Here is a 72,089-nt window from a genome sequence, read left to right as displayed (position 1 = left end):
CTGAGCCTTTCAAATCAACCCTGAACATTGCCAGTGGAAGGTGAACAGAGGAAAGTAACATAATTCAAATTCTTAGTCTTTGAATGCATCTTTGAAATGTCTTTTCTTATTACTCAAAGACTACAAGTGAGTGGGACTATTTTACATGTAAAACGTTCTGGTTTAGAGGTATTCTGTCTTTCAAAGACCAAGAGGGAAGAGAGAAAGAGGCAAGGAAGGAAACTGAAGGACACCATTGAGAGAAGTGAGAATCATCTAAGATCCCTGAGCCTGAATTGGAGAAACACATTTCCATAAAAGCTTCACTATTACACATTTTGCTCCCTAATTTCTTTCAATTAAAAGAATTGAAAAAAACGTCCTTGCACAAAACCCCTCCCAAATGCTAATTTGCCACTGCAACATTTTTCTAAAAAAACCACAAAGTATTTGTATGCTAATAACTCATGAGTCAAATTTCTTTCAACTGGTTATTTAAAATTGTCAACAAAATTCATGTTATTTTCTGGCTGGGGAAAAGTCAGAGGGGCTTTTTTCTTAAGGTTCCCAGCTGTAGATGTTGGACTGGTGACCTTTCTCTTGCCCAGCCCTTTCCTGCTCTGACACTGGTTACCAAATTTGAAAAGAGGAGGAAAGTTAGAGCAGCCACCATGATTTACTCAATCAGGAGCAGAACAGCGACCCACAGAAATTTCTGGCACAAACCTTCCTGTGAACACATTTGCATGTTTATTAGTTAAACTTTGCCGTCTGTGAGCACTCTCGTGAAAAAACAACAAACCATTAGTACAAGAAATGGTAGAAAACACATTTTTAAAGGCCAAAAAATCTAAAGTAAACTGAAAATCTTTATTGCTGGAAATGTTTGAGAATTGGCCTGCCCTTCAGAAAATCCAAAGAGTCCCAAGGTACAAATTCCATCAAAAGACAAATCCAAGTCTTGTCTTCTGAATTTGTACTTAATTTTGAAAATCCCAATTTGCAAATATTGGATAGATTTTCTCTGTCAAATGGAAATATTCCAAGTAGGAGAAACAACTCAGCAGGAAGATATGATGTACAGACTATTGAAATAAGCCCAAATTCTTAGATAAAAGTTGAGACATTTCATGATTTTGGATGAAGCAACCCTATAAACACAATTAAAACTTTTTACTGTCCTCAGTAAGGTAAAAGCTATTGACATAACTAGGAAGGAAACTAAGTAATCAAGGAAGAAAATTCCAAACCTCAATTTGACCCTTTACTTTCAGTGATTAATTCAATAATACTTATACAGTAATATTGAAAATCTGATTTGGAAAAGCAATATTCCATGTCATGCCATGACTGCCTCTCTTCCTCAGCAGTAAATCACTACCCACCACTTTCATTTTGGGAGGGCAGAGGATGATTATTCATATTCAATAACCTGTTAACAAGTGTTTGTTCTTGTCCTTCTCCAGAGACTTCCCAGAGCTTTAATTGACAGTACAGATGTCACAGCTCCTGTCTCCAGCCCAAGCAATTGTTTGAAAAGCTTGTGAGTTATTTAACTGCTGCTGTTGACAGGAAGCTGGACATTTCTGCTCTGATGAGGGCTTTGTTTTAAGGTCTCTCGGTCCATCTTACTTTCTGTCTCTTCCTGTCTCACATGCCTAAAAATTCTGCTAATGGCTGTGCACAAAAGGCTTTGCATTTCAACATCACATCTGCATTTTGCAGGAAAACTCACAGAAATTTTTGAGATTGTCCCAGATTAGAGAGAGACCAAATCCATCACACGACAATCAATTTTAACAGAGGCAAGATCACAGTCTCAGCTTCTCCCTGTGTGCTCCCACTAAGATCATAGTGCCTTCTGTTCTCCCAAAGTCAGCTGTCAATACAAATTATGTGCAGGAAAAAAGGGATCCCACCAGCAATGTGCTGGACATTTGTATTCCCAACAGGATCCTGTTAAAGATCCTGTTAACAAACCTGGTGGATGCCAGTCTTACTTCACATATTGATCTGGTGGAGCAAGTACAAGGCACGTAGACTTCTGGTCTGTTTTAATTTGCACTATAACTCCTGGCACAGGATCAGCTGGCAATGGTCTCCTCCATGTTTTAAATCAATTACCTGAAGTAGTAATTGTTTGTTATCAGTAAGGGGGATTTAATAAACAAATATACTTGATAAATCAATGTGCAGACAAATCCAGACATCCTCATATAAATTAGTTTAACTTACTAAAATGAGGCTGCTGGAATGATAATGTTTCAATACACCAAACAACATTACTAGTTTGTAGAAGTTGGCATGTTAAATACATCTCTGTCCATTCTTTGATCTTTAGAGCTTTGCTTCTAGTTACACTATTCACTATCCTAAGCGGGGGCTAGGCTGGAAAAGATTGTCTGTTTTTTCATATTGTCTTATTAGAATCGGGGAAATAAAATGATGAATTATGTTGTTATATCAACTGAACAGCTTATATAATGTACCTCTGTTCCCACAAAATTGAAATTTAGTGTTTTAACAATGGACTTTACTCTTGCACTCACCTGTAAATGAGCACTACTGGAGCAGCACTGAGCCCGGTTCTGCCCTTCTCACCAGCTAAATCTGTTTCCTCTTCTGTGAAATCGCTGCTGCTTTACATCATTATGAATTAGGTCAGAAACAAACCCAGTGACTGCTCATTCCAGCTAGCAAAACACATGAAGAGTGGCTGCAATGACAGATCTGTAATAATGCTTCTCATCTGCAGTCAATTAAATTTAGACCACGCAGAACTATAAGAAGTGCACAGTGGAAAATTTTGGCAGGGTGACTGGCAAGCTGTAGCACATCTAACAAACCTGAAGACTTTTAAATTCATCTTCCCTCTGAACTTTAATCAAAGGCTATAAAAAAAATCCAGCTGAATACAATAAAAATTTAAACAGCGAAGATCATTAAAGGAGACACTTCTCGTTACCTCACGGTGACTTGCAGAAAAACCTTGTCAACGTCAGATGCTCATCCCCGGTGTTATAATCATAATTCACCTTGCTGAACAAACAGCATGGGAATGTCTGCATCTGCTGAGCTTGTGTACCAAAGGCAGATATGAGAGGAGGCCAAACATGTTTTTATGTTACAAAAGAGAACAATTACTTCTACCGGAGGGGTAAGAGCTTTTGGAATGTGCTCTTGGACATAGGAGTGTCTTTTGAGAACTACTGAATATACCTTCAAATGAAAACTATAAATTAAGTGCAATTATTTCTGACAGCTTGCATGAGAAAAATAAAGCATTTATCCTGTCATTGAGGTTCCCTCTCTCAGTGCACTCTCAGGACTTTGCAATCATCCTTGTGGCATATCCACAGTGCTGTAGCACAGACTTCCTTTGTTTTTTTCTCCACCACAATTGTGGGGGTTTTTTTAAGTACTTTTTTTAAAGTGATCTTGCTTCAAAAATTTGTGGCTAAAATATTTGCCTGTCCTTTGGCTGTATTGATTTTTGACAACTTCTCCAGCAAACCTCATCCCACAGCTGCAATTTCCCCTTCAATTCGTACCCGGCAGCAATCATACCCACATCGTCCTCCCCTCCTCACAAAGCCCAGCCTTCATGCCTCTGGCCTCCCTGTGTCTGTGTGTATTTTATCTCATTTATCCTCACACTCTGCCCTCTGAATTTCTCAGAATTCATCTGTTTTCCTCTTTGTGCTTGTCAGTCCAACCTTAGCTCTGCCTTTGCCTTTATTAAGCGCATCCCCCATCCCCTCGCCCTCTATTCAATCAGCCCTACAAGACAGATCCTTTCTGTAAAGGCCACAAATGATTTCTCTGCAGGACCTGCCTCACTAATTATATACTTAACATACATTTATCTGTTCCTACAGCAGGTTCCAGAGAGCAGGGGCTTTTCTTCTGTGCCTTGTCATTTAAAACACTGCCACTATCAGCCACCTCACAATGGCATGGCAGCACCTCTTTGCTGCAATTAGGAGGGAAACTTGCCAGCAGAGGATGGGATTTAAACTCTTCTTGACAAGGAAAACAACATTGAAACAACTGGCTGTCTCCCTGTTTACAGAACCCTAAAGGGTATCTGGGAGCCCCAGGTCAAAAGGGGATTGTCTGTAGATGTGGAATGGATGGTTTGGCTTGGCAAACAACCAGTGCCAGGGAAATGTGCTCGTGTGGGCTCTGAATTGTGCTCCATGTGAAGCAAAGTGCATGGCCTGAATTTAGAGGCAGGTTGTTCTTAGAGACATGGCACTTTTTAAAAAAAAATTCTTTAAAATATTCTTAAATATTACATTTGAAACATAGTGACATATATTACCCTATTTTGCTCTAAAATATATATATATATAAAAAATTCTAAGGATGATATTAAAAGCTGACAACACACAATCTTTACTAACCCACATTCCTGCAGTGTTGTTGCCAGGTCAGTCTGTCAGACTGCCCAAAATCTAAGGTAATGTGTTTATAATCCAGTAAATACATTTTCCAGGAGCAGGTTTTCACAAAACAGCCATTCTCCAAGACAGAAGGGACTCACTCTCACCCAGCCACAGCCATGAACCAGCTCAGCCCAGCAGACACCCAGCAGGAAAGAACCATGGAGCAGAGGGGGTTGTTCAAGGAGTTGTTCAGTATGAAGGAGCTTCTGTCATGTCCCTGGTCAGTGGAATAACTCTGAAATAAGTAGAAAGTAGGGCCCAAAAACTGAGTATAGAAGAAGTCAGAAACACTTTTTTTCTGGAGCAATATTCCTGTCTTGGAAGGAATACCTACAGCAACCCTGCAGGCCAAAACAAGGTAAGAATATTCTGATTAGAGAAGATACATTTATACATTCTGATAGATACATTCTGATAAGACCAGATACATTTAAGAGTTTTAGATTGGACTTATTAGGTGACAGAAACAGCAAAAAAAATTGTGCTGATACTTTGCATTGTTTTTGACAGAATTTCAGAGGTTTTAATCAGCATTTGCCCCTCAGGGTTTCTACAAACAGGTTCCATGTGGTATTTCTGGTGGAATAGGATGCACAAGGGGCTCTGGAAATTTTCAGCAGGCATCAGCAAATGCATCTTAAGTTTGCATTTGAGAAACTAAATACAAAATTCCTGTTTTTCAGCTCACCAGCAGATTCGGTTGATAAGAAGATAATTTACTTTGTGTGTGCCTTTAGGTTTAGAGAGTTCAGTACAGCCCATTATGGAACTCTGGCTGCCATCTCTCCTTTGTGAAAGCCTCCTCACATCCATTGCACTGAGTTCTCAAGTATTTCCCATAAGGAATTCCTATAAGGAGAAGAGCAGGTGGGTAAGAGCCTCCAGTGGGGCTAATGACACAGAATAAAACTCAATGCTGTTATCCGAGTTCATTGTCAATGCTTTGAGAGCAGATAGGTTATTAAGAGATCAAAACCTACATCTTTGGGACAGGGTAATCTGACCTGAATTGAGGGAGCCAAATTCAAGCTTTTTAATCAAGAAATTTACCTATATTAAGTTTCAGAGTGGGTCCTGCATAGGGTTTGAGTAAGTTTTCCTCCAGCAGACAAGCTGATGAAATAGTTTATGCGTGGAAATGGAAACTGTAATTGTTTCAGGAAAGTATCAAATCAATCAACTTCTATACAGACATCTTTCAGATGAACAAATTTAGAATGTATTCAGTTTCCCTTACCTTCAGGAACACCATTAGTAGAGGTGAACTTTCACCTGATGTGTTAATTACTTCCTCAGCACAAGCTGAAGTTATCTTGCTTTACGTGAAGATTGGTTATGTGCTTAATTAAACAACAACAACAAAATAAAAAACCTTTTATCTTTTGAAGTGTCATTCTGCTGTCTTAAAGAAAGTTTCCCCATCTCATTGATTGCTTTCAGAGTTGCCATTAACTCTGCATGGATTAAAACTCGTCAACAATATTGTAAAATAAGTTTCAATGTTAATACTGGGGATTGAAATCATAAATTGACCAGCACTGGACCTAATTCAGCAAAAAAAGATTAAATAACTGAACAATCCTTAAAGCTGGAAGCTCCAAGGAGACCCTTGGCAGTTTATTTCACATAAATTGTATCTAGCTGGGTGGAAAAGATGCATTAGTGTACAAGGAATTACCACTGCCAGTACTGGTGAGGAAATAATGAAAATGTGATTGGCATAAATCATTCAGAAATCTTATTACACAATCCTGATCCATATATTAGATTGCCTGGCATTCCAGAGCTCAGAAGTACTAAGGTCAGACTTACTCTGGAGTACTGTATTTCTTTACACATTTTATTGTAAATAAAAAGTAGAATTCTGATCCCACGGGAAATTCCAACATTTTGACATTTATTTTTAGTGCAAATAAAACACATATAGGGTTTGAATCACTGAAACTCTTATATGCAATAGTATAGGAATATCAAAATAATGTAAATGACATAGAAGTTGAAATTAAATTAATAAAATGCCATTATAAAATATTTCAACATTGCCAAAAAGAAATAAGGTAAAATTATTCATTTTGATATTTTCCCATCAAATTTAATCTAAATCAATGTATTCATTTAAGATGATTCATTTCTGATGAAATTGCATTGTCTGAGTAGAAAATTGTTTTTTTTTTTTTCAGCTCAGTCTCATTATTAAAGATTGATCAGATTGTAAAAGTGTTGGGGAAAAAAACCATTAGGAATTCAGCTTTTGCAAACTTATTATATTGAGGTAATTTTGATTAAAATTTCACAATCCCCAAGAAGGAAAAGCAAATAGTCACCATAATTGTCAATCATATTCAAAGGACTTACAGGTGGCTCTCAAGTGACTTTATAAGAGATAAGTAACTGAACTGATAACATGAATATGATCATTCAAACACAAGTTCTGTCTTTTCCTCTGGTCCTGTGGTTTCCCACCCTCAGCAGCAGCCCCTGCTGGGGTCACTTCTCCAGTGTAATCCTGCCTGTGAGAACTCAGAGCTGCTGCGTTGTACCAACCTGAGAGCACCCAATTTACTGTCCTGGCAAGGAAATAAATTTGTGTCTCTGACTTCCTTTTTACCAGTTCAGATGTAGCTCCCACACCTTGTTTCTGTGGCTTCATGTACCACTTGCTCCCCCTTCTCTTCTAATTGTGATCCCTTCATTTACACCTCTCTTTAATCACCCCTCACCTCCTTCTTTAGCTTTTCTGCTTCCTTACAAAATACTCTACAGAATCTGTGTTGTCACAGACTAGAGAAGTTCTTCCCTCTCCCCGGGAATAATTTCCTAACTCATTGACCTGTCTCTCATCCTGCATTAAGCTTAAACACTTCAAGACTCTTTGGGGAAAGAAACTCCACATTTATATAAATGGTAAGACTTCAGCAGTATTCAGAAAACAAAGAATAAATGAGCAGAAACTTTCATTCTGGGGAAGGCAGTTTAACTCTACACCAAGCTAATTAAGGGAAGTCATGAAGATAAGGGATGCCTTCTGTTCAGATGTTCCTGTATTTTATCTACAGCCTGTGCAGTTTCTGTACAGACAGGGTACATCCACTCCCCAGGTGCAAAATGGAGATCAGACCTCAAGTGTTTCAGTGTCCTTAGCTGATTATTACAATGGTTCTTCCACTAATCCTGCAAAATGAGGGTAAAATTAGTCTGAAACAACAGATTACCCTGGAATTGCTAATAAAACAATAAGGAGGACGAATAAAAGAACTTTAGTGTATCATTCTGGCTGTTGCCCAACTTTTGGTGTTGTTGTGCATGGAAAAAATCTGGCTTGGAAGCACAGTTGGACCAATTCATACATATTGAACCTTATCTCATGCACCACTAAACTTCTTGCAGATGCTTAAGTGACTTCAGCAAAGTACTGCAGAGTGAAAACATCGGTGAGAAGTGGCTTTAGTTCCCAGTCAGAAGCAGCACATTTGGCCTTCAGATGCAGTGGCTCTGTGAATTTCCAAGCTGGAATTGCTAAGTTTACCCTCCTGCAGGCTCATATGAAAGTATTTCTTACTACACAGTCAGCATTTCTCTGGTCAAATGTGTCTCTTTCAAAACTTCTCTCTCAAGGAAGTTTCTCCTCTCCGTGAGTCCATGTAATTAGTCCAGGGTGGCCCTGCCTTGTTCCACCCTAAATTCCTGATGGTATTTCTATACCATAATTGTGAACATTTATCACCAGCAGTTCTCTAGGCAGTCTTGTGACTTGGACAGCAGAATGTAACTGGTGTTTAGCATTTGCTTTGTACACTTCCCAAGTGCTAAACAACCTTTCATTACCTGTTACCTCTTGGCAGCTGCCCAGGAAACTTGGGCTTTTCAAGCCCATGTGATACAGGAACATTACCAAAACAGTCTTCTTACATTCCTGGATTTTCATTTAATTCTGCTGCAACAAAAGTATCTCCTTATTTTTTAGGCAGGCAAAACCCCAGAAATCTGGTGGCACAATTTCTCCCCCTTTACAAATGACTGCTGATCATCTAGTGAGCTGGACATGGGCAGCAAAACCTTCCAGAGAGTCCTTTAGGTCAGTTCTAGAGGATGAGGTTGCTTAACAACTTAAAGCTTTCCATTTTGCATGTAATCTAAGTGAATTTCTTGTGGTTGCTTTTGAGTGAAATAGCTGAATGTCATCTCAAGAAAAGAGATTCTGCTTTACTTACTAGGGAAAGCCAGAGTCTGTACATTTCCAGAGATACAAGATAAGTCATGGTGGGATTGGAGGGATGCAGTGGAGGGATTCAGTGATCTATCATTATGTTGGGTATTTTTCCCAACATAAATCACCACCCAGTCTATTGGGTGCTGTATAAGGAACAGGCTCAGCAGACAAACTGCAAGCCTTGGCACACTCAGTACTTAAAAACCAAAACCAAAACACGACAGCACACAGGAATACACAGAATAACAACAAAGGGCTGAGGAAATACCTGAAACACTTATTGGCTTGATGGTTTCACACTGCTGTCTTCTCATGCTATGTGTGAAGTGTTGTTATATATTATTGCCATTAATAGCAATATATAACAGCAATGCCAGGATCAGCACACCAGAGAGAGGAAAGGAAATCTAAAAGACAATTTTCTCACAAAAAAGAGCAAGTCTAATAAATTGGCCAAGACTTATTTATCTTTAATTACAGATGGCTTTTAACCTTCAAAGCATATTTTTCTCCTAGTAAAAGTAGCACACACAGTTCAACTCATCATTTTATGTACTTACAGGATTTAAAATCTTAAAATAGGGATTTTCACCCTTTTAAATTCTAATGACTCCAATGATACTTCCCTATCCATTTAATAAGGAATCCTGATAAAACCAGTGCCTGGAAACAGTGAAAGGCCAAAATTCCCAGCTGTTTAGGATGAGAGAAGCACAGATTCAAGAACCCAGATTGAATGGAAAAAATCAAAAATGTGAACTTGCACTCTGCAGCTCCTAGATTAAATCTTGGCCACTAGGACAGTTTCTTGCTCAGGACAAAATAACAAAAAAATCATCCTGGTCTTTAGGATTTTTTCTAAAGCTAATTTCAACATAGCTGGTGTGCTTCTAGGAAACAATGATGTTTTGACAAGTCCACGTTTTACTGCTAACTAGACTGCTAATCTCGTGTAAAATGTTCATCTTGCTCTACTGAAAATCTCCTTAGTCCTACCTCAGTGTTTTAATCTTTTGCTCTGCCACCACCGTACCTTTGGGGCAGTCACTTCCTATATTACAAAACCATGGTGTTGCATGACACTGTGATTTTCCCTCTCCATAAACTTTTCCAGGAAATGGAGTTCTGTACCTGTGACTGCAGTTCCTTTCTTTATCTTCACATCTCATTTTGGAACTGCAATAAAGGCCAGGAGTTCTCAGGAAAAGAAACCTGCCTGTGGAGATCAGCTCTGCTCACTCTGTGTTCTTGGACTGAGTACTGCGAAAAGCTTTTCCATATGCAACGATCCTGCAGGTTGCACAACACAACGTGACTCCCAGTGCCTTTAACATCCCAACAGGGACACACCCATTCGTCCAGAGCCACGGATAAGTCAGCAGAATAATAACCTTCCCCACATTCAGCTCGTCATGAAGATGCAGTAAACTTGTGTGAACTTCAGCGGTGCACGTAGCCAGGCCTGTGAGAGCAGTGTGAGTCTGATCACCCCTGAATCATAAACTGCTGCCTTTCAATAGCCACACTCTGCTGCAAAATTACTGCATTATTCATTCAAAGCCATGGTGCAACTTCCTTTTATTGATTGGGGATTTAAAGCTGGCTCCAGCAAAGGGAAGGGTCAGAGAACAATTACTTAGGGCTCCACGGAGCCCCCACAAAGCTGTGTTAGATAACACAGGGACTCATTCCCTGAACTTGCCCCTTAATCTCTGCCTGGGGCCACCTCTACTCTCCCACCAGCTCTGGCAGCTAAATAGGGATTATTGCACCTCTGGCTGTATGAGTGTTGTGTGTATGTGTATAAGAAGGAAGGAGGATTGTTTTTTTCCTATTGCTACATAGGTAAATCTCTCACCATTTTCTGGGAGAAAATATTTAAATCAATGGTGTGTCTGAAGATTAAATCCACAGGCAGAGGCTTGTGCAGTGCATTTTGAAATTAACCACTGCTTAAGAGTAATGACAAGCAATCATATAGATCTGCACTTGCAATCCACTTCCACATGCTCACTTGAGTGAAAACAGATAATTTAATAACATTCTCTTATAAACAGCATTGCAGCTCCTAGAGAACTCGGTTTGTGTTTTGTAATCTCTCACATCCCGTCAATACAATCCCTAAGCAGCTTTCAGGTGCAGAGCTGGTCCCCACTGCTCTCTGATACACCTGCACACACCCTCTGAGACTTCAGGTGTTGCCAAATTCTGACTGAGGGCAGAGTACAAATTGCAGTGAGAACTGCCCTGAATTTTTCTAGCCAGATTTTCCTTTAGTGCCCAACACTCTCTAAGCTGTCCTGGTCAGATTTATTAAGCCCCAACTGCATGGATGACTTTTTATTAATAAATCTAGCAGGGTATAGTAGTTACTGAGAGGTAAAGACACATCTCACTAATGGTACATGATAACAGAGCCACATGCTAAGAACATTTTATTAATTTATCAAAGAAGTTTGAGAAATGAAACAACTTCTAAAATGCTATTCTAAACCAGATTTCACTTACTGTATTCCTAAGACAAAGTTATCAGTTTTCACCTTGGATTTATTCTGCTTGACAAGCTGCATTATTTTTTCTTCCTTAGCTTTCCCTGGAGTCACATTAGATTTTAATAACTTAACCACAGAAGAATAGTAGCTTACTAACATTCGTGAAGGACACACAGGCCACCAGAACTCCATGCGACCCACCCTCTCCTGCCTAAATTTCATTGAAATCATCACAGAATCACAGAGTGGGTTTGGTTAAAAGGGAATTAAAGACCATTTAGTTCCAGCACATCTGCCATGGGCAGAGACATGTCCCACTAAACCAAGTTACCCAGAGCCTTGTCCAGCACGGCCTTGAACACTTCAGGGAAGGAATATCCACAGCTTCTCTAAGAAACGTGTTCCAGAGCCTCATGACCATCACAAGGAAGAATTTCTCCATAACATCTAACTTAAACCTACTCTCAGTTTAAATCCTTTGTATCCCTTAGTCATGGATGCCATTTGCAGCAAGGATTTGGGATAGCCACCTAAACAGGCTTCAATATGATATTTGCCCTGAGACAACACACTTGCATTTTGTTAGGGGTTTCTATCAGATTTATTTTTAAACACAAGTGGAAAGACTAATATTATAAATTTAGCCAAGAATAGAGGCAGGCTTCCTGATTCCTAATGTCCATCTTAAAAGCCATTTTATTAATTCTGGTGTAATAGCTATGTGAGTATTCTCACGTAGTGGAAAGTAGAAGCAACAGAAGAGTAGAAAAGAGAGATAGTTCTACCTAGAGACAGAGAAATCCACACCCCACATTACTGTGAAATGCAGTGATAAAAGTTATCTTCTGCAAGTTCCTGGTTTCAGTCTCTGCTTTGAATCTATGGAAAAGGGATTTGAAGGGATTTGACTCTGATTCCACCACTCACAGATCAGTACCAGAACCACAAAAACAGAACTACCAGAACCAGAGAGAGAAGATCAACCAGCCCTAGTTTGATTTGACAACTTAGCTCACAGGGAGGAGGTGAAGGCTTCTTTACCTCTGATGGTTCATTAAAAGAAGTTTCTGTACTTGTGGAATGACTTTTGTTCCTTGGGAATGAGAGATGCAGCTGAATGTATCAGATAATCCATAGCACATTAGCTTCTTCTCCACCTGCTTCTCAGCACTCCTGAGTAAGCCTCACCAAAGGACCAGAGCAACAACAGCTCAATGAAATAAAAACTGGTCTGTGAGAGACAGCCTCATTCTCAGTGCTCCAGCTCTTGATCTGTAAGTCTGATGTTGTAAAAAAAAGGGGAGACCTCACACATGGGAGCCCCAGAGCAGGTCCCTTCACCATCCCCAGCCTTCCTGCCTGCTTAAACTGTTTGCACCTGGCCAGGGCACCCTCACCAGAGAGAAACTCAATGGAGGACTAATCCAAGTTAATCCTGGCCATTATGGATGAGAGGCACCTATTAACTGGTGTGCTGAGGCTTTAACTGAAATTTTGCCACTCACTGAGCACAGCAGCAGAAGCAATCCTCTCCTGGCCGGGAGCAGAGCAGGAGTGCAGCAGCTCTGCTGTTGGAAAGGGACATGAGAACAGTTTGTGGCAGAAGGAAGCAGCAGAAACTGTGGCCCATATTGTGAATTTTGTAACAATTTAGTCCAGTCTGTGTCTTAAATTTCCTTTTGTATTTTCCTTTTTGTATTTTTCCTGTTTGCAGTACACAGGAGGTAATAGAATTTTTGCTCTGGGTCACTTGGTGATTCCCTAGAAACACATTAGAACAGCCTTTGGTAATCAGCTCCACTGCAAAGCCAATGAAAGTACCCAAGAGTCACTATTATATTACACAGGAAACAATTCAGCAAGATTGGAATAATTTTATTAGACAGTAAAACAGAGTCTATTTGGAGATGCTACCTATTTTAAAATTCAGTGATTATCTGAATTAGTATTTTCTTTGTTACTTAGGAGAGACAATATTTGAAGGGGGTTGAAGAGAAATAAGTATTGCTTTTCCTTTTTTTCCTGGGTTTTTTCTTTCAGCAAAAAACCTCAAGCTCTCTCTTTTTCTTTCTTACGACTTCATTGTGGGAAAAATTATAAATATAGTCTAGAGATAAAAAGGAAAGGAAATTAATAAGTTTGCTTGATTATTAGCAGCAGATAAGGCCACTGGATGGCTGTGACTACAGCTCATGTAAATTCAGCTCCCTGATTAGCAGCATCCTCACAGGTTCTTTTAGTTTTCTTAATCTAACATGCCTTCACATAGCCCCACACAAACTGTGTACAATACAAATGGACTCTGAACTTAGTGTGATGCTTCTAAATCCCACAGACACCTCTGTAAATAAACAGTTCACACTCAATCCTCTCTGCATGCACCAGGTGCTCCAGGAGACAGCACACATACTCCTCCACTGAAAATACAATCCATTTGTAATATGAGCTTTGTAAGTGCTGGATTTAAACTTGAAGCATATTCAGAACACAACTAAAATCCCATTAAAATGGAAGTGAATTTTCTGACTCCTTCTGTCAAATTTTTTTTCTCAGTTTCCCTCATCTTCAGTGGTGTTACAATTCGGCATTTGTAGCTTCCTATTCAGTCTAGGAAAATAAGCAGTATTAGCAAGGTGAAAGCTTATATTAAGGCATAAAAGGCTGGGTATTTTTAATAGTATTAGGAAGGGAAACATCAGGTTACATCAGCACAGCTTCCTTTATAATCATGTCACAGCTTTTGCAGAATAACAGTTTCTATAATGTGAGGTTCATAAAAAAGGAATGTGAAAGCATTCGGTTAATTTGAGACTCTCAACACATCATTTGCCATAAACAGGTTCAGATAACCAGGGCTCACAGAAAAAGCAAACAGCAGCAGAGAACCAACAACTCTTACCTGTTCAAGCACTCATTCACCCTCTTTGCCTTTGTACTCCCCTGGCCCAGGTGAGATGAAGAAGTGGTTGTTGTGTGTCTAATCCAGACTTTACAGGCCACCATCAAGCAGCAAGGACAGTGCAATCCTGTCTCCAGTTTCACCACATGCTGCTTGTATGGCTTCAAACTTCCCACTCCCTTCCCCTTAGCAGCATTTCCTATCCTCTTTCCTACAATACATGTGTAAACACAACCACAGAAGCAGGGGCATTCCCAGGCTTACCATAGCTCAAGCAAGATCATTTTCAGGAGATTTGTGTCTGCTTTAAGTGAAGAAAATGCATTGAATGAACTTCAGAGTCTTTTTCTGTTTTGTTTTCTGTGGCTTCTCTAATGTTTATTCTTGTAGAAGGAAGACAGCCAATATTGATATTGCAACCAGAAGCCACTGAAATATGTAAGGCACCAATATAGATATATCTTGTTATCTATATTCATATATACACACCCCCTCACCATCATCTCATCTGATTTCAGCTAGAAAACTGTATTTGTAACTTTTCCTCTGCCAAGAAAGTAAGAGAGATGGGTCAGGACTTCTCAGCAACCAAGGGCAGAAGTGGGGACATGCAGCATTTTGAGCAAGGGAAAGGGCAAAAGTAAAGCCAGGACCTTGCTGTGAAGAGTCTGATGTCCCCCAGAGATGAACTGTTCCACTGGGGTGTTTGGACAGCAGGGGAGCACATTAATTACAGCCTAGAGAAAGGAAAAATATAAATATCAAGGGAAAATGATAAATTAAAGCTAAATTTTCATTAAAAGAAAAGGATTACCTAACTTAATGCTAAAGGGCTTCCATTCAACTAGTCCTCTGCTGAGGAACAAGATTTGCTGCTTCCAGGAGTGTTTCCACAGCTTCACTTTGTGCTAAAAGCTGTCCCCTACTGATACAATGAAATGGGTGGCAGCATATAATTCATACATTTTTAAACTCTAGAAAGTATTGGAAATTCAAATTTTGTTAAAAGCATTGCAGATGATGAAAGAGCAGCTCTAGCTGGAGTTGCCCAGTTCCAACCTTGATGGAAGATGTGCTTCTACCTGTGAGTGCTAAGAGGTTACTTTGCAGGTTGGGACCTTTCCCACACATTTCAATTCTTTAACAAATTTGTTACTCATCCAGAACTTCAGAGCTTTACCCAGCTGTTCCTGTGTTTGGCTCCTTTCTGGAATACAGAATACAGGAATTTCAGTGTTTTGTGATTCCCACTAAATCCACAAACCTGCTGTCAGCCTCCAGCAGCACTGCTCTGCTGGATTTCTCACTGCATTTTGTGGGCTGGATTACTTACAAACTCAGAAATGGATAAAACCATTCAACTGCTTGGGGGCTGCAACGAGAACAGCACAGCAGCTTCTCCTTTGTCAGGCATCAGCTTCCTTTCAGCATGCAGGGCCAGAGCACAGGCACAGAGGAGAAAATCATGAGATAACTGTCAAAGGCAGCCAACATCAATTACAATACACTGCAGGTTAAATTGCACATGACACTTTCTCAAAGCAAATCACCTTCTCCTATAAAGAGGTTTTATGTCGTTTTCAAATTCTAATGATTTGCTGAGAACTCAATACCAAGAGAAAAGGAAAAAAATCAATTATTTTCCACAGATGGCCACTGGACTCAGATGCAGCTGTGGCACTGATGGGGCAATCACAATGACATGGCTTTTTCCCTCCTGTTAGTAGAGATTATGCTGCATTAAATGGCACTGAGAGGGTGGAGAAAACTGGAATGCTTCTAAGACAGTGATGTATTGTAAAGCTGGATGAGCTAATTTTAGACCATTTAAACTCAGATATTGGCAGCAGTTTTTCTGAGAGCTCAGTTAAGGCTAATTTACCACAAATCATCCACTGAACTCATCCTGCGGATCACAAAAATGTAAAACTATCATGCACTTAGAGGATAAAGAAAATACTGTGCTGGTTCCTGCAGGTTACATAAAAATGCTTTTAGAAGCAGTAATGCCAAGAGGACATGACTTGCATTTTTATACTTATGAATGCTCTTCCACAGTAATTAAAGATGACATTCCCCATTAAATCACTTAGTACATACCTTAAAGCATATGATGCAGAGGTTTTTTGAAAAAGCCAATTACACAGTGTAGCTCTATACAAGGCCAATGCTTCAAAGCAATTTTCAGATTTTATGAGTTACATATGGTTCAGAAAGGAAGATTTCTGTTGGTTTTGTTTTGTTTTGTTTTTTTTTTTCCTTACTGGCAGGAAGATACACTGCAAATAAGCTACAAGCCCCTACTTCATTTTTTCATTGCTGCTGTGAATTAAGTCCATTGCGTATTTGAGCTTCAGCACAAACAGTAACGTGTCACTGGAGAGGTCTTTTAATGGGAGAGGATCCTTTTCATGCTGAACCTTTGTGTAAATAAAGCAGTAATAGTGATTAAATGATGGAGAGGAGTTTTGGCATAGTTATCTACTCCCACCAAAGAACATTTCTGCCAGAATCCATGGGTGGGAGAAGCCTTGAGTCTTTGCCATGTAGCAGGATACTGTATTAATCTTGCAAGACTGCAGAGTCTAACTCTGCATGTCATAGGAAACATTCAGATTTCTCTCCATCATCTCTGTTTACCCAACACTCTTTTGCTCTGATGACACTTCAAGAAAACGAGATCTATTTGTCTACATAAAGATATTTTTTCTCAGCCAAAAACTTCAGTTTTATTTGATCAGGGTAGGGTTCTTCCCTTCTGTTTCAGAAATGAGAGAGACTCCCAGACCAGAGCACACTGACAGCACAAGCCCCACAGTTTTAAAAGCACAAGAGTTGGGGGAAAGGCTCAAATTCAGTAAAATCCTTCATGAAGGGCAGCAGACCCTGCTGGCAGCACAACACCCAGCACTGAGGGGTCAGAGTCTAATAAAATCCCACCTGAAAATTAAAAGCAGAAGAAATGTCTGGATGATGTTTATCTTGTGAGCTGAGGGCACAGTAGAGACTGTCCCAAGCCAGACTGTAGGAGTTGTACAGGAAATCTTACCTTGGCATTTTTAACCTGTAGTGGGCAGGGAGTATATGGCACCTCAAAAATGTGCCTTAAATGCTGACATGCACAAGTTTTTATATAAATATTCATCTTTCAGGGATGACTCCTGTCACTTGAAATTCAATCAAATGTCTCATCAATCACCAATACTTACAAAACCTCTGCTTTTGTCCACTGATATAATCTCATTTCTCCATCCACGAATTCAAAGATTAAAACAAAAATTAAATATGTGAGTAGACAACGAGATTTATGACATATGACATCTGTGACATGTGCAAACAGCCCTTTTTACTCCAGCATCCTGCTGTTTTTAATAAAAAACTATCAGATTAATACTCAGGAAGATAAAAAATAATTTCATCCAATTTCTTTCCTGAGAATACTACTAGAAAAGAGGAAAAAGGAAAAAATAATTTTTGTAATGACAAAATAAAATAAATTAGCTGAAGTTGACTCTTAGCCAGATGGCTTTTTAAAGCTGTAAAGAAACTTTTAAAGTGCCCAAGACCCTTTTTCCTGATAAACTTCACTACAAAATTATATATTCTTGACATTTTTCCCGTGTTTAGCATTGCCTAAATTACTAGCAAATGCAGAGTCAGGGCCAGCCTAAGAACAAGTTTGTCATAAACAATCCCCTTACAACTTTAAGGGCACAAGTTTAAGGGAGAGACTCTTGGGGATGACAGGCAATTAAAGCACTGACACCTCTTTTAGGAGCAGTTGAGAAGATAATTGAAAAACACAAACATATCAGAGTTAGAGTTCAGCTTGCTGAGCAGGCACTGCCTGGGCTTTGTGACCCGCTGCTGTCCCAGAAAATGAACCCTGGATGTCCTTTGGAAACAGCACTTCTGCCAGCTGGCTACTTGAGCTCACCTAAGAGAACAACCCCCTAAAAAACAAAGCAGCAACTGAGGCTGAAAAAGGGGCTGTACAATATTGTATCTTTGCTCTAGCTACTGGCATCCTAATCTTAATGTAACACAAACCAAAATAAAGAGTGTTAGACTACCACTTAGTTTCCTTCACAGTAGGTAAGTACTCCTCAAATGAAAGGCTCAAACCTTTCATGTTGTAATAATTAATACATTTAACGTACCATTATTCTAGTAAAGGAAACCACAAACTAAAAAGACTAGAAAAATTTAGTGTAAGAATTACCCTGAAATTTTTATATTTCACTTTGAAAATCTTTAAGTTTATAAATGCATACTACTATTTTTAAGACTAGCTGGAAAAATTATTTTGATCTTCCAGGTGTTAACCATCTTCTTACAGCACAGGAGCAATGAAAAAGCAGCAAGGTGAGCTCTCTGTGGTGGAGCCCACCAAGTGACCTCTGCCAGAGGAAGCAGTGATGTCTCCTGTACAACATGGAAAAAGGCCTCAGAGCTGGCCAAAGTCAGAGCTGAACATGTCCCATCTCTACTGCAAACTGCATTCCCCCTTCCTGACACAAATCAAAAGATTTGGGGGGGGAGAGCTACATGTACATCCCTTTTTATGATTCCCCCTCCTTGTTTCTGTTTCTTTGAGCTATTAAATCTAAAAAAACCATAACAACCCCCCCAAAAAAAAACCCCCCTCAAGTCCCCAAGTGAAAAAGTGTAGCAGATATTTATTAAGGGATCCAAAACTGTGAGTAGCTAATCTCATTTGTTTATGTTAAGTTTGGAGATGATAAAATGTTTGTTTGTTTTAATCTTGTATTTTTTTATATATATAAAGCACTAAAAAACAAAATATTAGTGATGACATGTGCTGAAACCAATCTTTTCTTTTTCCTTCAGAACAGAAGAAAATAACCATGTAAGGAAAGTATGCTTAAACTCTACTCAGGAACTCATCTTTAGAACTTCCTGAATTTTGAAATGTATTACTTTCTCAATGTCTGAAATACATCTGTCTTTCCTACCATGCTGGAAGAAAGGAACTCAAGGATCAACAATGTTCTGCAATATTTAGGAGCAATCTATGCTTGCTATCATATGCCACTAGGATGAATTGCAGAGATAGTTTAATCCTTGATTGCAAGTACAGACTCTTGGAATACTGGAGCAATGCACAGATGGTGTGATACTAAACACAACAGCTCTGCCCTATTCCTGGTATTTTGTGAACAGCAGAAGGACCACAGGAGAAGTGCCAAACCATAAATTCCCATCCCAAAAGCACTAACTACTTATTTGTGCTTGATATTATAAAAGGGGTTGAAGGCATTAATGTAAACCTGTGTCTGTGGGAAAGACACATGGGGAAGTTTGTGGACTGTTTTGTCCAGGAAGGACCCCAAACTGGAGGGGGCACAGTGTGGGGAAGGAGCAGGGGAGATGAAGCATTATGACCTGACCACAACCCTCCATCCCTCATCTCCCTGTGCTCCTGGGCAGGAGGTGGAAGAGTTGGGAGTGAAACAGAGCCAGGCAAGAAGGCTGGTTTAGTTTTTATTTCTCACTGTCTTACTCCTATATTGATTTGCTTTGTTAATTTATTTTTTCCCAAGTTGAGTCTGTTTTTCCCATGAGAGTAACTGGTGAGTGGTCTCTGTCCTTATCTCCACCCAAAACCTTTCTCTTTGTGTTTCTTTTCCCTGTTCAGAGAAGGCAGAATGAGAGAGCAGCTTGGTGTGTGATGCCACCCAAGGTTAACCCACCTCACCTTGCTTAAAGAATTTGCATAGGGAAGTCCAGGAATTCAGCTTCTCAGGGCCCCCACCAAGACCTGACACAACTGCAGGCCCTCAGCCAGAAACAGTTCCGTGTCAAATAGATCCTGTTGGTGATATTGCCCTTAACACATCTCACTTCAGAACTCCAAAGCACTGTGCAAACACCAACTAATCCTCTCACTCATGCAATGTAAGCTTATCCTCAGAGACATTAAGTAACCAACCCAGCCACACCACAGGTGCAAGACAAAGCAAAGCTTCACCCTCTGCTGTCACAGCCCACATTAGCAAACCTGAGTACAAGGCACAAACACACTTAAAAAGTCTGCATCTCCTGCTGATTGAGGTCAGGATCAGCGAGATGAACTTCAGCCCCTGTAGAGTGCAAGATAAATTAAATGTGAACATCTCAACAGCAGAACCTTGGGCTTTATAATTTAGAAACTCAGCTCCTTTAATAAGAGGGAGAGACAAACCAGAGCCTGAAGGGAAGGGGCTGTTTAATGATGCTTCATCCAACGTGGGAAGCAGCTGGCCTGGTTCCCAAGCTTTTTTCCTCCACCTCCCTGGCCCAGCAGAGACCTTGAATGTTATGGAGATGCCAATCTGGCAATCAAGGAGCACTTTTCATCACCTTGGAGAGGAATAATCCTATTCAAGCTTGCCCCTCAGCTGGGAGGAGGGCAGGGATTGGCAAAGGTCAACAAAATTAACATTCAAGAGCAATAGAAATGCAATTGGGGTGTAATTGAAAGCCTGGAAAGAGACAGAGGAAGGGGAAGAGAATTAAAGCAGGGGTGTTTGCTCCAGGGAAGTGTGGAGCCTCCTTCTGTGGTCAAAGAGAGTAGGAGATCTCATATCCCATAGGGGAGGCAATCTTGTCAAGGAGGACATATGAATAGAGGAACAGAATTAATCAAGCTCTGGGAAGTTCTCCCTGCAAAGGAATGGAACTGTGCACAGTGAAGTCTGTTTCCCAGTCTGTTCACTGGACTCTACTTACACCCAGGAAAGGTGGAACATGCACACATCACCTGGCAGCAAACCTGGCTGATACAGTCCCAGCAAAGCACTTTTACCACAGGCTGGTATAGGCTCTACCACAATTTTTCATCCTGCTTGAGGTGAAGGAGGAAAAGATGAGTGAAAAATCTCAATGAATCCTTCCCCTTCCATCAATTTTTTCCTCTTTGGCCCAAACCTGTGCCAGTGTGGGCCCCTCCCCACAATGCACAATTCCAGTCCCATGACTTCCATTCCATCACAGCTGCCATGGCCCAGACCCCATCGCTGCTGGAACTGCCCTCGCCCACACACCACGCAAGCCCCAAGTCAGAGCACGTCCAAGGCAAGGTTACATAAGGGAGTCAGTGCCAGGTTTCCAAGAGCCACGTTTTTACAAGACAAAGCAGTGGTGAGCCCTGCCAGCATCTGCCCACAGCCATCAGCCTCTGTGAAAAGCAGAGATCACTGCAAGTACTGCTGAGAGGAGTTTCTTGTCCAGGCTCTCAGGTTGACTGTGTCCTCAGCCCACCCAGCTGCACCTGCAGTGGCAGACATGGAGCAGCAGCACAAACAGGGACTAATCCATCCCAGCAGGGTGTAGTGGGAGACAAACCAAATTCCTTACACACCACAGTACACACAGAACCCCCCCACTCGTGTATTTCAGAAAACAGAAGGGTGCAGTATTAATTTTTAACCAAGCTAACTAGAGAAGTAACACTTCTGTCCTCTCAGTGGTCAAAACCGCAAAGCTGCTAAATGGTTGCAAACTCTACAAATAAATCTTCCAAAAAATCTTTTTAAGACAACTTTTTCTATGTAGAAACTAGAAGTCTTTAGATTTTCACCACGATAACGTTTGAACTGTACACATTGTAAGAATGACAAATTATTTCAAGGAAAGCTAGTAAAAAATACTACAGGCCAAAAAGCCTCCAAACTTGGCTATCTCTACTTGAACCTCTAGATAAGAGGTTTCTTTCTTTTCAATTCATATCCATCTGCTGCAATTTTACAGCTGATTTTGGTAATTTGAATATTTATCCCCTTGCAGAGCAAGAACCACAAAGCACATGACATTCATTAGGACCCTCTACTATTTTTAGTTAAAATGCTTGATCCTTCCTTCCTCTGTTGTTCCCAATTCTTCTAAGGCACACCCAGGAATTTATCCCTTGCCAATATTCAGGGAAAACTTGACAAGCACAGGATTTAAACATATACTTTTAACTTCAGTTTAGAGCTAAGAAACCAATCTTATTTTTCAATTTTCTGCCACTATGAGATGTGCTGAAAAAGGGTAAACACTTCAAGTCTTTGTCAAAAGCAGCTCCAAGGGGAATTGTGAGAATCAGAAGCTTTAAACAGTTCAGTTACCCAAGAAAAGTCTTTTGTGTCTAATTTTGGCATTTCATGGCTTATTACAGAATATTCAGCTCTTTTTTCTCTTACTTGCCCCCACAGTTCTTGCCCAGGCCAACTTTAGCTGCTTGTGTTACTCAAGACAAATCACAGTGCTCAAGATTTAATTAAAACTTATGATACGTGGAAAACCATCTACTAATTTGATGATTGTCTTCCATGTTTACAGTAACTATAATCATAACCACTTCTGGACCTGAAATGGATAAATTTCACTAATAAATTTAAAAAAACCACCATATAGCTTCGCTGTTCATCCACTGTGTCAAGAGCTCCAATTGAGATACAGAGTGCCATAATTACCAGTGATCTAGACAAGCAGCTAAGCACAGACTCAGTCACAAATGAGCATTTTCAACTACAGCTTATAAAAGGTTCCTGGTATTAAGAGCATGAATAAATACCAGAGCGTTTTAAGAATGCAGAACAGCTCTTCAGAATTTTTGGAACAATTACAACAACAGAAATGTAAACAATTTGCCATTAATGCCACTGCTGGAGTGTCCTTACTTCCCAAATTCAGGGTATTTATTTTGTTGTTATAGGTTCCACTTTTAAGATATTTTCTTCTCTACCACCTACTGTCCAGCTTAAAATTTTGGCTTTAATCTATGTCTTGTTGTCACAGGACATTTTATTTTACATGTGAGCCTACTGAAACACAAGTGACATGTTCACTTCCTCCAGCTATGAGCTACTTGCTGTGTATTTTAACTGGAGAGTTGAAATCTTAAAAGAATAACTGTATAAAAGTTCTCAGTGCCACCAGCTCCATGTATTCACCTTGAGCTGACAGCCAGGGCAAGCATGACACAAGGAACATCTGCAATTAGGACACTGTTACAGATACGCAGGTAGTAATTATTGATCAATTAACATGAACCTGCAAATCAAATCTCAATTTGTGCTTACTAATAGCAAATTCAGGAATCAGCACTCATTGACTTGGCTTCCTTCTTCACTTCCTCTCCAACAGGGCTACACTGGGTAAACTTTGCTATTCCCAGTTTGTCATCGTTTCTACAGGACCAGCAGAAGTAACTCCCCAGAGCTCTGCAGCAAAGCAGCACCTGCAGCTCAGCAAGCATCTCCCCTGTCAACTGAAGATACCTTCGTATCTTGCACTGCTACTGAGCAAAACCCCAGAGTCTCCAAGAGTTACTAAACTTGAACACCAGCAGGATTTGCTGCTAACACTCTAACTAGATTCTACCAAGCATCTTTGAGCTGTGCTGCAGTTAATCAATACTTTAAGGTATTCAGAATCTTCTGGAATATACAGAAATGGTATAAAACTGTTCCTTCATGTTTAAACTCACCTAAGGTCAATTCTGTATACCCAAATAGAAGCACACTTGATATGTTGAGCAAGTCCCCAGGGTGGCAAAACAACTTGTTTCTCCATTTATAAGATTACAATATGCACAAATCGATAGAGGTTTTAGTACTGGTCAGGATACACAACATAACTGAAGCCAAATAAAATCTTAGGCAACATAAACCCGAGGTCAGACACCACAAAGTGTTATATGCATTGTTTATTGAACTTCAAATTCCACAGTAGTTCACAGATTAAATAGTTAAAAACTGCTTACTATCATACAATGTTCAGAACAGTCTTTCAAAACAGCTCTTTGGACAAAACTAAGAGCCAGATTCAAGCACAATTCCCCCAGGACAGAATGCTAGGGGTGGAAGAGAGCTTCAAAGTATTGACCGTACACAACACAACACAAAGCACAGGAGGTCACTGCCCTTGGCTGCCACATGATTCAGAGCAGCTCTGCACAACACCTGCCTCCATGGGCAGGCACCTACTGTGTTGGTGGGACAGAGGGCCTCTCCAGGACTTCAGCACTCCACATAACAGCACAGACATAATTCTGGGTTCTGTGAGGTTTTGAATTACAGAGCTGAAACCAGATTTAAGCAAATTGACATAGTCTTGCGCTTGCTCTTTAGCCTTGACATACAAGATGCCTACAACTCAAATTTTTATTTTAAAGACATGATGTCACCTGAGGTCAAAAAATTGTGAATGTGAACAACAGAGGTGTCTTAGGTTACTTACTCTGAAATTTTAGACTGGTTGGGATGGGAGACTAGTGCTTGAACTGCACTGCTCAACACTGCATCCTATTTACGCCATCTTACCTCAACTGAACATACAATTAAGTATAACAAAATGCATGAAAAAGATAAATCAGTCAACCGTAAACTGTTGGCAAGAATCACTCAATTATATATTTCTCTTCTATTTCAAGCATTTGTACAAGACACTGGAACTAGAAGCATTAGCTTTAATTTGTGCAATTTAAGAATTTCCTTCAGGAGGAGTTCAGTCATCTGACTAGGCAAGAACCTCCCAGCCTTGCCTGGCAGCCATCAGTCATAGCTCACCTGGTGAGAAGGTTCTGAGCTACAACGTCAAAAAAGCACCGCAGTGCTAATGCCAAGCAAAGTCAGGATTTACAGTCTGAGATTTACCTGCTGCATTACTGCTCCCATGTGCAACACAACTCACGCTGAGGAAGCCTCTCAAAGGCACCACTGCCAGCTGCAGCACATACAGTGGTACTGATGCAAACGTTTACTTTGCTGCAAAACAGTTGGATGTATTAGAGCTTCCACAGGACCAAGAGTGAGCAACATGGAAACATGTAAAGCAGCAGGTTTAACCTCAGCAGCCCTTCTGAGTGATGTCCTGTCCAGAAGATTTGGTAATATCCATTGTAGTGAATACCTGTAAGAGACCAAAGGAAGAGCTTATTTACTATTGCCTCCATCATCATCCACATGGCTATGATCTAATCTTGGTAAAACTGTCTTCAAGAGCAGGTTCTAAATCAGGCTGTGCCTTCCCCTTTTCTTACCTCTGCACAAGTGGGATGGATACCAATTGTTTCATCAAGTAATTCTTTGGTGAGACCACATTTGATTGCAGCAGCAAAACCTTGGGTAACTTCACCAGCATTGGGTCCAAGAACATGCAGTCCTATCACACGATTCTTTACAACAGGTGAGAGAAAAACACGAGTCGGTACCAGGCAAAGTCTGACTAAAGCTCTAGTGTCTAAACTCCCACTCCATTAAAACCATTATGCAAGCAGGTCAATAGCACAGACTTTAAGAAAAAATTAACTACTTAAAGTAACTCTGCAGTTCTCTCCATTTCAAGAAAACCCTCAGCATATTCACTCCAGCTTGCTACTTACATTGTCCTGTTTATTGCAGATAATCTTTGCATAACAGGTATTGTTATCTCTGCCTGCCACTGTCCATTCAAGTGGCCAGAATAAAGTGTGATAAACCTGGGAGGTAAACAAGAAAAAGAGCATTAGAATTGAATTGACTCAGGCTCAATTCTACTTTTTAATGTCTTTATAAATAGGTGGTTTCACATTTAACCCACTATACTCTTGTTCATAACAAACTAGACAAGACTATTTTTTTTTCCACTTAACCCACAGAGCCCATCCTCCAAAACTCACCAGATGAATACTTGACTCAAACCATGTAGCTCTGACTTAAATACTCAATGAAAACAGCAACAGCAATATACAGCAGTTGCAAATCAAACTTTCAGAAAGAAGTGCAAAATTAACATCCAGTTACTATAAGTTTAAACATATTATGCAAAACAGTTAACAGCAGAAGCTCAATAATGTCAAGTGATTTTGAAAGACGTAAGGAATTAAACACAAGGCATGCAAGCAGTTTCAACATAACTCCTCAGAGATGTGCAGAAGCCAGAAATTACCATAAAATGGGGAAGTTATCCTCAATACTCCTATAGACATATGTTAAGGTCAGCAAAACATAAATTTACAATTCAAGTACAGTGAACCAGCAGCAAATAGTTCATCCCAGGAGTTTGGTACTTTGGCAACAGAAACCTTTAATTCATGACAACAGAAAACACTCCTACAGTTCTGCAGCTCAAGTCTGGCCTACTGAAGTCAAAAGCTTCTCAGCCACCTGCAAATACTTATGCACAATTCTAATGGCATTAAGTCCAGTCCTGGGTTTCTATGAGTCCAGTACTTTGCTGGCCAGACGAAAGCACAGCCACAATAGTTCTACCCATCCAAACTTCTAATCTTGTTAATACTATGCCTTGAGACTAAAGCAGCAAGGCCCAAGGAAAATACCCTTAAGCTACAAGTTAACTGACCCTTGGGAATTCCTACCTCCAAGTTTTGCTTCCCATATTCGTCCATGGCTTTTTCTTCAGGATACCCACAGCTGCCATACTCTAAAGGGGTAAACACTGTTGTTGGTACATTGATATAGTCACACTAAAAATGAAAATGAAAAATTGTATTTAGACTATGCAAGTTCTATACAGCACATAACAGAAAAAGCTACATAAGAACTTTTCTTCTATTTTACAAAACATTTGCAGAGCCAACAGACAAGTGGATAAGTTAATTCATGTTACTGCCAGTTTTGGGCAAAAAACAGAAATAAGTTTAAGTTGTATGCTTATAGCTTTACCTTTCTGGAACTACCCCCATACAGCCTTTGGGCCAGCAGTCTCCCTGCCTGAATGGCAACTGGAGTAAGTTCAAGCTTTCCATCCAAGATATCCCCAATGGCATAAACATAAGGCACATTGGTTTGCTCTTCATCATTTACAGGGACTTTCCCATTCCTTTAAAACAAACAGAAGACCACAGAATTCAGCATCGCTTTCCTCAGATCTTTGCAAAAAATGGGAGAAACTCTACTCTAACCGCTGAGCTCATTTCATTAAATATGCCTTTTTTATTTCAGCTGCAACTTTTTTACTTTAGAGCATCAATCACCTCCAACTCTGACACAGCTGAAGAAGTCTGTATTCAGTGGGCCAGTTTTGACATGAACAACACTGCCTGCCTGATGACAGTCAAGCTACTCAGATATCTGTGGACTCACAATCTTTCACATGATAATTATACAGCTCTATGCTTCCAGCAAAATGATCAACTAGTATGTATTCACTCAGAATAGCTGTTTTACAAAGTACATACTAAAGAAATTAAGTTAATGGACAATGTACTCAAATCCAGGACAAAAAAGGTTTCAAAGGTTCACATAATTGCCATATATAAGAAGGGGAATTAAAAAAACATCAGCATCATGAGATATTTTTACAGAGGTAAAAAAAAATAAAGATCCTTGCATTCAGTGGTTTTAGGGAGTTCAGCAATACTCACTTCTCATTGATTTTGACACCGATTGTCTGTAAACCAATATTCCTGGTACATGCATCACGACCAATGGCTATCAAAACCTAAAAAAAACCCAAAATTAAATGCAATAACTTTATGTAAGAAAAGTAGGACATAAGATTTCCCTTGGTCTTTTAGTGAAAAAACTGAAGTATATTAATAAAATTACTTCCAAATTATTTTTTCCAAAATTTGAAGGAGCCACCAAAAACCCTCTTCCATGTTCAACTTGTTTTAGAGATGCAACAAGCAGAAAAGCCAAACAAAACCAGAAGCAACAAGAATATTTATATGAACTAAATTCCAGGCACATAAAGTTTCACCCATTTTGCTGACAGGGTTCAAACTAAAGACAAATACTGAATTTTCACTTTTATTTTTTTTCTGCCAGTAATTTACATGAACAACTTTTTAAGGCATTCCCTTCAAGTTGTTCAAGAAAAAGTATTTCAGTACTTTTCATGTGCATCTGTAAACATTTATTTCAAATCCAGAAATGCTTACAGTGTTATATTCTTCTGCAAAGATTTCTGATCCCTCAGTAGACTTTGCTGTCACTTTCAGTCTTCCTGGCATTCCTTGCTCCAGCTGCTCAACCTGTAAAAATTTTTGTAAGTTTAGTATGACCTGAAGCAGCAGAGCTCACTTCCACTGTCATTCAAGCCTTGACCTACTAATCTATCATTCATCAGTAAAGAGAAGCTCAGTATCATAAAACATTTATTTCTGCACAGAGCCAAAGCCTTCCCAGACAACATCTCCATCTTACATGTGCTGTTTAAAGTACAGTGTTAAGAGAAGCTAGTTAGTTCTCTTAAAGTGTTAAGAGAAGAAAACTGAAGGAAGCACTTGCCTGAACTGGTACAAATTTCCTGATAAACTTCACGCCGTGTGTTTCCATGTAGGCACCGACTTTTTCTGCCATTTCCTGGTCAAAACCCCGCAGAAGGATGGAACGCACCATCACTGTGACATCCAGACCCAGGCCAGCCAGAAACCCTGCACACTCCAGAGCTACATAAGAAGCACCCACAACCAGAGTCTTGCCAGGGCAGTAAGGCAGGGAGAACAGGTCATCACTGAAAAGAGAAATCGTCTCAGTTACTAGGTTCTTCCAACACAAGCTTGTCTTGGCAAACACTAGAGCAGACAAGTTCAGTCTTTTGCGCCTTTTCATCTCACCTTGTAATGCAGAATTCTTTATCTCCAGGGATACCCAGGTATCTTGGCCTTTCTCCTGTTGCCAGGACAAAAGTCTCTGCTGTGTGATAGGTTACTTGTCCTTTTCTGTTAGTTGCCTGTTGATGAAGACACAGTTAAGACAGACATTTTCATATGTTTTAAGACAAAAATTATGTAATCCTTTCCTTAATTATTGCAGACATGTTTAAAAACTGAGAATAAGCAGTTTGAAACAAGAACTACTGCATTTAGAGATGCCATGCAGGTCACTGAAGAACAACAAGTTTAAATAACAGACTATCAGGCTTTCCTTCCATTAGAGCACTTAAAATCACTTAGTCTTTGAATCCTGTCCTTTTAAACTACTAATTTGATTATTCATAACAGGTTGACTTCCGAGTAATAAAAAGCCACAACAAATTAAGACAACCCCCTAATCACCCCAATAAAAGGCCAACACAATCCAAGCAATGCCATAATATGCATTAATTCTTAGGCTAATGTAAAAATAAAAAAATAATAATAATAATAAAAAGGTAACTAGTCACATGATTTCAGTTCAGAGGGCCTAAGACCCATTGTGTGAATTCTAAGTAATTCAGTCTTGGTCTTTGGAATTTCATCTTGCCAATGCACTTCTCCCAAAATCTGACCTTCATTCTTGCTCTTTGTTAGTTTTCCATCACAGATGAAGGAAAATTTTCTCCCCATCGAGTGAACAGGTAATTCAGGTTGGAAGAGATCTCAGGAGGTCATCTAGTCCAGCCTCCTGCTGGGAAGTCTCTCTGTTCTACTTCATTTATTGATTAGGGACACTAAAGTGGCCTGGACACTTGAACAGATGGTACACTAGGTAAACTGAATTTACTATTATATTTCAGTGCCAGGCTCTGGGTTTAAAACACAAGTAGTTCAGACTTGATACTGAAAACAATTACACCCACTGAGTGCAACAGATGCCTTCAATATGCACTTCTAGGTTAACCTTGCTTCAGTATGATCACTTACAGCAAGATTGACAGAACAAGCTTTGTCTTGCAAAACCAACACTTTAATTTGTATGCTGATACAGCACAAGGTTCTAGCAGAGCTCTTATGCAAGCGCTTAATCTAAATTTAATTTCAACAGCTTTTATGCTTTACTGTGAGGGGTTTCCAAGTTGCAAAATCATACAGCTACAGCTTCCTTTCTTCCCCCCCCCTCACTCTGGCTGCTGAAATCAGTCATGAAGGTAGAAACTGAGACCACCTTCCTCTGTTCTTACAAGACACAGGTTTACATACATCCACATCACTCTTACATAACTAGGTTTGCAAACACTGTGGCAGGTACTAAAGTACAACAATTATTTTAATCAGTAACTTCACAAATGAGTTATTAACTTCAGTTGACCCAACTTGGCAATGCTAAGATGAAGCCATTTTGGTGCTGAATTTTATAAGGCAGCTCTAGAACATGAGTTTTCCCTCCCAATTAAGGATTTTAAATGCACAGTATACCTTAATTTTGTGTGGTTCCACAAACTCTCCATAAGAATTGAGGTATGTCACAGACTTCTCTCTCAGGGACACTCGATAGCCCCAGTTTAAAGAACCAATGTAGTTCTGAATTGCTTCTACCATGATTTCCCAGTTGTGTTTAACTGAAAAAAGATACTAATTTAATATTTAAGGAAATAAAAGTGCAACATGTCCCTTAAGAAAAACTTATTTGTTGTATATCATGCTAAGAAAAAATCATTATCAGTAATGAGGATACATATTAAGGTCTTGTTCTACCATGTTAATATTTATGTGACATGTTACTACCTGAACTAAGCCCATTCTAGAAGTTCTGTCATTTATTTCAGTTAATACAGGGAACAAAACACAATTAACTTCCAACCCCAAAATTTTCTATGACTCAAGAAGGAGGACACCTGATTCACCTAAGAAAAGTATTGACCTCTGCCTCTAATTTATTAAGTCCAAAGTACAAGAACAGTCTTGAGTTCAGCATCTCATCTGTACAGTCTTGTGCTCTTACCAACCTTGTTCTTCATACTGCCACCCATACTTCCTTGAATCCTGGAGTGCCTGACCCAGAAGTGCTGCTTGATGCATCAGCTTCTTAGGAATGCAACCTACATTTACACACGTGCCACCAAGTCCTAAGATGGAAAGAACCACGTTACTGCTTCTATGAACAGGATTTATGCTTTCCCTACCACATACTTTGTATGATCACTCATATCACTCAGGGAGGTTTGCTACAGTCACACCAGCAACATGAAATTTCTGTTGCAAGAGACATTTTAAAACACAATGAACACACTAAGCTTGTATTTCATTTGAGGTGTTACTAGACTCACTGACCCAAGACAGGTACAGCATGTCAAACATAGGCCCCGGTTATTTACTCCACAAAGCTTCAGATTTTAGTCAGGTTGTCAAGTAAGCAAGGCAAAAAGCCCAGAGTTTCTATAGTTTAGTATCATCTATTCTGTGGAATTTGAAATACTATCTACAAGAGCACATTCATTCCTTGACTCGACAGAAGTTTCACTTCAGTTCCTAACTCATTTTCAACTTCCAGTATCACTAATGAGGTGAGCCAGCAGCTGTCCTTAATTAGGGAAAGGTGAGACATACATAGTCACTGTTCTAAAGGAACCCTACCAGTTGTCCTCAAATAGAAGTGAATGAACTAAAAGGCAAAATATCTGCACAAACATAAGAATGTGAATATGCACACACACATACTGCTCAGACATGGTTTGAAAGTGATCAAAGCTAGAAAAACTTTTGACAAAGAACAGAGTTAACAATGCCCATAACAGAAATAACCATCTAGAAAAGCAGCAGGCATGCCAGGAAAATAGCGCATTATCTGTGTAACAGAATTACAGGAATTCGGCCTCAATTCCTAAGAACACAAATCCACAGTATATAACATTTCAGTATGTATCACTGGTACTCAAACATCATCAAATACAGGATAAAAAAGCTTACCCCATGAAGTTCCAAGAGGTGTTGGAACAACATAATCTAATACCATTACTTTTTTCCCCAAGGTAGCAGCTTCCTATAAAAGATGGAGAAGACCAGTCAGCATTACTGAACCAAGCAAGCCTGTCCACTCATTCATGTTCATGATACTTAGCACTAATATCATACAGCACACTATCATATCTACCTCCTTCCCTAGACAAAAAAAATTAAATTCCTCAAGAACAGACTTTTTTCCAAACTTTGAATGGCTCCTTGCATGTTCAATGCTGCATGCAGATCATCTTATGCTGTCAAAATCCATGATCTGAACAAGGTATGAGATGGGCTCAGCAGCCTATGATTCTCCTTGACCTCGTCTAAAGAAATATTTACAGTTAGCTCTCCTTTTCTTCCAGAATGACAGGACTGACTTGGCATGTTCATGGATGGAAAAGAAGGTGACAAACTGGAGACATTTTCAGGGGAGAACCACCATGATGTTCAGGAGCACATTCCCAAGAGAGAGTGAGAAGGCCAAGGGAATTTGACACATTCAGCCTGGAGAATAACTGAATTTGGAGGGGACCCAAGAGCAACTTTCCAGTACCTATGAGAAGTACATTAAGATGACTCTGCCAGGCTCTTCACAGTGGCCAAGTAGCAAAGGGACAAAAGACAGTGGCTGCAAGTTGAAACAAGAGACTTACACTGGATATAAGGACCTTTCAGACCATGAGGACAATCAAACAAGTTTCCCAGAAAGGCAGTGCCACCTCTACCCCTGGCTTATTTCAAGAGCCAAATGAATGAGCTCCTGCATAATCCTGTGTGTCCTCACAGTTGACCTTACTTGGAACAAAGAGCTTACATTAGATATTCTTCTAATGTCCATTCCAACCTGAATAAGCCTATTCCTCTATCCAAGGAATTACCAGGTATGCATCGTATGATTTTTCAAGCTCATCAATCAAATCTTTAGTGCCTCAGATCTGCTTAAGAGCTGCACATCTACTGCAATCCTGGCTCAAACAAGCTTTAGCTCAATGTCTTGTATTTTGTGAATAGCTCTCTGGACAATTTAGCAATTAGCACCAAGTTTACAACTGATGCCCCAGAAGGAACTATGAGGAAAGATCCGAACATTCTGAAAATACACAATTGGCCAATTGAAGAATTCCACTGTCAGCTTCTACTGCCTGCTTTGTATCTCCTAATGAAGACTGCATGCTAGGCTGTATTGTTCAGCAATTATCAAGAACAACCTCACCCTGCCCAAAACAAACTGACAGTTTAGGATACCTGGCTGAGAAATGGGGGGGTGTGTCCAAATCCCTTGGGTAGCAGAAAAAACTGAATCTGGATCTTAGGTCCTGAGGCACTCTGAACAACAGCCAGTTGTGTAAGGGCTATGCAATCTCAGTTACCCTTTCTGAGAAAGCACCTAAAAAGGGAACTAAAGAATGAAGCAGCTCCTTGAAGGGAACTGCTGGAAGCACTTAATTTTAGTTAACTGGTGATACTGAATCCTAAACTGTCAAAATACTTCAAAAGCAGCCCTGAAGTTTTGTAGATAGTTTGGAAGTGCCTGTGTATTAGGCATGCAGAAGAGATAGCTAAAAAACATTTGGTTCCACCCTGAGCCAGAAAACTAAAACCTATTATTAGGATCAAGAGCTGAATACACATTGGCTAGAAACTGGTCCCATAAACCATTATCCCCTGAGTGAGCACATTACTAAAGCCCTATTGGTTTGTTAATTAACAAAGGGAACAATAATACTCATCAAAATATAGACTGTTTTATACCAATATAATTAATAGAGAGATTAACTTTTGAAGAAGTTTCACATACCACCTGTTCTTCAATGCCATTTTCACATCATACCTTAGAACATGCAAGTCCACCTGAGCCACCACCAATAATAATGAGATCATATTCATAGGGTTCTGTAATTTGGTTGTCCCCAAGGAGTTTCTGCAATGATCCATCCTGATAAGCCTGGGAGAGAAAAGAAAATAGATTAGCACACATGATTCTGAGCAAACAACTGATAACATTGCCTCCTCTGACCTACGTCACCCAGTCTACTGTGTCACACAGAATTTAACTATGATCACACAGAAAATTCACTCAGTCTTTGTCTACTTCCAGCTGATTTTTAAGGTTACCTGATATGTTGCATCACAGCCACCAATGTGAGTTCCATTCACAAATACATTAGGCACTGTCCTCTGGTTGGTCAGCTCTACCAATACTTGCTGAATACTGGCTCCATCATCTAAGAATAAAAGAAATGTGTACATTATAAACAGATTTCAGGAAGAGAGCTTTTAGAACAACCTGAAGTATTAAAGGTTTGGACAGTGATATACTGTAGGCCTCACAACACACCAATTTTATTATAAACATTCCGTTTGCAGGTTTCCTGGGCATAAACAAGTATTCAGAAACTATTTCTCAAAGGAGCAGGCTTAAACACAGAAATTAAACTGGTATTTCAAGCCACAATTCTACAGAATGGAATAATGTTGAGGTAGTAAGAGTTAAGTTCTTGTATTTTGAGGATTTTTATCTGTCTCTAACAGTGTCACATTTGGTACTACACAAACATTCTTTTCCAGCTATCACAGAAGATCACACAGACACCTTTTCTTTCATGAGCACTGTCTTATTTTGGAGTATGTTCTGTGCACAGGCACATAATTTTGCCCAGCAGCTTTGTATTATGAGATGATGGGTAAGGGTAAGTACAAACATGCTTTTCTACTTGCCCTAGAGCTACCTCCCTGCTTTTTCTACCCACCACACTGTCAGAAACTTTCTAGTTTTCAAGTTATCATTGCTTAACCTGATCTGTCATCTGAATCATCAGCACCTACACAAAGGCTCAATTTGGATCTCTCAGCAGTAAATGTGGGAATGAGAATTTACAGTAATCACTTTGACTAAAATCTTTTTATTCCAAGATTGCATCTATTTAGCATCAGTATTTGAAGTAACTGCAAAGGAAATATATTATTAATTAGAAGTAATTCCAAGAAAAAGAAGGCTGTGCATTGTACTTTACATATCTTGGGCTATAATCAATTCACAGTATGACAACTTGAATAAGAAGTAAAAGTAACTAAGAAGAATTGAATAAATAGCTACATTTCTCCCAAACATTGCTTAGGCAAACAAAAACTTCCAAAAGTCATTAGAACTTTAAAAAAAACATTGGAAACTTAAGTTTTGTAGAGAAAAAAAATTTATAATGGACACTCAACAGCTTTTGAAAGTGCATTTAAGAGCTTACTAAGAACCATTTAAGAAACGATTTGTTCCTAAAACTACACTAAAAGCTATATGCATTATGTCCATACACACATAAGGCACTGCATGTGTCCTAAAACCAAAGCAGCTTGGACTTTAAGGAAAAAAACAATTTGAAACTAGCAGCAGCCAAGTTACTGGAATTTACCCTTCCTTCCTGTGACTCAGCACTTTTCCCAAAGAAGGTCACTCATATACCAAGTCAAACATTAACAATTCACCTGAAGACACAAGAGAAACAGGAAGAGGGAAAAAAATCACACTTTTTCCTCAGAAGTCATAGCTTCTCGGAGAGAAAACAGATCTCACATTCTCTATCACCTATGATTTTTACAGAGTCAAAGCCTTCACTTATACTAAAAACACATCCTGTATAAAATCCGCATTGAAGCCTAATTGCCTTTATCTCTGCATATATTATGTGTATTTTACTTGTTCCACATATCCCCCAATTAGTTCAAGACAGCTTAAGGAATTATGCAGAGTCACTTGTTTTTAACCACATCAAGCAGCAGCACGTGATACACTTTTTTTTCCTCCTACTCACCAGTTGCATCCAGTTCCAGGGCATAGTACTCCACACCAATGGAGCGGAAGAGTTCCTTCACCTGCAACAGGAACAGACACCATGGCAGAGCAAGGCTTTCTCAGCTTCCTGCTGGACACACACTCTAAGGCTCAGCTACTCTGAGGAACAGGCTCCACACAGCTTTGGCAGTTTGGCACTTCTATGTTTTGCATGTTCCTCACTTAAAGCCAGACCATTTAACCTTCCAACACAAGTCCCATTGCCTTAAGAAAAAGCTTCTAGATACAATTTGCTTAGCTGCTGACTTCTCTACCTGTGAAATATCAAAAGCCATGGAAGTGATTGCCACATAAAAAAAACAATGAGAGAGAAAGGAGCAGCAAGATTTCTTTGTAATACCGAGAAGAAGAAAAAAAAGGAAGGAAAGAAGGGAGTAGAGGAAAATATGCAAAACAAAACGCTGCCAAGGAAGTAAAAAAAAAAAAGAAGACATTATAAAAAGCTGCAGAAGGAAGTAACACTTTCCAAATGTACTCAGTACTCAGCTAGGTGTTTTCTTAACCCCAGTTCTGGATGGACAAAGTGTACCATTACCTAATTCAAATCAGGCAGCCTTTTAGAAGCAAGATTTCTACAGTAACATTTTTTGTTAAAGTGGCATATGAAAATAGCTCTAGCAAGAATCACTGAATGCCTGTGGGATGGACACACTTGACAGCATGGAGCCTGAATATTTTTCAACCAGCTTTCTGATGAACCTCACATTTACTGACAGAGCTTCACTAAGAGTATGTTGAGTCACATTTAGCAAGTTTAAAGATATCTAACATATGAAGAATAAAATGTTTTTAATATTGCCATGATTCACATTGTTATTATGCTGAATATTGAGTATACCAGTGTTTTCTGGTAAAGTTTCAGCATTATGCACATGAACAAGAAGATTTTGTACTCCGTACAAACTACAAATTCAGTTTCTTACCACATCATATATCAACCGCAACATTCAAAAGAAAGCTTTGCCTCTGTAATTGATTATATTGGTTCTACACTTATGAAATAGTGGAAGTTCTAAGGGACCTTTTAAGGCCATCTGCATGAACTCCCTGCTCAAAGCAGAGCCAAATGTGAAGGCTGATGACATTGCTCAAGCACTATCCTCTCACTTGGAACACCCACAAGGACAGAGACACCAGAACTTCCCTGGACTGGCTCAACATTTGACCATCCTCACAGTAAAGAACTTCCATTTTATCCCATTGGAGCGTCTGTCATTGCAACTTATGTTTGTTGGTTCTTCTCCTTTCACCCTGCAACTCAAGTAACAGTCTGATTGTCTGCCCACTTGTTAGCTGAAGGCAGCAACTAAAACCCCTGGCCAGCCTATCAAGGTTTAAAGAAGCTGAGCTCCTCATTCACACATTCAGCACGTATGTGTCTGTATGATACTCCAGTCCTCTAACCATCTAGATGATCCTTGAAATTTTTTGTCCTAAGCTCACCGCTAACTTCAGGCTTGCCTCCTGGAATGATCATGGCTACAGGCAGAATGAAAGGAACCACTGCAGACCTCCTGCTCTGCATCTACAAATCCCAAGCTAAATGCCTTGCAAGATCTAAAAAGCAAAGCTTAAAGTGACTGCCACTAGGAAGTGCTAAGAATGCAGAGGCAAATCAGAAAATTAGTTGCTTGGCTTCTGGTTTAGTTTGCAGCAAAGCAGCAGAGTAACAGGCAAATGTTCATTAGCTTTTATTTTCTTTTTTTTTACAAAACTCTGCGAAAACATTGCAACAGCAGTTGGCAGGAGGGAGGACAGAACAGAACACTACTAAACCAAGAAAGATTACACTCAAGAAATGACAGATTAAAGGCATTAGACCACCTTTACTGAATGAAGATACTCAGCAGAGAGAAAAAAATCAGACAAATATCAGCATTCTAATTACAGGTAGCTATTGCACTTCACACTTATGAACAAATCATACTTGTATATGCTAGTGAAACTGAAAGAAAGATAATAACAAGCACATGAGCAGTTACAAAATCTTCAGCGCAGGCAAGAGATAATAGATGACTTCGGTTTGGAGAAGGAAATGATTAGGAGAAGCAGAAAGATAACACACTAATCATGAGTAATATCTAGATAAGCTGAACAGGAAATGATTTCTCAGAAATACTCACTGGAGCACTCAGTAGTAACAGCATTTACCAGAAAACAATTTTGTAATGAAAAGGAAGTAATACTCCCTAGGGAACACAACCAGAAAGCTTACTGCTATTTGGCACTGTAAAAGTCAAAATTAAAATGAGATCAAAGGAGTTATTAGACCAACTAATGAAAAAGAAGATCCACTGAAAACTTTGAACTCAATAAAACTAATACAGATTCAGGTCAAGAAATTGCTGTGTCACACATACATACCACTGGAAACCAGTGGTGCACTGGGAGGTTTTCTTCCTTATTAACCAAAGCCAAAACTATAATTTCTCCAAATGTCTGGGATGGGATGGGATATGAGGCTGCAGGGTAACTGATACAAGCATTTGCTTCCCTTCTCACCAACGCAATGGCCTCAGCTACCTACTAAACCCTTTCAGTGTTCACAAAAAGTAATGGACTGGAAACACTTCCAAATACTATTAAACAATAGGTAATTCCTTTGAAAACAAGAAAGTGGTCTAACTTTAGGAAGTTCTTCACAGAGATGCTTTCTGTCACTAGAGTAGCTAAGCAGGTTTGAAATAAGCTTCATATCATAAAATAATAATGATATGTCCTAGGTCTGCTTTTTCAAGTATCAGCTAACACTCCATAATAGCTACAGCTGAATTGGCCAAAACCCCCTGAGGATAGAGAATGTAATCTGTAATAGCATAAAATATAACTAAAATAACCAGTAACTTCTATGCAATCAGAGCTGCTGCTCTTAAAATTTCAACACATTACAGTGCCCAGTCTTGCCATTTTTCATGCTAAAAAAAATGGGTTTTTTATGCATTTCTATCTTACTTATTACATTTTCTGGATGCTAAAAAATTGAAGAAACAGCCAAGTTAAGTTATGACAAAGAAGTAATTCTAAAAACCACCCCCGCTCCACCACTGCCCTGTCAAAGCAGTTGAACAACAAATTGCATTTGCAGAAGAGCAACAGCACAATTGCCAAGTCATGCTATTAGCTAACCTGAATACAATCACCTACTTAATTCACCTGGGGAATTTATTTGCAGTTCTGTTTCTGAAGAAAAGTACAATTTCAATTTTCTTCTAGGATGGCTACCTCCACGTGAAATAGTGAATTCTTTCAACCCCCAAATTATGTCCTTTCAGAGCATGAGAACTAAACATCTTTAGTTTTTCAAATAATCCTACCAAAAGCACTTTGCTAACAACCATCCACAGTAAAAGACAATACAATGCACACTATTCAAATCTAAGAACTCAGAACTATGTGATTACAGTCGAAGTACCCAAGCTGTAACTACACTTTCAAATTACATCCACTTCATTAATTCTATAGACTTGATCAGCTAAGAAGAATCCTGCATTACCCATTGTTTTCCCATTCCTTTCACTAATTTCTAAGTGTTTGGTAAGAGAGATTGTTAATACCCTTAGTGTTACAGATACTCTTCTGTTTTATCACTTGATGTGTCATGTGAGGCTTCCTTCTTCCACAAACTTTCTTCCTCTAATTCTCTGTCTGCAATCTATACCCCTTCTCCACATTTTCTTTGTTATATTACCTATCTGTTCTGTTCCAAGCAGGAAAATAAGCCAAGGAAATCTGCCTACCAGGGCAGTCAGCTCTTCTTCCCCCAGCCCTATTTATTTTGTGTTCCTTCACAAAAATTCATGCAGCGCTTTTCAGCTCCCCCTCCTAGAAAGGGCCGTCACAGAGGGCCCACCTACTCCCTATATTCATTCTTCCCCATTGCAAGACAATAAGGATAATATTCTTCATATCCGATTGCTTCCATGAAGCAAACAATCTGCCTGATGGAGAATCCATGAACAAACATGCAGGAAAGAACAATGTGGAATTTAATTACCAGACTAGTCTTTTCTCCCCTTCTTGTCTTAGTCTAGAGGCTCTATAACACCATGAACAGATGAAGGGAAAAGGCACAAAGGTAACAAATAAAGTTACCCATGTGATCTCAAATCCACTGAACTGAATGCCATGAGCATCAGCATTTACAATCACAAGCACTAAAAGCACACAGGGAAATAATGACAAGCAGAACTAAGTATTTCTCAATGGGCAACTCTGAAGTCCTCAAGAAATTAGTTCTCAGCAGAAGATAACACTTTTGTCAACTGGACTAGACTGGAGCAAGACTCCAGCTCCTCATTTACTGAAACTTTGAGTAAGTTGTTAAGAAAGATTTGAGCTATGTACTGTGTTCTACCATCTACCTAAAGGCTCTTACACAGAAGGCATTGGTTTGGTTGATCCTCCCAAACACAGAAGTTTCCTTTCTCAGAACCTCAATTAAGTTGCAAGTGAGATAGGATATATTCAGTTAAGTTTTCTGCAAGGGAGTAATATTATTCCTTCCCTCTCCAGAGTTCCCAGAACTAAACCTAACTTAGAAGTGGGAGTGAGGCTTCTGAGTATTTTCCTGGTTATCAGTTCTATTGAGGAACACCAAGACTTGATCCAATACTTCCCACTACGTTCTTCCACCACGGCCATATCAAATATGGTAGTGTGAGGTTTAAATAAAACTTCGTAACATTAACTTTTTGTAAATATCCAAGAAACCCAAGGCCTACAAACCCTCAGATCCTGTGTGGACTATGACCAATGTGCTGGAATCATAAAATTCTAATGAAGGCCATTTTTAAGTAAATTAAATTTTTAAATAAATTTGGCTTACTAGCTATAACCAGCCTGTGACATTGATGCACAATCAGGGCTAAAAAGTATTTTTCTCTAAACGTCACAATTAACCAAGAGTGCTTTTCTCTTCTTTTAAACACACACTGCAACCAGCATTGAGAACTTATGCACTCGCTATAGAGTCAACCTTCCTCAAATTTAGAAAAGGCAGAAAACTCATCCCTTCCGTGGAGAGCAGCTTTGTCCAAGCTGAACACCAATGTGGTACTCAAATTTCCAGCGAGAAAGGAACACAGCACCTGAGCTTCGAGCTGCTGTAGAGCCGAGGAACAGGTACACTGCGCACCCATCTCCCAGCGAGGCAAAGGGAAAGAACTACCACAAACGCCACACATCCTCGCCTGCTCTCAAGCCTGGTAAGCGGTTTCCCAGGGCTGGCACGTGGTGCTGGAGCGCGATGGATCCAGCGCCTCTTCTGCACGCTCCAAACCCCGCAGGTGCCGCCGCCGGCAGCAGCCGCCGCATCCCCCCACACCGCCCTCCCTCAGCCCCGCTTCCCTGCGCCCTGCCCGGGCCGAGCGGGAGCCCTCGGGGCACAGCTCTGCCCATGCGTCCCTCGAGGGCAGGGCCCGCGGGGGACCGCGCCGAGCGGGCTCTCACCGCCCCCGCCTCACCTTGTTGCAGTAAGGACAGTAGTTCTTGCTGAAGATCATGACGCGGTGGGAGGCGATGAGAGTCCGCACGCGGAGCTTCAGCCCGTCCCAGTCCGGGAGCCGGGTCTGTCCCGGTGGCGGCGGCGCCATGGCGAGACCGGCACCTTCCCCCCCCCGGCGGCCGCGCTGACCCTCGGCCGCGCCCGCCCCTTCCGCAGCGGGCAGTGTGACGAGCCGGGCCGACCTATTCTGAGGGAGCGGGGGGGGATTGCAAAATACCAGAGAGGGCTCTCCGCCTGAATGTCAGCCACAAGCTCTATGAATAGTTTCAAAATAATAAAAAACCGTCTATACCACAGGAGAAGATGTCTCTATTTGCCTAAAGACCATGTAGAGAAGTATAATGTTGCGCTGTTTAAGCCTCTCTCCCCTCTGCGAAGGGGCGTGAAGTGAGCCATCAGGAGGCCGGCGAGAGCGCGCATGAGCGGCGGGAGGGCGGTGGCGGGCGGGGCGCGGGGCTGTGGCGGGCGGTGCCGCCTCAGCGTCCGCCCGGCCGGAGCTGGGAGGGCGGATAGTGCTGGGCAAGGCAGCCGGACTTGGGGGTGCACTGGGGGTTGTGCTTTGCCCCCTCACGGACCACCCGGCCCCGAGCCGGCGGCGATTGTCCCGGCCTGGAGCGACTGGCCCATGTCCCGAGGCGGCCGGAGTTGACCTGCCTCGGTGCCCTCTAAGATGGGGCGAAAGTATGTGGGGAAAAGCTGCTTCCCACGTGTGCCTCCACCTCCCCCTCGGGTCTCCTGCGCAGGGAGGAGAACGGGTACAAGAGGAGCGTCTCCTATAATAAAATTGATCACTAGCCAAGAGAGCAAAATTTCATTTTTTCAAACAATCCGGGGTTGAAGGAAGGGCATGCTGAAGCATCTGGTAATGCTTATTACATACATCTCTGATCAGAGATGGACTGCTCTTTTCCCACGAAGCCCAGCAATTGCCAGGGCTGAAGGGTGGAAGGGGCCCTTGTCCTGGGCATGGCAAGAGCCCGTGTGAGGGCCGGCAGCGGGAGCAGCCCTGCCTGGTCACTGCCCTGCGGCCGAGGCCTTGGCTGGGCAGTGGAGGTGGCGAGCCCAGGCCCCGAGAACTCGATCATCCCCCCCCGCAGAGCGACCCTGTGTTGGCCGATTGCAGCAACAGCTTTCTGTGAGCAATCCTAAGGGGTTGTGCTGGTTTAACGTCTAAGAACTTTGCTAAATCAAACTCTGCGAGCTTCTGAGTGACGGGAGTTCCTTTCTGTGTGTGAGGAAACACAGTGATTTCATAAGATTCAATAAGGAGTTTTTAACAACGTAGATAATGAAGTCTATTGCTTCCTCCCACACCTGCCACAGACCAGTCCTACTGCTATTTACTAATGCTAAAAATAACCACATATAATAGCTGTAATGCCACCAGTGATGAAAATGGGCCTGGTGGGAGACAACTGAATTAACTTGCTTAATTCCTTTTTGGATCACTTGTACCTGTGATGTTCACTGCCCAGTGAGCTTGAAAAAATGTATATTGCATTTATTTGAATGTTGGCAATGAATGTAGACGAACACTTTCTACATTCCCCACAGAGGAAAAAAAAAAAATATCCAAGTTTTGCATCCTTTTATTTCAGTATCAGCATGTAGAAAAGTGGGTACAATACCTACAGCTACTGAGGTTTGACATAACATGCATGGGCCAGAACTACCCACTGTATTTTGTTCATAGTCCAAACAAAACTGCTTGTTTGATTCCTAGCTTTGGTTAATTGTTCTGTCTCCTTCTCAGACTCCTTTTACCTTGTGAGAAGCAGTGCTGCCTTTACTACTGTTACAGGAATTAATATCCCAAGCTCAAAGATTTGTGCCACTATCTGAAGGTTGGTAGGTTTTCATATTAAGCTTGGTCTGTTTTCTTCAGTATAAACATCCATCAGTTCTAGAAAGGTCTATGAAAGGAAGAAATATTCAAAAGATCTTTTTCTTTTGGCATGCTCAATGCTGATGGCAATGTGCCAAGCCCCATGAGGAATAAATGTCCAAAGCAGATTAAGTCACTTGAGGGTTTATTTTCTGCTCTGCACACTCTGCTGTTGGTTGTTATTACCACTGTTGCCTTACAGCAAGAATGGGGTAATGGTTTTAAACTAAAGGAGGGTAGATTCAGATTAGATATAAGGAAGAATTTTTTTACAATGAGGGTGGTGAAACATTGGACCAGGTTGCCCAGAGAAGCAGTAGATGCCCCATTGCTGAAAACATTCCAGTCCAGGTTGGATGGATCTCTGATTAACCTGACCTGGTTAAAGATGTCCCTGCTCATTGTAGGGGGTTAGAGTAGATGATCTTTAAAAGTCCTTTACAACCTAAACCATTCTGTAATTATATGATTCTATGGAGAATGGATGAAGGGGACAATGTCGACTTGCAGCACAAAGGGGTAGCCTTGGAAGCACTGTGATGACAGTTTCTTGCTTAGTTTTGCTTTAAGTCACTGTAGGTAGTTGACAGAAAAGGAGAGGGTTGAACTCTGGAGAAAAAGAAAGTATTGCTCAGTTCTAGAGATGAATGGAATATTAGCATCCTGTCTGTACCCCAATAATGGTTCTGATTATCGTTAACAGACGACACCCTGAATCTGTCTTCTGTTCTGAGAGTATTTTTCTCCCACAGGATACCAGATCATACTGAGCTCTCAGAGTCTTACTTTTCAGGTGTGCTGGGTAAGAGGTTCTACAGCTTTTTGGGCAACCATTCCACTCACTAAGAGATTATGTCAAATTATTTGAAATAGCAAAAGTATAGCATTTATAAATGAAGTGGTTTGCAAGAAGAGATTTTGAAGAAGGGGCAAGTGACTAGTGGAAAGGATCAGGAAATTGTTTTAAGGATAGGACTGCGAGAGACTTGTTTAATAAAGGTTTAAACATGCTTGCTTGAACTGTGGCTCCCTGCAGGCCAGTCAGCAGCTGTACAAAGTGCTTACAGGATGATGATAAGCTTCCCCACCTTTCACATGAAAGGCCTTGGTCTGCCTTCTGTAATTTAAACTGTCTCATTATGACAGTTCTCTCCTAGGAATTACTCAGCTTAGTCTGAGGATTAGCAATAAACCAACCACATAAAATAATTCATAATAATGTAGCATTGTGTGTTATGAGAAGACATTGAGGTAGAAACTGGTAGGGGAGGTTTATGAATAGAGTAGAATAGAACAGAATATGCATAATTTGCTCAGCTCTTGCACAGGACTAGAGGGCTCTTGGCATTATAAAGGTCTGATCTCATACTTGAAAGAATAAAGCTACACAGCATTCTGAAAAACATGGAGTAAAACAATCTTTGCCATAAAGGAAATGCTCCAAAAGACAAGTCCATGCAGACAGCAGATCCTGGAAGCATTTCTAAATGAAATTGTTTGCAAGAAGGTGTTTGGAGGAAAAAACTGTGAAAATCTTTAGCCATTCTTTCATCTAAAACCAAATTAATTTGTCACCTAGGCTTGCTCCCATTCCTCATGTGCAGTCAGCTATAAGTCTTGCTGCTGAAGGCAGTCAATTTAACAGTGAAGAATAATCAGAGAGCTCCCTTCAGCCATATGCCTTTGTTCACAGGCCAGGAAAAGAAAGAACATGACCTATCTCCATCTTTATATTCCATTGAGGATCTGTCAATGAAGTGGTATCCTCTAAGGTTGCTCCCTCCTCTTTTATATATCCAGAATGCATAACACAGATAAGAAAATGTAGAGAATATACCTAAAAGACCAAGAAGGTGACAAAAGGCCTAAACTGTGGCCTCAGCCTTTCTCACATTATTGCAGTGCCTTCACTGGCTTTCTGGGAACTTCACCTATCTGCATCAGGAGACAAATAAGGATGCTGCATTTTAGAACTGCATTTCCTGTTTTGGAGAAGGAACTCCAGATCTCCCCAAAGCCATAAGCATTTCATGGGTAGAAGGACAAAAAGAGATGCTGGTTATTTATTCAGAAAAAGATAACAAGTGTCTCTCATTGGATTACTGTAGAAGTTGGTCATGAGCCAGGAGACAGCCAAAGTCCTTAGCCATGAGCATGGCTACACCCTTTGTCAACACCAGCAATGGAGAGTCAGTGGAGCCTGAGGCATGCTGGAGGCTGTTGACAACCTGATTTGTTTGCCTGCCTTTTGGGTGACATGTGGATGGCCTGAAGCTCAGACTTTATGGATTAGTGTTCATGGCAAATCATATCAAAAGTCTTCTGGCACATTCAGAAATTTTGGCACAATTAAGTACGTTAAGTCAACACGTTGGTGTGCTGATGGTGAACATAATCCAGAGCATGTAATAACCCTGGGCTCCAGGCTGAGAAAAGGAGAGTGTCTCAGATCACACAAGACTTTGGCCAGGGAGCAAGGGTAATAGCTTAGACAGAAAGAGGAAAACAAGCTCTTCAGCTGAGTAGCAGCGCTCTCCAGGAAGGGCCAGGAAAGAGCAGTAACTTCTGTTAGCAGTGGTACAACTAAAATACAGTGAGCATACGCACAGCAGAGGGCAATCATATCTTCATTGGTGTAAAAATTCAACATCCCACCCAGAAAAGCTTGTCTGGACAGTGGCCGAGTGTTGGAATGAGGCCTGGATGTTAGCAGCTAGTGAGAAGTCAGTGGGGGGAGCTCAAGACCCACCAGGAATGATTTTTCTTCAAGATCTTGAATAAATAGTGAGAAGCTGTTATGCTCCTTTTTAAAAGGCATCAGAAACAAGGCAGTTAAAAGGAAATAATCAAAGTGGGAGAGTTAGGACCTGCATCTGCTAATGATGTACACATGTAATTTTTTCCATGCAAAACTCATGCTTGTGAAGTTGTCAAAGACAGAGTGAGTGCTTCAAGTTCACTTTCCTGGTTTTGCAAACCATCTGCTAGTTTGTGCAGGCAAGTGTGGTATGGCTGTGTATCTGCTTTTCTGCAAACGTGATGTTGGTAGTCCTCTGTTTCAAAATTTGGCTCTGGTGGTCTGCTGAATGTGTCTCATCTAATCTTACCTGTCATACTTTCAGTCCAAAATGTATGGTTAATGTCCCTTGAATGGTGTTTTAGTTTTTTATGAAGTATCATTATGAAAAAGTTCTGAGTTGAGCATGAGATTCTCTGAACATGCCTTAATTTGATTGCCAAGACTTTGGCTCAGAGCATGTGTTCTTCATATAGGCATCGGGCACACAGTTTGCTGATGATGTTCCATCATCAACAAGATGTTATTTTACAATAAACAGTACTTTAGAGAGTGCCAGGCCTTCTTCCTCAGGTGGCTGCAGTGTGAGGGAAAGCAGTGAGGATGCCCCAAGGATTTGTGCAGACCAGTTGAAGCATTAGTGAAGTGAGAGAGACTCAGGCTGGATCTAAACCTGTGGAATAATGTCCTCCACAATTCAGTTGTGTTAAGTGCTGCAAGCCAGAATCTTGTCTACAGCTGACAGGAAGAGTTCTGGTGCTCAGCTGCTTTACAGGATAAGCCCTTTATTTATCTGCTTTAGTGAACAGCATAGTGCCCATCTGCTGTGCACTGAAGTCACCTTTCCTTTCTGGGATTCTTATGAAAGCTTTTTAAAGGAGAAAAGAAAAGCAGACATAAAGGATAAAAAAAGTCCTTAATCTTTCAGAAATATGGGGACTTGGCTGTATTTCTAAGCAAAACCAGTTCCTTTAAATAGTCATATGCTGCACACTTCCCAGAAGAGTATTTTAATGAAGGTTGTTTTGTGGTTTGTGTTTTTTAATTCTAGTCAGTTTAAGCAAGACAACTTTTGCACTTCCAATGCAGGGGTCTCAGCTGGGGTTTATTCCCTTTTGCAATCCCCTCTTCCAGTGAAATTCCTAGTGTCTTCATCTGTGCACTGTGCCATTCTCCACTTGAGTGAAATGGTCAAAATTATCACAGGTTAATATTTCAGAACAGGGAATATTCAAATGTTTCCTACAGTTTCTTTAGCTAGTGCAATTTATTTTATCCTGCAGCTGCATGGGAATGCTCAGCAGGAAGGTCAGATAATAAATTCAAAAGCACAGATTTCTACATTGCCTTTTGTCATAGATTTATTATCAAGTGTGTTTCTTAAAGTCTATTTACATCCTTTTTCCTTTAGGTAATTAAATACTGTGCTGAACAGAGATTCTCCCAGCTTTTCACCCTTGGGGTAGCTACGCTAGAGAGATCTTTCTCTGCATGTAGATTCCCACACAGTCTGTAGTCTCCCCCTCAGTTTTGTCTTCCATTCTGTGGACAAGCAGACTGGACATCTTCAAATCTTTGGAGTTAAGAACTCTGCCCTTTGTGCATTTTGGTTCACACATGCTCTAGTCCCTGCTGATTAGAAAAATGTAACTGATTCCATGTGTCAAAAGAAGCCATCCTTTTAGGATTTTTGCTGCTTCAGCGGAATTAGTTGATTTTCATGGTAACTGGTGCTGATAAGCTGTTGGCTGAATTCCTGGCTCCATTCAAGGTTTCTCATCTGCTCAAGTAAGGTGGTTCCTTCAGTAAAAACAGGCCTGCCCAAACAGATCACAATATTTTTTTCTGCTCCTGGGTGGTGATCTCAAGGAACAATCTTCCTTGTGGTTATTTGGTGCTTCCAGGCCTGGCTGGGATCCAGGAAGATGCAGGAAGCACAGGAGAAGGTATTGTGGAAAGGAGAAGACTTAACAGACTGGTGTTTTCTGAAGGTTTAGAGATGGATGAACCTCAAACTTCAGGGAAGATTCAAATAAACATGTATTTTTTCTCCAATAGATTTCTTGACCTTGCTGAACAACAGCCTGTCTCAGGCTGAAACCCAGACTGCTGTCAAATCTCATGATTTTAAAAGTCTCTCAATTTTTTATTTTACTAAATAGAGTGATAGAGAGAGAAATTTTACCATCTTTTTAAGCTCCTTGTGCAAACAATAGTTTGGAAATATGGGTGTGACAATCTTGAGTATCAGGCCAACTGGGCAACAAACTCAACATTTCTTAATAGTACAGTTGTAGAGCAAATTGAATTTTGTAGGCTTTGGTGGCAAGACTCAACCCTCAGGTCTTTAGAGATTGTCATCTTGTTGCCTCCTGATACAGTTTTCAGGTGGACCCTACTCTTCTACCAAGTTAACCCAGGAATCAGAATGAAATGTTCCCAAACACTGGTGTTTGGGTCTGTGACAGGGTCTGAACACAGTCTTATGGAGTATCTGAAATGTTTTTGTTCTTCATCTGCAGCACTAGCAAGGTGCTGCTTTAAAATCCTAATGCCTGTGCATTCCCTAAATCCCCGTATTCAGAGGTGCCTTACATTGCCAAGACAATATTCACAGTATGTCTAGCTAATTTAAAATTATTGACTTTATAATTGGTGAATCTGTGAACAAAAGCCTTAATACTGTTCAGTGAAGGCCTAAACTCCAAACCAAAACAAATGCAGTTATTGATTTTAATTAACTGAGCCCGAAGTGATAGTAGCTCAAAGTAAGAATTGCTGAAGTGCCTTGCTGGCTTTGAGTTTCCCAAAGCAGTTTTGCGTTTGTCCTTCTTTTCTGTGGTATTCCACAAGGATCCCTGTTCCCTGGACTGTCAACTGCTAGCACTGCTGTCAAAATCGAGTAAGATGACAGAAATGACTTATTCCCAGCCCATCCTTCTCTCCTGAGAAGGTGCTCAGCAGGAGCTGAGGCAGCTCCATCTGGTGTGGGTTAGCTGGCATCAGGGCTGTGAAGGCAACCTGGGCTTTGGGCTTGCATCTTCATGTCCTTGGCTTGTTCACACTGCTCTTGGGAGCGTTTGGAGGATGTGGTGATAGGGTTGAGGGTGGTGGGAAGAACAAAACAATGAGAGTATAGGAACTAGTTATTCAGCTTAAATCACTGGGTTTGGAGTCCTGCTTGAAGAGTAGGGCCAGGCAGGCTAAGGCAGGGAGCTTCTAGCACTGCTGCATTCCCTGCCTGATTTTTCAATTGCTTTCACTGTCCCTTGTATGGAATTCATTTTGTTATTTTGACTTTTCTCTGGCTAAAGTGTTTTATGTAGTACTTTGGATGTTACTGAGTCATTCTTAAGTACTAACAAACCATCTGCTTATCTCAATTTGAGCCAGAGGATAGGCTGCAAAGCATGGCTGGGTTGTTGGGTTGTTTTTGTTTTTTTTTCTTGTTTCATTCTTTTTGTCTTCTTTTAATATGTCAGAGAAAACTGCAGCAGAGGGCACTGTGTGGTTAGGTTTCAGGGGAACACTTATTGAATTGCACTGGGTGGCTGGGAGCAACCTCCTCCTGAATGCCTGTACAACTAAATAACAGAATATTAAAAGCAATTCCTCAGAACATGAGGGTTTTAGGGTTTAGAAAGCTGACTTTTTTATATTGTAAGGACTTGGCTGTTTTAATTTTTAGAGTACCTGGGAAGTGCTGGCATCAGGATCTTTTTCTATTCTGTTCAGAATTTGAAAGACAGCCTCATTAAAGGAGCAGCATAGAACACAGATGACATCGAGTAGGCAGGCTACCTATAATAATGTCATGTTTTGTCATTTATAATAGATAGTTCTTCCAAACCTTTGGGATTCCCACAGCACTTGGCAAATTAAATATTTGAACGTTGTTAAAGGGAAGCCTGTTCAAAGAGACCAGGCAGCTGTGAAGTGGGACACCGATGCCACTGCAGGAAGAGGTGGAGTGCTGAAATTCCATTTAAGGGAAGTCCCCATTCACACAGAGCATGCCATGGGACATTTTTAAGCGTCTCTTCAATAAATATGGCCTCGTTTGAGTCATGATTGGAGAGAACTGGGTACAGTAAATAACACGCAGTGTTTTCAGAGCGCTGCCGCAGGGCTCATCACACAGCAAGCTGTGTGCAACCCCCCTTACCTTCAGCTGACAGTAGGGAGGTGGATCTAACACGCCTGGAAATGAAATCCATGCTTTAAAGAGTCTGTGTTTGTTCAGACTGGAGCCTGGCAGTGCAAAGCAATCTCCCTATGCCAGCCTTTGCTGTCAAGATAATGTTGAAGATAATGTTAAGTTAATTATTTCTGGATCCTCAGGTCAGTGGTGAAGGTTTCTCTGGCAGATAGGGACACTGCTGGGATAAATACTGTACATCCCTGAGCTCCCTCTGGAGCAGGGCTTTGGTGCCACAGACTGTACCAATTCACAGTGAAGCATAAACTCACAAAAGCAGCTCATGGTTGTTCTGGTGCTTGAAGTTAAGCATGTGCTTAGAAACATAGTAATGGGCTATATTTATTTAATTTGTAAAGCTGGATTTCTGGAAGAGGGGAGAATATCAAGGAGAAAGATGGACTACTCTAACACCATCCAGTGTGGCAGGACATGCTAAGGGTGAGGAGCAGATGGAGCCCTAGAGAATGCAGCTTGATCCCATGAGAGCAGGAAGTGCAGTCTGTCTTGTTTTGGGTCAAAATCAGGATGTCTTACTTCAGCGTAAATTTATGACTTTCCTGTGGGTTATTAAAGAAAGTGGAAAGTGAAGAAGCAGCTATAAAAACGAACAGCATTAAAATCTCCAAAAATTAGAAGAGGAATAAAAGGAATGAGCAGAAAGCCTTCCACTCTCTCCATCACATAAATGATGTTCTTATTCTAGTAATGGTGACAGGAGGTGGTCAGGTGGTGGCATTATTTAGCTGAATGGCCTGCATCTCCTTGTGTGCTCAGATAAAGTTCAAAATGACCTTTAAAAAAAATCCATTTTTAAAGATTCTTTTTACTTCAGAAAGGTCCAACTTTAGTAGCTTAAATTTAATTTTGTTCTTGAGGGAATTGGCTGTGGTGAGGTAAGGCAGCGCCAGAGATACTCACAGTAAACTAATAGCAGGTAAAATGTCATTTTAAAAGAGTGAGTGGAAAGCATTTGCCATTGCAAAGAGGTAATTAATGAATTCTTTTCCCCTAATTCCCCTAATTCCTTTCCTCAGGTTTGATTTCTGATGTCTTTTCTGACTCTGTTTATGTTAACACGAGCTGATTAGCTGGCTCATTGCTTAGACTGAACCCAGGGTCACAGCACAGGGATTCTGTAATGGCCAGCTGCACTCACAGGCACAGGCATGGGGACACCAGTGGCTGCAGCTCCAGGAATACACAGCTCACAGGACAACCACCACTGCTTTTGGTAAGCACAGACTGTGCTTTTTTCCCCCTGTAAATCTCCAGCAACAGAAGGATAAATTGAGTGCAAGCACTTTCACAGCTGTACCCTGTAAGGAACAGCAGTGACATGTTGTACATGGCCAGGGACTTCATCACTTCTTAAGAAGCGGTTGCACTCCTTGGTTCCTACACTACAGAAATCTGTCTTCAGGTTAGTAGTGATGCCAGGCCAAGGAGAGATTGCTGGGAAACTCCTGTCAGGCTGACTGGATGAGGCATTATGGCACTGGCCTGTTACACACGAGTGGAGCCACCTCTCTGATCCTGAGGTGGCCTTTGCTTTAATGGAAATTTCATTGTGAGCTCCTTTTATGTAGAAAATAAAAGTTGTGCCAATCTTCCTCAATAAGAATTTCAAAATGCACATTGCAGCAGCTGGTAAGCAAGGAAAGGAGTGGCCAAATGTGTTTTACAATCAGCAGGGATAAAAAGTGCTGTCCCAGTCACTGGAGTGAACATTAAGATCCTCTACACTTTGTTGTCCACAGAAAAACATTTTTTCATCTCATACTTCCTCTTGCTGCCTGGAAGATCCTGTCTGGATGCTGGAGACAGTTCAAAACCTTCATCCTTTGAGTTTGAGGTCCACAACATATGGACTTCCTGTCTGAGAATTCCTAATATAAAGCAAAGAACTGTTGCAGAGCTGCCTAGGACACTTCCCTTCTTGCACTTAGAGTGTCCAGCTGCCTCTTGAAGTGAAGCTGGATTTAGCTGTGCTGATAGCATTGGTTTGGCTTGTCCTTTGGTTAAGCCTCTGACAAGCTAATTCACACTGCTTCATCTTCCCTGGAGATCCCAGCCCTCTCCTGTGCTTGTTCAGAAGCACAAAAGAGGCTGGGCTGAGGATGGACAGTCCAGAGTGCCAATGTGTAAAACCAGCGTGGACTGGCCACTATGGGAAGGTCATGCAAGGCTGGCTGGGTGTGCTGCTGCCCTGGGATGGAGAGATAAGCAGCTCCTTGTGGACTGAGGACTCTGTGGTGCATTGGCTGAATTTTGCACGTAGTCCCTGTGTGCCTGGATCTCACTGCAGGGTGCTGCCAGGGCTCGGCTGTGTTCCCACCCTGGTGTGTCCCACAGATAATGTCCAACAGGAGATCCAATTAGAAGCTTGACTGGCTAACCAGAAACAGCAGCTGGAAGCTGAAGCTGGTGTGCCTGCTGTGGAAAAAATAGAAAACTCTACCTGCAAATCCATCTATTGGAAATTACTGTGTCTCGGTTCTTTATTGCTAAGGAATAGCCTATCTGCTTCCAGGCCTCTGATGCAATGACTCATTCACAGGAGTCCAGTAACTCTTTGTTTTTTCTCTTCCTGCCACCAAAAACAGTAGATCTCCCTCCAACAGCAGGTTGTGTTGGAGCTAATTTTCCACTGAGCCATTATTATAGAAAACAAAAGAATTCAAATATAATCCCATTGGTCTCTCCCTTCAGGAAGAATTTGGACCTTGATGTGCTGCCTTCCTGGGAACATCTGCAAACTCAACTTTTTTTTGGTATTAGGTAGCTGAGAGTCTGTCTGGATGACCCCAGGCAGATAGTCAAAGATGACTTTAAAGGCTGGATAATGTATTTCACTACAGTATAATCCTGCAGTAGCCTGAGGGTTTAGAGTTGTTTTGTACTGTTTTTGATGTAGGGCTTATTTTGAGTTTTATGAAGAGATGTTGCTTTCTTAACTAACACTGCGGTAGCTTAGGAGCTGTCCTGCTTAGGAGCCATTTGCTTTAGCCTCTCTGTATAAAACCCAGTTCTCTTGTGGGGGACTGTGTTCAGACATGTGCATGACATGCACTGCCACTGCCACTGGAAAGGGGCTTTATCTTCCAGTGTCAGATTTATGTATATGTGTAAACACATGCTCATACATTTAGAGGGAACTGTATGTCCTCACAGCCATGTGTCTATAGAGATGTGCAGACACAGACTCATACATGCAGTTCATTTGGGGCCTCTTTATAATATTTGTTCATGTAGTAGTTATGCATGTATTATTGTCTGCATCCTGACTGGCCTCAGATCACTCACAAGTGTTGGTTTCCCCTTTGCCCCAGAATACATGAACTAGTGATGGAATCTAGAGAAAAAATATGGGGTCATAATGAAATAGATCATTGTAGGAGTCCATTTTGAGCTATTTTCCTCACCCTTTCCCCCCAACCCCTTCTAGACTAGTCATAAAAGGTGCTCCTGCTGTTTCTCTCCTCCAACATCTTACGTTACAAACTTTTAAAAGTAATCAGGTGTGATCAATTCCAGCTACTACTCTCCTGCTCCTCCACTTGCTCCTCTAGTGCAGAGCGATTGTGTAAAAAAGACCTCCCGGGGATCCTGCATTGATTTATTCTCAGCTGATCTGAAACTTCAGCCATTTTCATTCCAACATTGTCCCTGGCAGAGGCTGTTCTGGGAAAAGAAGAATGCTCTGAATGCAGCCTCTGGTGTGTGATCTGGATCTGAAGCCTCAGACAGTCTCTCTGGTGCCAAGAGTGCAGCAGGGCAGACGTGGCTCAGCTTCAGGCAGGGAAATGAGAGGGATGCTCAAAGGGGGCATTTAAACATTCTCTTTTTTTGCCTCTATTTGGAAGCCATATGTTTTCCTGACGTGAGGGCTCACAAGGGAAGTGGTATGAAATAAGGAGGGAGTTACAAAAGTGAAGCTCTCTTCACTCATCTTCACTGCTGGAGTTTCACCAGTGCAGTGTGAGAGACAGAGCACAAGGGGTACCAAATAACCATCTAACCCAGATCCTTGGTGTTGATGTGGGATGGTAGAGTCTGGAAAAAGAAAATAAGAAAGAGGCCAAACAGATAGAGTGGTCTCTTCTGCAGCTCCTCCCCAGCAGCTGGCAAGCTGCCGTTCAAGGGACAGTTTTGGAACCCAGTATATATTCTACTTAAGGAATTTTGCAAACAAGCTGGGTTTGCTCCCTCACAGTGAAGATGGAGCTCAACAAAGAGGTCTCAGGGCAGAAGGACACACAGCCCTAGAGGGACAAGAGCAGCAGTTCAGACTTTGGTCCTCTTGGAGCTGCAAGCGCAGATGCAAATAATCTGCAGTTAAGTGTGCCAGTTACTCAGAATTAGCCCAGCTGCACCATCCTTGCTCTTTCCACATTTACAGAAATTAAACTCAGGGGCTGTACATCTATGCTCATGGTGCCAGCGTTGACCTTTCCTTCTTTCCAGCTGAGAAAGATGAAAGATGGAGGGTTTGGATGCAATCAAAAAGCACCAGAACTCTGACAACAGTGACAACACTCCCCCTGCCGAATCAAAGGGGCTTGGGTTAAAGCCTAGACATCAGGGCTCTGTAAGATACACAGGATCACAAGATATGTAAGGTTAACAGAAAGTTAAAGCCCCAAGTATCAGAATACCTGTGTTTTCAGCACAACTGTGTTTTCAGTTTGGATTAAGTGCTATGGCACCCTTTGATACAGGAGTCACCTTGCAGCCTGCCTGTAGCTGTAACCAACAGCTTCCTTTGGCTCCCTCTTCCCTTTTGTGCACAGCCCATTGCATCACTGGAGCACGAGGAGGATAGGGAAACCCTTTGACCCCAGTGTGCACCCTTGGTGCATCTGGGAGAATAAAATCTGCTCCTCCCCTCAAGCAATTATAAGTGATAACTATTTTGCTATTCAAGGACTGTGATTTCAACACTCGAGGGGTTAATGCACCAGGGAGGCAGCTGAGGCTTTCCTGCCGGTGCTGTATCAAACAGCACAGTTTCCAGGAAGATGAATATCCGTAACCAAGTAGCACAGCAGAGCCCAAAGCCTGTTCAGAAGAATTCTTTTTGATGATCTGGTTTTATTACTTTCAATGAACTGTAGTCTCCAAGGTACCAGTGAATAAGGGATGCTGTAAAGCCGCATCTTGTATACATGTTTCAAGCTGTGTCTGCTGGTGCTGAAAAGGATGAAAGAGAAACTGCTTAGCAATGACCCAAGGGCCCAAACCCAGCTCAAGCTTCCATGGGGCATTTGCTGAGATAAAAAGAAGATCTTAACCATTTGCACTGGGACATGACAACTGGGACACAGCCTACATCATTTGCTGGCCCCACTGGGAAAACTAATCCATTTCCAGGACAGAGCATGTGGCATGTGTTATATGTTTCATAAAAGCTCTTTGCCAGCTGGAAATGAAAAATATGAAATGTCAGATCAGGAGCAGGTAGATGTGAATTACGGGACTCTGTGCTATCTGGAAAATCTAGGGGATTTATTGTAAGACACTGCAGTGGCCAGAAGCCCTCTAGGGAAATGCAGCGCTTAAATTCACTGGTCTTGTTTTGTCTGTAAAGAATATGTGGATTTGAGTATAAAACGCAGCTTGGACCATGAGTGCATGGACCCAGCTAGGAATGTGGTTCAAGATAACCCCAACCAGACGTGTGAAGGGAGGAAAAATGAGTGAAACTTGATTAGAATCAGCAGAAGGAGCACCCAGCCATGGTTTCTTCTTTGAGCACCATCTTGGCATTTCTGTAACACCAAGGAGAATTTTTATAGCTGTAGGCTGGAGCTCAACTTCCAAGTGGACAGACCCTGAACTGTGCAAAAACATGGAGTGTTTGGAAGTATTCTTATCAGTAAAGGAGGTCAGCTAGTGCCCATTCTTCCTAAGCTCTGCATACAGCATTATAACAATATTAGCCCATGCACTGCCTCTCAGTGCTTTTGCTTTGGAATTCAAATCATGTGTGTGTTTTATAAAAGACTCTCTAGTGTGAGCCTCAGAAATACATATGCACACTCCAATGGTGTGGGTTTTCTCTTTCCTGCCTGGTGCACAAATTACTCATTGTAACATGATAAATGAATGGGGCTGTGTAACCCTCTTTGTAGTTTACAGTTTTTATAGTGCTTTACCACCATATGTTATAAATTCACAAAAGAGTTATAGTGTGTAACAGGTTTTTCTGTTTGTTTGTTTATTTAGTTATTTGCTAATTCTTACAGCTGTATATAGATATATGGATGTGTGTAATGTATATAGATATTTGCCTGGTAGACTGAAGCTTAGGAGAAAAGATCAGCTGCATCTGGAGAGCACTTGAGGAACAGAAAGCAAGAAGGATGAAAGTATTGCCTTGATATCTGGTGAAAAGTGAGGAGATTGAATAGACGGTCACTTCACAGGCAAAATTCACATTTTATGGTCTACAACATTTTGTGGCAATTTCTGCTAAAGTCAGCTATATTGTACAGTCAAGGAAATACAGAATATAAAATTGTGTTATGAAAAGCCTGGGGAATCTTCATGTGATCTGCAGCTTGCAGACAGAGAACAGAAGTGGTGAGCCAAGGAATGAGGAAAAGCAGCTTTGAATAAACTTCTGGGATTTCTGATAGGCGTTGTTATAGGATCCTGTAGGAATGGAAGTTGGGGGAAGCAGCTAAAAGAAGTGTCTGATGAAGAGAGCATCTGGATTCCCATGCATGAATGTGAAATCTTCTTTTGCTTCAAACTGCAGTGCAATAATCTTCCCTGAAACCCCCATATAACTCAGTGAACTTCTGTGTGGTGCAATCACAGGAGGAACAAACCCAACTGGTCCTTGGGGGGACTATGCTGGGAAGGGACTATGTGTGAACTAGGCTTTCTCCTTGACGATTACTCTGTTCCTCTTCCTGCTCTCGTGTGGCTTCCCAGCAGATACTGTTTGCTTAGGCCTACCTGTTTGATTCATCAGTTGTGAATAGGGAATTATATTCATTGAGTACCCAGACAGGTTGATTAAATTTTCCCATGTTTCCTGGTGGGAAATCAAGCTGGTATTTTAGTGGAAATCCCCAGACATTAAGATGACTTGCAGCCAAGGCCAAATAGAAGGAGTACATGTATGCCTATATATCTATATCTGTGTGTCTGTATATCTGCACATGCACAAACACAAGATGCATAGGTGTGTATATGTGTGATCATGTGTGTTTACTCTGTGCCTGACCAGTTTCAGTATCTTAGCAATTCCACTAGCATTCCCATGTGTCTCACTCTTTAATGGAGTTGGAAAGGATGTGTTTGCACTTTATTTAAGAAACTCTGTAAAAACAAAGGGATCTTAATCATCACTAACCATGGTAGCTGCAAATTAAATATCTGAGCTCTTGGAAGCTTGTTCATCATAGATATCCTAAATGTCTCTGGGAGGAGACTTAAGGAATCGTTAGTTCACCTGAGGGAGACTATTAGGAGGACATACATAGTGTAAGTAAAACAGAATGACATCTATAATGATGGATCTGGTACTTCTACTAAAAATAGTTCCCAGTTTTTGGATGTTTTATTTTACTTATATATCTTTCTCATTTAGAAAACAGCTTTAAGACCAGACCCATGCCATAGCTTCCAAACTTAGTAATGCAGGAGGGAATCAGGGAAGCTACACAGGAAGGGGTCAAACAGCATGGAGGATAGAGGTTGTTATAAAATAACAACAATAATTTTCAATATCCTTTCTCTGGCCTCACCAGATGAACCATGAGGCCCTTTGTCTGGTGGAAATTACAAAGTAGCTGATGATTCAGAGAAAAACCACTAGCTTAATTAGTAGTTCCATTAAGCCAATTTTCTAATAGCTCAGAGTGAAGAAAAATTCTTTGCTCTCCTAGAAGGGTAAATTATGATGAGTATTTTCCCATCAGGCTGTTTTATTTACCTACTGATGCTACATTTGTGTGTGTATTCTGGAATAAAACTAAACCTGAACTCTGGATCCAGCACTACTGAATTTTGGCAGATGGAAGATTTTTACAGTGTCTTGGAGTACAAACTTGGCTTCCCCATTGTGCTGACAGGCTGAAGAGACCTCTCTGTAGGTCTAATGCAAACCATGCTTCAGCAGAATTGTGCAATTCCCAGCCCTTGATATGACATCAGACTTGCCAGGTACTCAGCCCCTCCTGGAACTCCAACCACTTGATGAGGCTCCTGAGCAAGGCTTTGAGGTCTTGCTTCACCTTTTGCTTTTGAAATGGAGAAATGCAGAATTTCTGATTTGCCTGCATAAGGATTTCATTGAGGAGAATGTTCCCTGTAAGCTGCAGACATACAAGCTGTGGATATTAACTTCATCAGGATAGCACAAGTGTGTATAAACTGCACCCAACACGGAGCAAAACTTTCATCTTCAGAGGGGCTGAGGTTTACATGCTGTTCTGCAGCATGGTGTTAGGAAATGGACAGCAACAGTTGGGAGTCTTTTAAAAAGAAATATGCAGGACTGCTTTAGCCATCTGGAGAAGCAACCTTGATATTGCGCAAATGCTTTGCAAGGTTTTTTTGGTAGGCAGTTGGGGAAGCTATGGAGGAACTCAAGCTCCTAAAGTTAACATAGCAGCTCATTGGCTTGCACTTTACCCAAAATGAAAGCAAATCACTTGTTTTCTCTAGAAAGGGTCACCATCTCCCAGATATTTTTGTTTAGAGATGTTATCCACCAGCAGTGATACAGCACCCAGTCTGCACCAGGGGAAGCTGGTGTTGAGGTCCAGGGTGAGTGTGTGCATGTAAGTGCAGCTGAGTGCTGGAAGAGGAGAGAGAAGAGAGAATTCACTTTTAAAGAAGCTTAGAGAAAAAGGAGATTTAAAAACACTTACTCTCTCCATCTTTTCTCTGTGAATCAATTGAGAAAGATTAAACAATTCATTGAATCACTGCCAATCCAATGAAGCATTTACCAGCACAGCCTCAAAAAGATCCTCAGAATAACAGTGGAGATTCCTCAGCTCAGATAGGACTTGAAAGGTTCAGGGCTATGTTGAAAAGTGGTCTTGAAGGCAAGATGTCAATTGTGCTTTTGCCCAAGGAGTGCTGATGTGCACACCTTGTCCTTCATCACTCGTTAAATGAGTGTTTGCAGAGCTGCAGGATTTCACAACTGCCTTCTGCTTGGGATGTAATCTGATGGGGAGACCCGGGGGGCCACAGCTGTTCTGTGGTTGGTGAGATAATGGCTGAGATATTGGTCTGTACTGTGGTGTACAGCAGAGACGGATCTGGAACCAGTCCCACTGGTGGTTGTGTTGGGTCTCTGGGCTGTGCTAAGGAATTTAGCAAGACAGAATCTGTTTATGCAGGTATCTCTAGGCTTGTTTACATCCAGGCTTTGTGGGGACATCTCACCAGCCTGCTTGGCTCTGTCTCCATTTATTCACTGAAGGCAAACAGAACTTTGCCCTTATCCGACTGCTTCAAAGGTATTCACACTGCCTGTCTCTAGACAGACTTTCTTCTAAAGACATCATGTGGCACTGCTCATTGTTTTGTTCCCCATTTTGCTTCAGTCACACCTAGATTTCAAAACAAAATCTTGGGGGCAAGAACAAAATAGAAATGGACATTACTTGTGAGCAGATTTTAGATCTACAGGCACCAATTGTAATTAATCTAGCCTAAGGTCCTCTTTGAGCCATAGAATTTCATTTAGTAATTCCTGAAGAATTCCTTTGATTGCTTTGATGTTATTTGACTTCCCCTTTGGCAAGTCATGGTCTCCTGTAAGGTTCAATCTCACAATTACCTGTGCTCCCACTGTTAAGTACGGAATAGTCCTGATTCCCGTGGAGTCTATTGAAATCAGCTCTGGGCAAGATCAAGCCATGAGCCTATTCTGCCTCCTCCCCTCCACCTCCTCTGCACATCCAGTTTTGTTGCTTGTTACCTTGTCAAGTCCTGCCTTTGAGAGGCCCTGGATTTGTGCTGCTGTCTCCCCATTTCCAACCCCTCTGAGGTAAGCCTGTGTTAAAACGGCAGATCCTGTACAAATGCCTCATTCCAAGGACACGAAATGCCATCATCAGATGAGACGAAGCTGACATTGGTAGTACATGTGAATTCAGCCATAGACCCACATCCCAAAATGCCATGTAAATCCACATGTTGACATCTGCAGGCACATACCCTCGGTTCAGGATTTTAACAGTGTCAGAGGAGGTGACTGCCAGGCATTGGCTTCAGAATCTGATTTACAAGGAAAATTTGCACTGCAGTGGCATAACCTTTTCACTGCCTTTGCTCTGAGCAGAAAAATGAATTGTTTCAGACAACTCAGGACATGTTTCCAGGACCACAAGTGATAAACTGAGACACAAGTGGCCATCATCAGAACCACAGTTTCTGCTTGCAGCTGCTCTTAAACCTTCCCCAGCGGCAAGAGAAAATGGTGTTGCTTCAGCTCCCGGGTTTGTGTAGTCAACAGAAAGAATCAGGCTGGGCCAGAAGAGTGATGTGGGATTTAGGAAATCCTTGTTTCCCATCAGGCTGCTGATTCCATGTGTGGCTATGGGCATTTGCACCTTGATAGCCAAACTGCTGGAAAACATGTGGACTTTGGGTCTGGTAGGGCATAGCCATGGGGAAGGTTTATTGTGCTCTTCCCATCCTCTGCAGACAGACGTGGTGAAGGTCTGGCCACATCTACCCCAGGGTCCATGAGTCCATGGAAGGTTTCTCAAGCCTCCTGCCTCCTTCTCTGTGCCAGGGTAGAGTAGCTCCTATCCTAATAAAGATTAGAAAGGCAAACAGCCTCATGCTGTACCAGGCAGCATCAGTGGGCTCAGACCTTCTTCCTGCCCCTGGAGAGATCTGTGCTATTTATCTTGTTCTGAATCTCTGTCTTAATATCTGCAGCTTCTTGTTTCAAATGATTAGTGATCTGATGACTGGCATTAACAGTGATTAACAGAAACTCTGCAGAGAAAGAAGCACTGCCTGTGTATACACCATCTGAACTGGGGTTGTCAGTAAGTAGACTCAAGAGAGATTTATTCTGCATCACTCCCAGCCCTAAAAGAATGATGCTAAACTCTATCCCTGCTTTATGAAGCCTCTTATGGCACCCCACTGCTAGATTCAACAAACCATTTTGCATATATTTACTGTCTTCCTAGCCCATAAAAGCTGGCTTTCCTTTATTAACTACGGTTTACTGCTACTCTCAGCAGAAGCAAATAATGGAAATGAAACTGTACTCATTCTGAAGACCCCAGTACACTTCCTGATGTTGTTCACATTGGCAGTGTCTTGTCAAACTGTAATTGTATGTATTGTGATTATAAAATGGTTAATAAACATGAGTCTGACAGATATTACCACTTCCTCCACCCTATGTTACCACTGCAATGCATGAATGCTTAGGGGGCTCCTACTGTATCTATATCCTCACTTATCTAAAGCCTCTGTGCCAGTAAGTGCTGAGCACCCAACAGTGGCCCTCTCCTCCCTGTAGGAGCTAGGAATGCCTGGAGGAAAAACTAGGAACCCTTCTTAGGAGTATGGTTAGAGTAGAGGAGAGGGAGTGAGCATCAGAGCAGGCTTGTCATGCCAATGCCATGACCATCACTACTGCTGTTCACATTACTCTCTTCACCTTGGGCTGTTGCTGGTTGGGCTGTAATAAACTTCCCTTGAGTTAAAGTGGTCACACTAAAGGTATTTTCAGGCTTTACCTCTCCACAGATCCAAACATTAATTCAGATCATAATAATGTGCTTAACATCACGAGTAACTGACTGTATAAAGAACATCAGGAAGATGATTTGCTTAATCCTTTTGTGGCCACTTGACCTCATACATCCCCGTATTATTATTTGGGGGTGGTAGATCAGCAAATGTTTATGACTGCACCTTTCCATAGCAGCCAAAATTACTTTGGATGGCTGAGAGTCAGGATGCAATTCTGAAAACTTGCAAGTGGCACCTCTCACCCAGCCTGCTCCAGGAGACCTCATGAAAAATCATGTCTGGAAGGTAGAACAGAGCCAGCCTACCCATAAAAGCTAAAATGACCTCACTGAGCTCTTCTGTCAGCAGAGAGAGGATCCAGTTCAGTCTCCTGTGCTGAATACAGCAACAATATTCACCTCCACCCAATATTCTTGTGATTTGTCATGAGAGGTGCCTTCCAGTGCTCTCATGGCCCCAAAGAACTACTGAGGAGTTTTCTGTTTCCTCGAGCAGTCTTCTAAACTTGATGAAGTTTGCTGGTTGTTCTTTTTCCAAACAGCCTTGAGGGCACAAATGTGGGTCATGTCTGTCCCTTTTGTGGGAAGTATGTTTTGCTCTGCTTGAAAGCACAGCACACAGTTGTTGGCAGCACTCTGAGTAAATCCAGCTGCACTGTTTAGCAGTTTAATTATAATCTCTGTGCCTATGGCACCTTCCATCCAAGAATCAGAGAGCTCTTTACAAGCATTAATTCATTTTCAAAGGTAATCTGGTGAAATAGCTGAGAATCCTGTCCATTTTCTAAATATGTGGAGAGGGAGATGGAAAAGGATGTGAATGCTCAGGAGGATAAGAGGTGCAAGATTCATCCATTCACATGGTCATTTATGACTCCAGATGTAGAGGTGTCATTTTTTAGCTAGGTTGCACACCCCAGTGCAGGTGTAGGCTTGATAGGGATCCCCCACTTCACTGTACTCCACTGCTGCAATTTTTGGCCAAGCTAGGGATCCTGTTGTGTGAAACTGCACCATTGGAAAAATCATGACCCAGCGAGCCTGACAGTTATCAAAAGCTGTTAGCAGAGCTGGGACCAGAATCTGTGTATCTCACCTCTTACCAGCCTGTCTTTGCACCTTTCCTTCCTGTTCTGAGTGAAGGCTCCTGAGGGGAGTCCTGCCACAGTGTTGTGTGACTTGTCTTGGTGCCAGTGGCTCTAATGCATATTTGAAACTAGTTTGGCACCTCAGAGGAGGAAATCAAAGCAGATCTTTGCACTGCATCTACTGTACCATGTGTGTGGTCACTCTGATGATGAGTTCTGACAGCATAATCTTATTAAAGTTCATTCCTGACAAACAATATAGATATGGGTATAGGGGGGAAATCACATAGTGCTAGCAATGACAAGGTAACCTTTATCAGGGTACAGTACCTATTAATTGCTGAAAAATTCCTGCTTTATAGAGGTTTGTTGGACTCACAGTTGGCTCTGCCTCCATTTGCTTTTGTTCCAGTTTAACTTCAGCATTATAATTAATTTGCTCTCCTTGCCTTCCCGTGAGGCCTCTTGTCAGTCCACAAAGCATTTCTCAGCAATATTTCAGGAGAAGCTCATAGGCTTGATAAACCTATCTAGCTCTGTATTCCAAAATCTGGGCCTGTTTCCTCTCCTTCTGTGCTCTTGGCCTCAAGAAACAAAATGGGTTTTATGATTTAGTGTCTGATTTCTGTGCCGAGGCAAGAATGATGCAATCACTACCATTTGTTTGTGGTAGCATCGTTTGTACGAACACATCCCTGATGATTCATAGGCAATTGCGGTTGGTAGGTACCAGGATGTATGCACTGAATGGGTTTTTAGTAATGTATTCACTAGAAATTAAGCTGAAACTTAGCAGCTCATTTTCCAGATGCCACTGATGCAACTGTCAGACAGGAACAACTCCCAGTGCCTGCTTGCCTGAGCCAGGATTGGAGATTTGCAAGTAAAAAGCTTTGGCTTACAATTTCAATCACCAGTAGAAATTTTTTTTGGCATTCAGCTTTACCAAAAGTGCTGAAAATCTACTGTCCCTAAATCAGGTCACCTTAACTTTTCTCACATTGGACACCCATGAGAAGAGCCACTGGAAACCCCCAGCAGGTTGGGGAAACACATATTTTTGTTTCCAGCCATGAAACACTTGAGGCTGCCATGTCTCCTGCTTTTTAAGAATACAGTGAAGCTGGCTGGTCCTTATGGAGAGTCTGTCCTCCAAAGCACCTTACAGGCACTCAGTGGGAAAAAGTCTATGCCCTGAAGAGCACAAAGCCCAGAGCACACTCATACAGTCTCAGGGTTAGTGAGATAAAAGGCAAAGACTTCTAAACCAGCCATCTGCGTTTAGGAGCCAGTGCCCAAACTGAGGAGTGTGCCCCACTGAAAATCAGAGACATTTGAGCTGTCCTGATGGTTGGATGAATTTGCTCGAGGCTGCCCAGGGCCTGTGGAGCAGGGATAGGAGCCATGTCCAGAACTCAGAACTTGGGCACAACCTGAACCTCTCTCTTCCTGCTCCACAACTGCCTATCCCCACGAGCTCAAATGGAGTGGGCTTGCTAAATGTGCTCAGGCAACATAGCTTTTTTTTCATTTCTTCCTGTCTGCAGAGAAGATAATATTAATTACTCTGTATTCTGGAAAGTGATAAATAAATAAATAGATGGAAATCCAAAGGAAAAAAAATCTGTAAATAGGAAACTGATGATTTATGAGGCACCACCTGAGGAAAATTCTCCATTTCTTTTATGCTTGGCTATTTCAGTGCTGTATTCTCAGGCTGGGAGAATGAATCCTAATATGCAGATGAGGCTGTGATGATGATTTTGTGCTGCCTGGATTACAGAATCATATTTTTGATGCAGATGTATTTAAGACATCTAAGCAGGGCTCTGAGTTCCCTGCATAATTTGATGAGCAATAAGTAAGACACAGGTATGCCATGCAAGCAGCAAAATGTTAAAAGGTTATAGAAGTGTATTACATCCAGTCATGTGAGAGAGCAAATTAACAGCACTGTTCTTCCAAAGAGACATGGGCTGTAGAGGGAAAATCATCAACTTCATCTCACTGGGAGAGTAAAAAAAAAAAAAAAAAAAGAAAAAGAAAATAAAAAGAATAAAAAAGACACTTGCTAATTTTATGGACTTTCCAGCTCTGGCTGGTGGGCTGCAGGGACTCAGCCTTTCTTCCAGCTGAGTTTGAGTTTACTTTCAATTTTTAAATAGATATATTTATTTAAATAACTTGAGAAAAATGTGTTTATTCATGCAGTGGCATTTCCTGTGCTACTTTGAGATATCAGTAAAAGAGTCTTGGCACAAAAATCAGTCACTTTGGAATATTGTCCCATTAGTTTGCTCTGTCAGTAAAATGGGAAGCATGACTCTCAGCATACAATTCCTACTGACATTCAATCAAAACATCTGACCTAACATTTTAGTACTGACACCCAAATTACAGGGCATTTTCTGAATAGCTAACAATTCCTTCTTTTTTTCTTTTTCTCCCCTTCTCTACCTCTTTCCCTCTCCCCTCCCTGTCCCCTTTTTTCCTTTAATGTGATGTGTGACTGTTCCTTGTCAGGAGCACATTCCCATCCCGCTAAGTGTCAGCGTGCTCCTATCGGCTTGCAGCAAATTGTGCTTTCCCTGGGCTCTGGCTGATGGGATGAATGGCAGCCCAGAGATAGCCCTGTCCTTCACAAAGCAGAAAGGCCCAGAGTTCCCACAATTGCTTTTCCCTGCAAGCCCATTATGGTAGCAGGTCAAGGGAGTCAGAAAGTTGCAGGGGAGAGAGAATTAAAAATAGTGGTCTGGAAAACTTGGCAATATCCTGGCTGTAATCAGATGGAAGCAGAAGAGTAAGGGCATAACAAAAAATCACCCAGAAAAAACTCTTCCTCTGTCTCCAAAGCATTTGTGTCACCTGAACCTAATGTGGTTTTGCAAGGCTGAAGTTCAAGGCTTTAAGCTGAGGATAAAACCCCAGCTTCATCTCTTCCTCCATCACAGACAGAAAGGTGATGTTCAGTGGCAGCTCTTGCATCCATATGTGCTTGTCACTGCAGAGAAACCCAAACTGTACTAAAAATGGGACCTAGACCTGGATTTCACGCAGCCTGCTGTATTAAAGCATATTAAAGGTGGGTGGTAATTGCATTACATGCTGCATTACACAGAACTGTTGGTGAAATCTGAACACAGACCCAAGTTTTCCTTCCAGATGTCTGTCTTGGCTGGTGCACTGAGACAGGGAGGCAAGTGGCATTTTGGATGGGTCTCGTATCACCTGCCCCACTGAATTTGAAAAAGCCGTGAGTCTCTGCTTCAGGAGCTGCCCTGTTTCACCCTCAGTGTTCCCAGGTCAGGATGGGGCAGAGCTGTACATCATTGCCCTGTTACTTACAGAGAATATGTCAGGACTGTCTGTGTCCAGTGGCTGCTCGCAGCTGCTCCTTTGCTGCTCCAGGTACCTCAGCCCAGCCCTGGGCTCTGGCCCTGGCCTGGCTCTGTGCGGAGGAAATGCTAGAGCAGCAAAGAGCACTGAGAGCATCGCTGGCCATTGCTCCAGAGAGAGCCTCTGTTAAACCCTGCCAAGGAGGCTACAAGGCTTTCCTGAAGAGCTCTGAAGCAATAAGCACTTTTTTGCCCTTCTGCCACCTCAAACAGCAACAGCAGCTGTTACCAAGCCAACAGCAAAGCAAACGAAGCTCTTGTGCTGGGGCTGGGAGGTGCTGCTAATGACATTCACTTGCTGCAGTTCAAAAGTGCTGGCAGGGAGATCATGGAGCAGTCAGGTATCCAGACTTGGAAACCTGGATGTTTATGCAGGGGTGAGCATGCCCTGTCTGTTCACAAATTCTTCACCTGCATGCACTGGAGGTTTTATGAGGAGAGCCTAAAGATAATAACAAAGTAAGAAAGAAGAGGTGCTTTCCAGGGGCCCCATCCAGCTCCATCTCTGTTGCCATGCGTGGGAGTTGCACTGGGCTCTGAGCAAACAGACGGTTCCTCCTCACTGCCTGGGCTGGCAGCATATGGCTTTCCAAATGTGTTTGGTTTAAAGGTTTGAGCTGGTATCCAGCTTCTAACTTCCAGCAGGTCCCCATCACGGTGCTTCATCTGCCTGCCAGAGTGATGGGCCAAATGCAGCTCCTTGTACTCTGAATATGTGTTCCTGTAGCACGAGCAATACTGTGAAGCTGGGCACAGAGTTACCCACATCTCCCAGAACTTACATGCTCTCATGGAAATATGGTGGGATTTCAGCCCTGCTGGGTTCCAGATTTGCTTCAGTGAATCAGTGCTTGTTCTACTGCTCATCCTGGGAACCAAGTCTTGCCGAGACACAGGCTGTAACTGTCCAAAAAGGAGGCTCTTGTACACCTCTGTTAAGGAGGCTGTTAAGGAGTTTAGTTTTTTTACTGATTTTTGGTAACACTTGCTGCCTTCTCAATGCAAATGACTGGCAATAAAACAGAGCTAAGAAGATGCTTTTCCAGTGGCAGCCATATTCCTTACTTTTTCCTCATTTGGCTGTTTCTGTCGTTTTAGCCTATGGCATCTTTGGAGCACAGACGTGTCTGCATCCACCCTATAGACTAAAGTTAATTCTTTCAATTCCTTTCCTATCCTGAGCAGTGATCTTCCACTCTCAAGCATTAAGGTAGCCTTTATAATGCTACCTTAGCAAATGTTTCTACAGCAAATTTCTGTCTGCTGAAGGGCTCTTCTGTCCAGGACAGAAAGGTAGAGCTGGGAACTAATGGCCAGGAGTTGAAGCCAGATAAATTCAAAGGAGACATAAGGAAACAAGGTTCACATTTTAAGCAGAGAAGTTGATTAGGCACTAGTCCAAAGAAAGTGGTGGATTCCTTGCATCCACCTGGCCTTAAAGTGGGCCTGGAAGCACTTTCTGGAAGATCTGTTTCAGCAGACACAGGTTGTTACACTCACACAGGGACACTGGGTAAAATGTAATGGCCTGAAATAAACAGGAGGTCGTCCAAGCTGTGCTAATGGCCTTTTCTGGCCCTGAGCTCTATGACTCAGTGAATAGCACGAATATAAAAATATACTCTCTAAAGCAAGCTACTTAAATACATGCCTGACTCTAAGTGTGGAAGTATTCCAGCTCTCTTCTCGGGGACTTGCCTACTAAATCAAGACTCATGTCCTGCAGGCTTGATCTGATACACCTTGAAGTCAGCAGGGATCTTATCCCTGACCACTTCAGGCTGCAGATCAGGCTGTCAGAAAGACACAAATAGGTTAGTACAACTCCTGGAAATGTGTTTCATGCTGAAAGCACTTTCCACTTGTACGCGCTCTGTCTGATGAAAGATCTCAAAGCATTTTGCAAACATTAATTCTCTACTTAATTAAACTTAAAACACAAAGCAGATGAGCTTTGTGTCTTTCTTCAAGCACCATTTATCAAAGGAACAGGTTGCTCTTGTCATGCTGACAACAGCGAGCAACTTTCCCGCTTGCATTGTGTTTCTAAATCCAGTTTAAGTTGTTTTCCTTCAATATGAATAATTTTTGAACCATTTTTGAAAGAAAAATGCAATCCAAGCACACTTACTTATTTTGTTTGTGGTGCTGGAAATTAAAGTACAAATGCTTTATCTGCATTACAAATACTATTACAAAGTGCTGTGGTGCTTTAATCTATCTTCTCGATTTTTTTTTATTATTATTATTCATGCTTGAAGTGCTTCATCTTCATGCTCACAGTAGTTACCATAGGTACACACAGCAGCACCAGCCCCACTAGAGGGTTTTCTGTGTTTTGTTTTCTTTTTCCTGATGCTCTTATTATTTGGATCACATTAAAGTATAAACAAGCCAACAGATGTGCCCACAACCTGGTAGTTCTCTTGGTGGAAGGAAATACTTGATTGCAGGAAGAGGGGTTTTGTGTGTGTGCTCATATTGGGATAATGTCCTGAGTGCTACTTGACAATGGTGTTATCAGAAAGTAGATTGGAAAATGTTGCCTAAAAATCACATGGGAGACAATACATAGCTGCAGGGAAAGACCTGATGGTGCTGGATTTATATTTGGGTTGGCTTGACTAATGTTCCAGTCCCTATTCTGAAGCACAGTTATGCCTGTCTCCCTCTGGCTGTTAAAAGCTAAAGGATGATGGATCTGAGGCTGCAGCATGAGGGGAATTATTGGAGCTTCAGTTCCTTCAAAATGTACCATCTGTTTAGCAGCCAGGGTGACTCTAAGACAGGAGACCTCTCATATCCAAGGCTGAACCCTTATATTTGGTCCTTCCTACAGACAGAGGGAAACCTGACAGGTATGGTTTTATCTAAGGACAGTGATTCTCTGTCAAGAATAATATCCTGTGCAGATGTCCTATCTCCTCTGCTCATTACTTGTGAAAACTCAGTGTAGGCTCAACCTGAGACCTGGTGCTCTCAGGGACAGAGCTGCTGGAGGAGTGACCACACCAGCTGGGACAAAGCAGAGGGGTTTTCCTGCATTTCTGCATTTTGGGGATGAAAGTTCACCTCTGTAAAGCAGTGGTTTCATTCAAGCAGCAGCAATTACTGCACTTTGCAGCAGGTGAGTGTCCACAGCAACCAATTTTATTCCTTGATTGCTCAGAAGTGGCTCAATCGTTTCCTGGATCATTTGATACTTGGGTGAATCATGATTTACAAATATCCCTATCAAAATCTCCCAAGCCAGCTTCTTTTATCTGATTTCCCTCTCCTCCTCTTTTTCAAGCAAAATCTCATCAATCAAGCTATTACAAGGAAATGTTAGTATTTTAAGTGCATTTGCTATGTATGGACAGAGTCAGCACACACATCCAAGCACATAAAAATTTGATAATCCACATTTCAAAAAGAGATATCAAAAAGCATAATTTAATATGCTCTCATTGAAAAAATAATGAACTGCACATTCCTTAGTACTGTATATTCAACAATCCTGATTACTGAAGCTATTTACATGAGGAAGATGATTTGCACAGCCTGAAGGGTTAGAAGATGGTGATGTGGGTGGGCTGTTTTTTTGTTGCATTTTGATTTCCAGTGAAGGTCAAGTCTTCTGATTCCTGGGAACCTGATGCACCAACCTCCAGGACCACCACTATGGACTGAACCATGGAAATGGTTCATCATAACCTCTCTCAAGATGGAGAATGATTGAATTGGGCTGTTTTATTGGAAAATGCCTGGAAGAACCAAAGCCTCTGGGATTTCTTGACTGATTGTGCTTATATGTGGTTGCTGGAGCCTACAAGCCTGGCAGCTTTTTTTCCCCGTGTTTTCACGCCTGTGGAAGGAGGAGTAGAGTTGTGGTAGGTTGGTGAACACCCCATAAATTTCAGATGGGTTTGTGGACAGACATCCTGTAGAGGCAGAATTGCGAGTGCTTGTGTGGGACAGCCCACAGCAGGGCTTTGCCTTTGCTATGTGTTTTGGGAGAGATAAGAGCAAAGAGATATGAAATTCTTTCATAACGTGTTCTAGGCTGATCTGCTCCATCACTGAGATGCTGAGCTGTGGAAATGGAGTATTTAAGCCATAAGTATTTGTGATTCTCCCATCTTGCCTCTGTTTGGATATGAACACAGGAAGGTAGTAGCACTTTCACATTAGAGTTTGGTGGACAATCACTTCCTAGCAGGAGAGCGTGTACCTCTGAGGAAATGTGCTGAAATTTATGCAAATGTATGCAAATGCACACAAATTTGCAATCTACTTTCCCCCCACCTTCTTGTGCAGAGGATATTAGCAGGTATGCAAAGATCTAAAATTATCCAATTGCGAGGAATGCTGTAAAAGAGTCAGGAGGGGCAAAGTTTGGAGATTCAGTAGGTATGGATGTTTACTGAACTCTCTCCTCCCATCCATCAATAATAAAGAGATTAATCATTTCTTCCTCCTACTGCAGGAAAACCTAAAATCATAAACACCTAATTGTGCTGGGGGCAGTGAATTCACATGAAAACTGTTGGTCTGTTGCTGAATTGGAAGGAGTTGCCAAACCTAATGACAGAGTTCCTTTCACTTGCTTTTTTTTTCCCCTGTAATTTGGAAATTCAGTGACAGAAGGATGATTTTCAAGCTAACTACTATCTGGATTGCTGAAACACACACATCCAGAACTTGACATTTTGAACAAAACAATATTTGATCCAGACAAGTAATACAGCAACTATGTGGATACACTGTTGGGTTCTTCTTCCTCCTGTGAGAGATACTTTTCCCCTGTTCTCTCAACAGCAAACCAGAATGTTCTGCACCCTCATAATTGCCTAGTGGTAGATTGGGTGATTCTGTATATGTGTTGGGAATGTCTTCATTTCTTCATGCCATGTAAAAAGTTAAAAACCCTAACACAATCCAAATAAACAGTTATCCATGAAAAGAAACATTTGCAGAGATGGGGCTTAAACCTCAAATGCATCCAGGTCTGTCTATTGGTGAGCCTGTCAGCCCTTTGTATTTCTGGTCCTGCACCTCCATCATGCTGCTTTCACTGTGTGTGCCTGAACAGCTCTGAGAGTCTGGATCTGGACTAAAAACCAGTGATTCTCTGCTGCACTTTGCATTTGCTTAGGTGATTCTGCAGCTTTTGCCCAAACTGAGCACAACTGACAATCTCATGGGCAAAGATATGCTTAGAATCACAGGATCGTTTAGGTTGCAAAAGGCCTGAAGGTTATAATGTCCAACTACTGCCCCGCAGTGCCGAGTCCATCATGGATGGATCATGGGATGATCCCGGGATCACATCACTGCTGGGCTCTGCAGTGCCAGGCAAACACACGGGCGGGAGAGCTTAAAAGGAATCAGCCCCATGGGCACAGAAAGCCTCTGACTCCACTCCAAGCCTCAGATGTGGCTGAAGCTCCGGGAGGCTCAGAGAGCCAGCTGCCTTCTAAATCAAACAGCGGCTCCTCTCCCTCCTCCGGCTCGAAGAATCGCCATTTGTAGATGCCGAGAGGAGGGGGCTGCCCTGGCAGGGGGCTGGAAGCCCCCCTCGCCCCGTGCGAGCCCTGGGGTGCGGAGGAGCCCGGGCACAGGTACCACAGGGTGTCACTCGCAGCCCGCGAGTGAAGCCCGCAGAAAGGGCGTGCGAGAGCTCCGAGCCGCGCTCCGGAACAAACAGAAACCTCTCGCTGCTGCTCCTCGGGAATCGCCAGCCATTTGCACATCTCCTCTGATTGCCAGGATGCTGCCGAAGTTTCCAGTCTGGCGTTTTCCAGAGAAAGTCTCCCAGGGAATGAATGATCGTGGTCCAGTGCAGACACAAGCAGGTCCAGAGAGGGATGTGTGGGAGTATGAAGGAGAGGGGGATAAAATAAATAGAGATTTGCAATAACATGCACTATTAATGTTTGCCTATTTCAAACTGTCTTTAGGGTTTGTTTTCCAAATTTATTTTAATGGGATTTATTTTTCTTAAACTCACAGGATTTTTCTCTTTTGGACCAGGTTCT

The 72,089-nt window shown here is 41.6% G+C and overlaps 1 protein-coding gene across 1 annotated transcript; it reads right to left on the bottom strand.

Annotated features, from left to right (window-relative positions):
• Positions 1 to 23,706: 23,706 nt before the first annotated feature.
• Positions 23,707 to 41,101, bottom strand: TXNRD3 (thioredoxin reductase 3). The gene is made up of 16 exons (XM_058844800.1): positions 40,913 to 41,101; positions 35,410 to 35,470; positions 33,719 to 33,828; positions 33,435 to 33,548; positions 31,571 to 31,643; positions 30,610 to 30,729; positions 30,080 to 30,222; positions 28,580 to 28,695; positions 28,251 to 28,476; positions 27,902 to 27,994; positions 27,383 to 27,459; positions 26,682 to 26,838; positions 26,375 to 26,482; positions 25,400 to 25,495; positions 25,058 to 25,192; positions 23,707 to 24,927 (listed from the first exon to the last, which is right to left on the bottom strand). Exons 1-16 carry the CDS (start codon positions 41,039 to 41,041, stop codon positions 24,865 to 24,867), a joined length of 1,821 nt encoding a protein of 606 aa, XP_058700783.1. The 5' UTR covers positions 41,042 to 41,101; the 3' UTR covers positions 23,707 to 24,864.
• Positions 41,102 to 72,089: the final 30,988 nt, after the last annotated feature.

This window comes from Poecile atricapillus, chromosome 9 (assembly GCF_030490865.1).
Source record: "Poecile atricapillus isolate bPoeAtr1 chromosome 9, bPoeAtr1.hap1, whole genome shotgun sequence".
NCBI classification, from domain to species: Eukaryota; Metazoa; Chordata; class Aves; order Passeriformes; family Paridae; genus Poecile; species Poecile atricapillus.
Note: the sequence above shows the minus strand (reverse complement) of the source record. Positions and strands in the feature narration are given on the sequence as shown.

What these genes read in the sequence shown, in the direction of transcription:
- TXNRD3 (XM_058844800.1), bottom strand. Translation starts at nt 41,041, where the DNA reads ATGGCGCCGCCGCCACCGGGACAGACCCGGCTCCCGGACTGGGACGGG. An exon ending in ACTGTCCTTACTGCAACAAG is followed by an intron (nt 35,471 to 40,912) that starts GTGAGGCGGGGG and finishes TTCCTGTTGCAG; the next exon opens with GTGAAGGAACTCTTCCGCTC. An exon ending in TTGCAGAAGAATATAACACT is followed by an intron (nt 27,460 to 27,901) that starts GTAAGCATTTCT and finishes GGTTTTTTTTAG; the next exon opens with GTTTTGATAGCCATTGGTCG.